The 71393-nt window shown below is 36.7% G+C and overlaps 7 protein-coding genes across 11 annotated transcripts in view; 3 read left to right on the top strand and 4 right to left on the bottom strand.

The window, feature by feature from the left end:
- Positions 1 to 2529, top strand: part of LOC132187332 (hexokinase-1-like) — a 7594-nt gene extending 5065 nt beyond the window's left edge. The window contains exons 8-9 of the mRNA XM_059601617.1: positions 1344 to 1425; positions 1710 to 2529. Of these exons, the coding sequence (XP_059457600.1) occupies positions 1344 to 1425; positions 1710 to 2048 (421 nt within the window). The 3' untranslated portion in view covers positions 2049 to 2529. The remainder of the gene's footprint in view (positions 1 to 1343; positions 1426 to 1709) is intronic.
- Positions 2530 to 7664: 5135 nt separating this feature from the next.
- LOC132187492 (putative pentatricopeptide repeat-containing protein At3g15930) lies at positions 7665 to 10167 on the bottom strand. Its single transcript, XM_059601820.1, has one exon. The coding sequence runs from the start codon at positions 10077 to 10079 to the stop codon at positions 7812 to 7814; it is 2268 nt and encodes a 755-aa protein (XP_059457803.1). The 5' UTR covers positions 10080 to 10167; the 3' UTR covers positions 7665 to 7811.
- Positions 10168 to 12077: 1910 nt separating this feature from the next.
- On the bottom strand, positions 12078 to 17547 carry LOC132188345 (zinc finger BED domain-containing protein DAYSLEEPER-like). The gene is made up of 2 exons (XM_059602769.1): positions 17222 to 17547; positions 12078 to 14411 (listed from the first exon to the last, which is right to left on the bottom strand). The coding sequence occupies exon 2, from the start codon at positions 14396 to 14398 to the stop codon at positions 12338 to 12340; it is 2061 nt and encodes a 686-aa protein (XP_059458752.1). The 5' UTR covers positions 14399 to 14411; positions 17222 to 17547; the 3' UTR covers positions 12078 to 12337.
- Positions 17548 to 29922: 12375 nt separating this feature from the next.
- On the top strand, positions 29923 to 45337 carry LOC132186333 (PX domain-containing protein EREX). 4 transcript variants are annotated; one of them, XM_059600249.1, is made up of 11 exons: positions 29923 to 30311; positions 34541 to 34651; positions 35057 to 35121; positions 35678 to 35768; positions 35971 to 36057; positions 37341 to 37449; positions 37590 to 38371; positions 39838 to 40002; positions 40090 to 40332; positions 44317 to 44535; positions 44907 to 45337. In XM_059600249.1, exons 1-11 carry the CDS (start codon positions 30054 to 30056, stop codon positions 45168 to 45170), a joined length of 2394 nt encoding a protein of 797 aa, XP_059456232.1. In that variant the 5' UTR covers positions 29923 to 30053; the 3' UTR covers positions 45171 to 45337. The 4 variants fall into 4 exon arrangements, with proteins under 4 accessions (XP_059456232.1, XP_059456233.1, XP_059456234.1 ...); XM_059600251.1 differs by having other exon boundaries at positions 30159 to 30311; positions 35098 to 35121; XM_059600250.1 differs by lacking the exon at positions 35057 to 35121 and having other exon boundaries at positions 35670 to 35768.
- Positions 45338 to 45997: 660 nt separating this feature from the next.
- On the bottom strand, positions 45998 to 54027 carry LOC132186921 (signal recognition particle subunit SRP54 2). The gene is made up of 9 exons (XM_059601040.1): positions 53618 to 54027; positions 52859 to 52958; positions 52482 to 52635; positions 51228 to 51378; positions 50992 to 51140; positions 47917 to 48017; positions 47678 to 47835; positions 46687 to 46801; positions 45998 to 46584 (listed from the first exon to the last, which is right to left on the bottom strand). Exons 1-9 carry the CDS (start codon positions 53846 to 53848, stop codon positions 46256 to 46258), a joined length of 1488 nt encoding a protein of 495 aa, XP_059457023.1. The 5' UTR covers positions 53849 to 54027; the 3' UTR covers positions 45998 to 46255.
- A 9250-nt stretch (positions 54028 to 63277) lies between these two features.
- LOC132188382 (uncharacterized) lies at positions 63278 to 64058 on the top strand. 2 transcript variants are annotated; one of them, XM_059602816.1, is made up of 2 exons: positions 63278 to 63599; positions 63725 to 64058. In XM_059602816.1, the coding sequence occupies exons 1-2, from the start codon at positions 63354 to 63356 to the stop codon at positions 63923 to 63925; spliced, it is 447 nt and encodes a 148-aa protein (XP_059458799.1). In that variant the 5' UTR covers positions 63278 to 63353; the 3' UTR covers positions 63926 to 64058. The 2 variants fall into 2 exon arrangements, with proteins under 2 accessions (XP_059458799.1, XP_059458797.1); XM_059602814.1 differs by having other exon boundaries at positions 63278 to 63617.
- A 2047-nt stretch (positions 64059 to 66105) lies between these two features.
- LOC132186071 (uncharacterized) overlaps positions 66106 to 71393 on the bottom strand; it is a 16498-nt gene continuing 11210 nt past the window's right edge. Inside the window, exons 8-11 of the mRNA XM_059599853.1 lie at positions 68438 to 68598; positions 67438 to 67529; positions 67218 to 67314; positions 66106 to 66438 (exon numbers count right to left, since the gene is read on the bottom strand). Of these exons, the coding sequence (XP_059455836.1) occupies positions 66393 to 66438; positions 67218 to 67314; positions 67438 to 67529; positions 68438 to 68598 (396 nt within the window). The 3' untranslated portion in view covers positions 66106 to 66392. The remainder of the gene's footprint in view (positions 66439 to 67217; positions 67315 to 67437; positions 67530 to 68437; positions 68599 to 71393) is intronic.

Here is a 71393-nt window from a genome sequence, read left to right as displayed (position 1 = left end):
CTTGTACCAAGTCTCAAACCTAAGCCATATATTATCAATCATCCTATTGTTTGTTTGGCTCATGCTGGGCTTGACAGGGGTTATATATATACAGGCTGTTCTAGTTGGTTTTGTATGCATGGGCAGCTATAACTCATGATGGTTTGGTAATGTACGTAGATTTTGGAGCGTTAAAACATGTTCTCGATCGTTGCTGCTTATTATGCTGATTAAAATGATAACTTCACCATTGGTACGGACTGTCTAATAATTTTATTCCCTCTATATGAATAGAGTGGTAATCCTTTTTCACTTGGTGAATTCAGTTTTAATTCTAATAATGTGTAATATGTCTGGAATTTATATTAATTGCTTTTTTGTCTTTTTTTTTCCCCATTTTTTATCTGCATGACAATGGGACTTCCTTTGCACTCAAATTTAGGAAACATTCTAGATTTATATTTTAAGAATAAATGCAAAATGAGTCCTAAGAATTGCACCGATTTGCAAATAGCTGTCTAAGGTATAAAAGTGGAATTTAAAACTTTACGTGATAAGCAAAAATAACAAATAACTCTACACTCCCAACTTATGTTTTCGGAATTTTGATATTGGAAACCATCAATTTGCCACTTTAGCATTAATAATAAAATGACCAATGTCCCCTATATATATATATAAAGAAAATTTGGCGGAGGAGGTGGGGGCAGCTTCTTTGGCCGGTCTAAGGTGGCGGAACTATCCCCAAGGTTATGGGAGTGGTTCAACCACACTATGTGGGCAGATCTGGGGGTGGTTCCTCTGGCCGGCCTATGGTGGCCAACTTACCCAACTTTTTTTTTTTTAATTTTTTTTTTTTTTTTTATATATATATATTTATAATATTATAATTTTTATATATATTTTTTTATTATGGTAGACATTTTTCATGGCAGTTTTTGGCAAAATTCCAAATGGAAGTTAGAAGTAGCTAGAGAGTTATTTGTCATTTTTGCTTGCCACAAGAAGCAATTTGCAAGTCGGTGTAACCCAAAAACTGAATTTGCATTTATCCCATAATTTTATAACCCCATCCGACTAAAAACTGTTCTTTAGTACATATTTTTTTTCAGGGTATTGGAGTCTTGGAAGGAAAATGAGGGGCAGATAGGGATAAAGTTGAATGAAACTTTCACTGCTGTATCACTTGTTTGACTCTGTCTCGTTGTTAACTTTTATGCCATGGCTGTTGACATTACATTCTAATTTATATGCATTTTTTTTGCCTCTATTAGAGAAATCATTTGCAGTAGCATTGCCTTTAAATTTTCTGATGGGCTGGATCTTAAGATCGAGTTCTTACATTGTTGATGTAAAATATGCAGCACCTCAGACATGTCTGCAATGCACCATGACACGTCTTCAGATCTAAGAGTGGTTGGGAGCAAATTGAAGGATGTCTTAGAGGTAAAGATACCTGCCCAAACTGTTGGATAAAATTGTAATTATTCAGCCTTGCTATAAACTTTTCATTTTTATCCTTTATTTTATATTTGTTGGGGGGTGGGGGGTTTAGAAAAAAAAGTAAGAAATGATACAAAGTAATTCAAACTTCTGTGTAATACTTTCTCCCGGGATTAACTTTTATGTTAAGATGTGTTTGGGAGGGCATTTTAATTAAAACAAGCAAATCTTAAGGTCACAGACATAATTTTATGGGTTTTCTTGTATGTGAATTTTTTCTTGGACAGATATCCAATACCTCCCTGAAAATGAGAAAAGTCATTGTGGAGGTCTGCGACATTGTTGCTACACGAGGAGCCCGTCTATCTGCTGCTGGGATCTTCGGCATCCTGAAGAAATTGGGAAGAGACACGATGAAGGATGGGGAGACGCAGAAGCCGGCGGTGATAGCACTGGATGGGCGGTTGTATAAGGACTACGATAAATTCAGCTGCTGTATGAAGAGAACACTCAAAGAGTTGTTGGGAAAGGAGGTTGCCGACAACATTGTCGACATCCAGCACTTTAACGATGGCTCTGGCATTGGAGCTGCCCTCCTTGCCGCCTCCCATTCTCAATCTGAGTGATGATAAACATCACACGAACACGCCCGTGTGATTTAATATTTTAAAATATTAAAATACTATATTTTAAAAAAATAAATAAACATGGGTGTGCATAACTGTTCATGTACGCCCAGTCATGCACGCCCGAAGTGATGTATATCATCACTCTTTCCAATATATACCTGGTGCGGATAAATCTTGAAAAAAGATCTAAACATTTCAATTTTTTTTTTTTTTTTCAAAAGTTGGTTTTTAAATGATGTGTCACTATTCCATGAGTTGGTAACACATTTTCAAAATAATAAATCTAATGAGATGGTGACATATCATTTGGAAATCAACTTTTATAAAAAAAAAAAAAAAAAATTGAAAAATAAGGTAATGACATATTATTATTCTTATTAAGAAAATAAGGAGACTTGCTCATAAAGTAATATCTCTAGTAGGAAATATGAGATTTGTTTCCCATTATAATTATATTTGCTATTTACGTGTATTTGTATTTCTGGCATGTAATAGTCTATATAAACCTATGAGTAATCAATAAAATATATGATAAGTTTAATATTCGACTTTAGCAGTTATTTTGAGAGGTTTAAGGTACGTTCTTTGAACTAGCATAAGATTAGGAGGTCCAAAATTCTTCAAATTGTCCTATCCCTCCCTCGTTATGGTGGCCCGGCCAGAACACAATACCTGGGCGTGGATGAATCATGGAAACAGATAAAAGCCAAGGTCGTAGACGGAAGAAGAATGATTTTTTTTTTTTTTTCTTTCTCTTTTTATTTTGGATATATTTTCCTTTCCCTTCAATCCCGGATGGTTTAGAGCTTGTCTGAGCTCTTAGTTTGAGAGACCATGCGAGCAAAGCCTTAATTTATGGTCTTGCAGAGCATATAATAGAACAGTACGTGAATCAAATATGGAGGTTCCAGTTGAGTATGTCTCAACCTTTCATGCTGCAGCCTCTAATTCTGCTGCTTCCCTAATGTTGAGACATTTTGTTTGAACCAGCATATTTTGAGAGCACTTGTCCTGAGTTAGGGAATAAAATAGGGAATGTAAACTGTTCTGTGAAGAGTCACCATGCTGGAGCATTCTCTCCTGTTACTATTGCAAATAAAAACAGGATTTTGTGTATCAGCAATGTGGAATATTTAGTTATGGGCATCCATGAAAAAAAAAAAAAAAATTGGAAAATTGTACTTAACTCCCTCAATTTGACATTTTTTTTTTTTTGGCAAAAGAGAAAGTACATCTCTGCCGGTTGGTATGTTCCATCGATCATTGGTATTTTTTGTTTTATTTAATGAAGGGTGGATGAAGTATGCCAATTAAGTGGAGATATAGGCAAGATGAATGATAGAATGCAAAGAAGTGTTTATCTTTACAAAAATACCTTCAAATTATCAATTGTGGAAAATATATATACTAACCTTTAATGAACTCAAAACATTTTTTGCGCTTATCCCTCTAAGGTTTATGGGGGTGATTTGACGACCCTCAAACCAGTTGAAGGGGTGGTCAAGCTGCCGCCTCCACCTTTTTGTTTTTTTTTTTTTTTTTCTTAATAGTAGGAAAAGGGCCAAACAAAACATGATCCTCAATCTTTGTAGGGCCGCCAAGTAATACCTAAAGCAAAATGGGCGCAAAAGGGGTACAAAGCTCGAGAGGTTCCACAATCTTTTTTGAAAATTACAACAATCACTAGAGATAACTAAAGAAAGAAAGACAGTCAAAATTTGAAAGGGGAACCGATGAAGGAAATACTATCTTCGGTAGAACACGTATGCTCAATAACATCAAACCATATCAGCATAAGGAGACTTAAACCTAAAAAATTGTAGGGGATCCTAATCCTTTCTCTCAAAGCTGGCTCTTTTACTAAGATAGTAATAAATGACAAATTTAAACATTTTATTAATATTTTAATGTGTTAAATTATCACTTAATTAATATGAAAAATAAATGACAAAAATAATGGTCAAACTAGCACCTTTAATATTGTTTAAACATTTGTAATCATTCCTGTTTCAAGCGGATTAGGACCCCGTACAATTTTTAGAAGGGAGTGAATGTTGTCTTGATAGTTGCTTATGAAAAGGGGAAACAAAACAAAAGTTAGAAGGACTACCATAAAATTGTACAATTCCTACACTCATGTATGGCTTTTAAAATTACCATTGAATTAAAATTTAATAAAAATCTATCTCAAATCTAATGGTGATTTTAAAAACCACATATGAATATAGAGAATTAGATGTAAAAAATTGAGAATATGTATAGCATTACTCATTTCTTTTTCGTGGTCGTATGCCATGAACTGCCTTTATTATGGGTGTGCTGCTTTCTAGTAAGCCGAGCACGGAAGAAATTTCCATGGAATTTGCCTTTGAAAATGAGAGATTCGAATTCAGCAAATCCTCAATTAATAATTGTTCAAGTGGTCATGACTCGAATACAACCATCTTCATCTGTAATGAATTGCTGAAAGTGAGAGACTTGTGAGCTGAGTCCATGGGAATGGTACGCCAGCCTTTGTTGAACATAACAAATTGACACAAGTAGTTGAAGAATTGGACGCACTTTAAATGGGAGATTTTTGTTTTGTTAAATATATTGGATAATATATTAGAAGCGGAAGAAAGAGAGAGAGAAGAGAGAGAGCGAAAGCACACAATGGACTACATTGTATTGACTCTGATTATAATAATGAATACAGAGGCCTCTATTTATAGAGAGGCAAGTAACCTAATAGATTAAGGAAAGGTAAACCTAGTAGAATAAGAAAATGTAAACTTAGTAGACTAATAATACCTAAAGAAGTAAATAACAAGTAATATTCTTAACATCCCCCCTCAAACTCAATGTGTACACTTGAGTTTGGATAAAAGAAAAGGGAAAGAAAAAGGAATTCGCCGAAAAAGCTGCTTGTGCCAAAACAATTGCCGAAGTAACGCCATAAAAGTTGTTAGAGACCGGTGGATTCTGTCTGAATTTGAGCAATGCATTTAAGCTGGAGCTTGGTTCACTTAGTTGTAATTTGACTTGAAAACCATATACTAGTAATGAAGTAGCACACCTGGTCGGCTGAGAAAAGTAAGTTCAGTTAAAAGAGGCTTGTTTAGCCCGTAACCTTTGGACTGTCTCACCTGATCGGCTGAGCTAAAGTCTGACCCAAAAATTCTAGCTAGTAGATCGTCTCGCCTGGTCGGCTGAGATAAGCAGGGCCAGTTGAAGAGGCTAATCATGTCTGAAACCCTTGGACCGTCTCGCCTTGTCGGCTGAACTAAAGTCTGACTAGTAGACCGTCTCGCCTGGTCGGCTGAGATAAGCAGGGCCGGTTGAAGAGGCTAATCATGCCTGAAACCCTTGGACCGTCTCGCCTTGTCGGCTGAACTAAAGTCTGGCCCATCTAACTAGTAGATCGTCTCGCCTAGCCGGCTGAGCTAAGTAGGGAGAAAAATGGCCGGTTGAAGAGGCAAATCATGCCTGAAACCCTTGGACCGTTGAAAGGTCTGACCCAAAAAATTCTCATTAATAATGGATCAATGGCCTAGGAAAGGCTGTAGTGACCAGTGATGGCGGCATTTGACAAGGCATAAGTGGGCCGGTTGAAAGGGGCTTCTTTGGCCCGAAAACCCATGGACCTGAGGAAAGATTGGTCTGACCTGAGAGTGCCTACCGCAAGAAGAATGAACCGGATTGAACTGCGCCAAAGAAAAGGCTATGGAACCGAATTGAACAATGCATGAACCAACTTGAACCGCATAAAACAAACGCCTAAATTTGGAGAATAATATTGTTTTCTGCCATATAGAGATGCCAAAAGCAAAAATAGACCACAAATTTGAAATCAGGACGAAAAATTGAGTAGAAAACACCTGATCAACTTTTTAAGTGGTCAAAGTCAACGGTCAACAATCAAAGTCAACGCTACAAAAGTCAACCATGTCAAGGTGCTGATGTGGCATAGCCGCTGACGTGGCAGATAGGGCTGACATGGCACAAGGTTGACGTGGCGCTTATGACGTGGCACTTTGGTGCGATGGCGCGTGCGGTACACGCGCGAACGAAGGCGGCGTGGTCTTGGCGCGTGGATCTAACGTGCGGAACTTCTATGGGCGCGTGGAGGCACGTGCGGCGTCGTATGGAGGATACGGGACTTGTTCTGGAATCACCGAGATGAAAGCTATCGATCGGTGGCCTTGGAGAAGTGATCGAACCACTGTGGCGGCTGGTGGTGGAAGGGCAGTGGCGGAATTGCCAAAAATTTGGGCGGCGCGTGAGGGCGCGTGGAAGCTCCTATGGGGTTGTGTGCGGCGGCTCTGGGACGGTTGTCTTCCGGGTTTTCAAGCGGTATAGTGATACACTGGAAACCTCGAGGAGAAGATAGAGAATCGTGAGGAGCAGAGAGAATGATTCGCCGGATAACACTGGCGGCGCCGGAAAACGTCAAAGACGTTTATTGGAGGCCACAGAAAGGTGGCTTTGATACCATGTTAAATATATTGGATAATACATTAGAAGCGGAAGAAAGAGAGAGAAGAGAGAGAAAGCGAAAGCACACAATGGACTACATTGTATTGACTCTTATAATAATAATGAATACAGAGGCCTCTATTTATAGATAGGCAAGTAACTTAATAGATTAAGGAAAGGTAAACCTAGTAGAATAAGAAAAGGTAAACCTAGTAGACTAATAATACCTAAAGAAGTAAATAACAAGTAATATTCTTAACATTAAGGAACCAATTTTTAGAAAAATTACAGTTTAGCCTTTAAAATTATGTGTTTTCAAAAATCACTTCCTGACTTGCGATTTGCAAACACACATTTTTTACGTTTTCAAACTGCAATTTTTCAAAAATGCAATTCCGAACAATTCATTTTCTACAATTTAGTTTAAAATAACATTTTTTATCTATAAAATTGCAATATTAAACGCTCCATAAATATTAAACTAATAACTTATGAAATTCGCTACTGCTCATCAAAACTCAAAAGAGTCAAAACCAAAATGCATGCTAGTCATGACTCTTTACGTCACTTGATCCTAATCATGTTTACACTATGCAAGTCGAAGAACTATCACGTGTGCTTCAACCATGCTTGATGCAAAATAATAATAATAATAATAATAATAATAATAATTAACTAAAAGAGCAGTCCAAGAAACAAAATATGTGCTTCAAAGGACAGTTCTCGGAAGCAGTTGAAAGCCAACGCTATTTTAGCGAAAAAAGTTCAGGTCTATTTTTAGATCAGATTATGTAGTGATTGAAATAAAAATTACTCATTGATGTGTGCGTGCCTTATTAGCTTTTTGATAAGATAATTAATAAGAGAATAGGATTTTGATATATAAGATAATTCAAGGAATCATATACTTCCTTACTTTAGGATAGTTCAAGGAACCCTAAACCTTCCTACAACAAAAGTAAGCATTTGATAACAATTAACTCATTGATTTTTTTGTTAACTTTTTGGTGTCTTTAAATAGATATTTACAATAAGATAAAATAGAAAATACCCAACTAATGATTAACCTAATTTTAAAATAAAACTAATCTTAATCCTAATAGATGACTAATAATCCTTAATAAATAAAATTCTACTTAACAAAATTTTCTCACATTCATAATTCAATTGAAGTCCCTCACGTTTAATTGTCTCTTCATGGTTAAACAATGCCATGGAAGTATCGATGCTCTAGTGCTCTTCAGAACCAGATGATGATATAGAGAGAAGAATAGATCAACAACTTATAACAGAGTCTCCTTTTCACCAAAAATCTTTACATGAACATGAACCATGCCTGAAATGATGGAATCGAGTTTTATCCCTAACAACAATCTCTCTATTGTACATCTTTGAAACCAACTTTGCCATATGATGACAGTCCACACACATTCTGAGGTTCTTCACAACTCTAATTGTAACCCCAGGTCCTGAACTAATAAGCCCAAAGGCAATAGCCAACTTTTCACTATGCCGGTATAGTGCACTCTCTTTTTCTTCTTCCCCTACATCAAGGGAAATCTCTGATGTATCAGGTGAATACCCTGCAAATTTCAACTCTGTTTTCATCTCATCTAATTTTGAATAGATTTCTTCAGATTTTGGATGTGATGGGTCCCCAGCTACAAATTCATGGACAATACCATTCATCTCTATCAAACTGCAACCTGGGGTTTTCTTGATTCCCCTATCAATCATCATTTGTCTTACTTCACGCAAATTTTCCCATCTATTGCAAGCTGCATACATATTACATAGTAGAACATAAACAGCTCCATTTTCAGGCTCTAACTCAAGAATCTGTTTAGCTGCCATTTCAGCCATTTCTGCATCTTTATGTACTCTACAAGCACCAAGAAGTGCCCCCCATACAGTTGAATTTGGTTTCATTGGCATATTCTTTATAACTTCATGAGCTTCTTTCAGATGTCCAGCTCGGCCAAGAAGATCAACCATGCACCCATAATGTGCCACATTGGGCTCAATCCCATGTTGGGTGGTCATGCTAGCAAAAAGCTTTCTTCCTACATCTACCATGCCAGTGTGAGTACAGGCACATAGAACACCAATGTATGTTATCTCATCTGGGGCTATTGAAGCTTTAAGCATTTCAGAGAACATATCAAGAGCTTCTTCACCATGTCCATTAATGCCAAGACCAACAATCATTGCCGTCCATGTAAATTTATCAATCCGAGGCATTTTCTTAAAAATTCTTTGTGCTTTTTCGACATTTCCGCATTTAGAGTACATATCAATTAAAGCATTACCCACATACACATCATTCTTGATCTTGTTTTTGTCAATATAAGTCTTTATCCATTCTCCTAATTCAAGTGCCCCTAGATGAGCACAAGCAGTTAGAATGCTGACCATGGTGAACTCATCTGGTCTTATATTTGAAGTTTGCATCTCACGGAAAAGTGCCAAAGCCTCTTTGAAGCAATTCACCCGAACATAGCCATCAATCATCGCAGTCCATGAAACATAGTCTCTTTCAGGCATCTGATCGAAATACTTCCGAGCTAAATCAACTTCTCCAGCATTGGCAAAACCTGCAACAATGGCAGTCCAAGAAATCACATCCCTGGTCTTCATGTTCTGAAAAATCCCAAGTGCAAGATCCATTCTTCCACAAGCTGCATACATATCAATCAAAGCATTTTCCAATCTCAAATCATCTTCAACTTTGCATTCTTTGACATACTCATGAACCCGCTTGCCCATATTTAAGTCCTTCAATTTGGAGCAAGCTGATAGCACCAGAACAAGGGTAACTGAAGTGGGCAACACCCCGTTTTTCTCCATCTCATCAAAAAGCTTCATTGATTCATCAAATTGCTTAATTCTGTTGTACCCAGATATCATTACATTCCAAGTGACCACATCCCTTGTCTGACTCGTATCAAAAACACAGCGAGCCATATCAATCAGGCCACACAGGGAGTACATAATTACCAAAGAATTTTGAACGAACACATTAGAATGAAACCCACATTTCACTACATGCCCATGCAACTCTTTCCCACATTCCAATGCAATATCACGCGTAAAACCCTTTAACAAGAATGGAAAGGTGTAGTGATCAGGCTCGACATTCCTTCTCAACATTTCTAAATACATAGAAACTCCATTCTCAGGCACCTTAATCCTAGAGTAGCCTTTGATCATGGTGTTCCAAACGAACATGCTTGGTTCAGGAATTGTGTCAAACACGTGACGGGCATAATTCATATCACCCGATTCATTCTTACAACAAAACGCTACGATTCTATTTTGTACGACTGGGTTTGAGGTCATACCCGTTTTGATTGTTTGGGAATGCAGTTGCTTGAGATAGTCCATGGACTTGCAATTGTCAAATAGAGAGAGTTGTGGGTTTTCTAAGGAGTGGGGCTGAGTGTGTGGAGTGAAGTGAGTCGGAGATACGGATGCCATGGTTATCATTTTCATAAGGGTCGAGGAACGTGAAGTTGATAAGGTCAAAGGAGAGTAGAGCAAGCAACTTTTGTGGAGGAGAGAAGGTGGCATACAATGAGATTTTACTCGTTGCAGAAGGTTAAGAGATTACAAAGGTAAAAGAAATGCTTCGGGAGAAATCACGCGTGTAGGATACCAAGTGTGCTTCTCGAGGCAATGTGGAAAATGGTAAATAGCTGGAGAGCATTGGAGTATTGTGTAATAACCAATCCTACCCTTGATAAAATGCGTTTAGGTGGGGATAAGGTTCACGCGGCATATGGAAAAAGCCTACTCACAATCATCTCACGATCAAAAAAAAAAAAAAATGACAGTTTGATAGATTCATTTAAAAAAAATATATTATCAATCATTTCAAAAGAAAAAAAAAATTATCTATAATATTTATTTAATTTAACTACAACTTATTGTTACAAATAATTATTTACCGAATTAAAAAATATATATTGATCATTGTTTTGTGTTATGCATGAGTTTATACGAGCGTGCTCACGAGTCTAACTGAATTGAGTCGAGTTTGCTTCGTTTAATATTTGAGCAAAAATTTGTATTCACAAAGTGCCTAATTTAATAATCGAACCGAGCTTATACAAGCTTATTCCTAGCTCGCTTGCGAACACCCCTAAATGAAAGAGACACCGGCACATAACTTGGGATCAAGCCTTGCATTGCATAGGTTTCAAACTTTCCAAGGAAAAATCAAAAACTTTAGTGTGACTTCTTTTTTTTTTCGCCTTTTATACGGCAAACTTTACTTGCTTATTATTTATAACTTTTGCAAGAGTCGTGATTCAGAGCACACGGCGTGCTTAGCACGACGTGCAAGAAAAAAAAATTTTAATATTTTAATGCAAAAAAATAATAATAATAAATAATTTTGCCGGCATGCTATTTTACTTCACCCCTTTTGCAATTATATTCTTAAATTTAAAAAAGTATCAATATTAAATCACCAACCTTTTAAAAATTACAATATCACCATTTTATTAAGATTTTTCATTTATTCCATAAGGTTACAATAATACAATCCTTATCAAATCGATCATTTTGTCAACCTTATGTTAAATTTCTAACGGTGATACCATGTCATCCCCACAACATGTATCCCTTCTGTAAAAAATATATAAAGAACAAAAAAAAGGTATAAAATAAAATAATAGTTTTTTTTTTTTTTTTTTTTCTGATGGTGGTCTAACCCCAGGCCAAAATGGGTGGCCAAATTCACCCCCTATATGGCTATATTATAGGGGAATCGGGGATACATGGCGCGATAACACCACTGAAAATTCAGTAAAAAATGGACAAAATGATTTATTTTATAATGGTTCTAAGCGGAGTAAATTGATAACTTCTAAACCTTAGTAATTTGATCAAAAGTCATACCTCATGGGCCACCAAAGCAATTTTTTTCCTAAATTTTAAGCTGAATGTCAATGATGAATAATAATAAATGCTTATGATACTAAAGAAAGCTTGTGAAAATAAGAAGAGCTCCCAATAAGAGGCAGTCCCGAAAAGAAGCGTAATAACCCAATTGAGTGTTAAGAGTACTACAACTCTACAAGATCTCTTGCTAATTATTAGATGGTGCACAGCCTGTGAAGTTCGTCCACCACCAAGCTTAGTGGATTTATTTTTCTTACAACTTTCATATATATATATATATATATATATATATATATATAATGCTAGATGCTCTTCTAATATTTTCTTATTTCTAGATGAATATTATTTTCTAAAAACCAAGTGAAAGAAATAAGAGTCACTTTCTTTTTTGCTATTTTAGAAAATGATATCCATCTAGAATCAAGAAAACACCATAAGAGCACCTAACAAAGATAAGAGTAACCGTGCATAAATCCCACCATTTCCACGGATCCATGTTCACGAAACAGTGTTTTCATACATAACCACGAGGGAAATGGGAACATAAGAGATATGCACACAACGAACAGCACATCGATCATTTCATGCATGTGACTAGTTATATAAGCATGCATGCATGCAAATTGCAAACAGCCTCTCGATCATTTCAAGATAGAAGTAAACAAAAAAAAAAAAAAAAATTAATATTTGGAAAACAAATCTAATGAAGCATGGTCAACAAGAAATGTGGTAGGCGATGAGGATACAAAAGAGAGACCTTGCAGGAAATTCACTTAACTAAAAGAACCCTACAAACAATACCTAAAGTTGCACCACCAAATCCTCAACTGTAGAAATATCATGAGAGATGAATCACTGTTGAAAACCTAAATACCATGAAAAAGCAAGGAAATCTACCTACAAGACGAGAATGTGACCTAGACCTAGAATTCCATTTTCATAATTGCATTAGAAACCTGACTAGATGATATCGATGATGATCCACATTGAAACCAATCTTTAGCACAAACAAGAGCCTCAAGTGTCACAGGATGCAACAAACTCTTGTAGCTGTCCACCTTTCTGAGTTCAGTGTCAAACACAGAGTCGGGATCAACAGTACATACCGGTATCGTCAAAACATCAGAAGCCACCTTTGATAGAGTTGGGTACTTCTGTTTATTTAGTTTCCACCAACATAAAATGTCAAACTCTTTTTCCCGAGGCAAAAGAGATTCTTCCAGATACTGATCTAGTTCTGACTTCATGTGCTGGCTACTCGTAATCTCATTGATATAGACTTCAAAATCCAAAAGCCCATCCACACTAGAAACAAGGGCTCCTTCTTGAGATCCTTCTTGTGGCGTCTCCATTTTGGTCATACCCTCATTACCTTCTTCAAGTACCGGAAGAGGATGTGCTCGTGCAATATATTCTAGAAAGAGTTCATGAACACTATCGTCAACAGCTCTAATCCATGATTCAGCATCCTCACCGTAGATCTTGGAGAAGGTGAACTCGACAAGTTTCATTTTAAACCTTGGATCCAAAACTACAGCTATTGCTAAAACCAGATAGCAATCTTTCCAATATTTATCAAACTTTTCTTGCAAAGGTTTGATCAAGTTGCTGACAAAGGGATCCTGGCTCATGGCTCCATGTGTCAGCTCTATCTGAATTTTCGACACTTCCGGAAAGAACGTGTTGGTAGATGGGTACCTTGGTTGAGTTAAAATGTTAGCCGCATCAAACAAATGCCTCAAGTGGGTGCAGAGAGTTTCTACCTGCTTCCACTCATCCATTGAGGGGGTTATCTTGTAATCAGGATCATAGGTATCCAAGCAATTAAAGACTTCCCTTAACTCACAGGCAGCTATTAGCATATGATAAGTTGTGTTCCATTTAGTTTGATCATCAACTACAAGGTCCTTAGAGCTAGGGACTTGAAGTTGTTGCTTCAGATCAACAAACTTCTCTTTGTGTGACTCTGAAGCATTCACATACTTGACACTGTCACGGATTTTTTGGATTGTCTCCTTCATTGTCCCTAGTGCATCTTGTGCAAGACGACTAAGAACACGAGCATAGCAATTCCCCATTAACAACTGACCATTGAGCATGAGTGGGTTCCTGACAGAAAGAAGGCCTCTTAGATGTCCAGTTGAAGTTTCATTTGTCAATGATCGATCGACGGTGAGGGCAAACAGCCGGCCCTCCAAATGCCAATCAGATAGGGAAGCCACAACAGCTAGATTAAAAGCATAATCTGATTCAGGTGAAGGTACCATAACCACATTAAGGATCCGACGCTGTAGATTCCAATCGCCATCAATAAAATAACCTGTTAGGACAATATAGCCTAAAGTTTGATTTGATGTCCATAAATCCAATGTGAGGCTGACATGTCCAGGAATTCCATTTATAAGATTCAGGAGGCTTTGTTTCTCCCTCAGGTACATGGCCACACAATCGTCTTGAACAGTATTGAAGCTCACAGTATTGAACTGAGGTTGAAGAGTCCGGACGAAGTCAATGAAACCAGAATGTTCCACAATGTGAAGTGGATAGTCATGCAGAATGACCATCTTAGCAATCTCTTGGCTGCAGCGGTCTTGATCAAAAGGGATGCTTGCAAGTCCATTGGTCGCTTTATGGCGTTTTTTTGGTCGATCAGTAGCAGTTCCTGAAACACCCATTTTGGAGCCTGGTGTATGTGGAGATTGCTGATTTCTCTGGCGGACTACTGGGCAGATTCCCAAGGAAATATGTCGTTTGAGGTGGCTGGTGCCTGCTAGCTTTGAACCAGTAATGTAGGCAAAAGATTTTTTGCATAGCTTACAGCATGCTTTAGTACATCCAGGTCCAACAGTTTCTATAGTGAAGTGCTCCCAGACAATAGATATCTTTCTCCTACGCTTATTAGGCTGTGCTTCTAAATCAAGTGGCTCACAATTTTCAGTAGGTGTAATAGGGATTATGGAATTAAGAGGGGAATCTATCTCCATGGAGAATGTAGACCTACAAAGGAAGAGGAATGCAGCATTAGAAAGGGCATGAATAAGCACATAATCCAATAAACAAAAACTGACCTTGTGGTGTAAAATAAGCAAAACTTCTATCATTAGAATAAAGATTACAATCTGGCATTCAATAACTAAATTTCACAAAGTGCACATGGTCACCGACAAATCACTGTTCAATGACAAGCATGTCACCAATTGTACATCTCAAAGTAAAAGGAATGCCTTGTCCCATCCGGAATAAGTGAATTAAAGTAACTATTTGTGCAACATCTAAAAGTAAAAGGACATGGTAAGTTGTAGTGAGTATTGTGTACTGCAGCTATAAATTATTCTCAGAATCGAATGATAAATCATCTGCTTTCCCATGTGAACATATCAAAATGAGTTATATACAGTGAGAAATCATATAATTGAAAGACAATATATAACTTCAAAAAAAGAGAGACAATCAAAGGATTCACACCATTATATCCAGAAAAGAAGGAATTCATCTCACCAATAATTCATTCAAAAGGAAACAACGTAGTAAGTTCATCACAAAAAATAAACTACAGGTTTTAGCCATGATCATGCAGTAGCACTACAACTAGTGAACAGGTTCAACTAAACGTAGATATGAAAGTCTAAATAGCACAGTAGACCATAAATCCAATTAAAGCTTTGAAAGAAGATGCAGCATACATCAACATGGTTCAAAATTAAAAAGATAGAAAATCCATGGTTCCTATGATCATCCTCTTAAACAACGATAACCCCAAATCAAGTTTGTCAAACTAACAATGGAGAAGTTACAACAAATTTTCTGTGTAGTTCACAGCTCCCAGTAAGGATCATCAGTGATGTAACAATTACAAGGGGATCCGAAAAAAATTACAAGTGGATCCAAGTGAATCTCAAGGATCTTTTATCAACAAGCCAGTGCAATTGCAGATGCAGAAAAAGCTTCTTCTTTTTTTTATATAGGTCAAGTGAAGGCCCAGACAGAATGTTGGCATATAGATAGATGAATTAACACTTCAATACCCAAACAAAGAAAAAAAAAATCTCTAGAGATATAAAAAAAATTATATATATACCAATGCCCCAAAAAATGGACAGTGAAATAAAATGTATTAGGACAGAGCCCAGAGAAGTGGGATACCAGATAACAGTCTGTCGCAGTTTAATGCTTATAACTTGTAGTAACACTGGGAAAAAAATATTGTATTATAAAACTTATACCCAAAAGAAGGGGGAAAAATCCACCAAAGGAACAAGCAACTCCGTATATTTGTCTGATATATCTCAATTTAAAGAAGTAATTTTTCTCGAACAATTCATCTCAATCTAAAGAAATGCAACTACGCCCAATGATGCCTGGATTGAGAGATACATAGCCATAAGAATCTATTGAAATAGATACCCAAGATGTGGGGACGTCAAACACTAGCCTTACCCTTCTAATATTATCTCAATTACTTATAAAAAATAATAATAATATGATAAATAATGACCTGAAGTTTAAGCCAACAACAAGTGTGGACAAGGTGTGAATAACATTGTTTGTATAGAAACTGCAATTACACTACTCAGGAGAAAATTTTATTGCATGCATGGACATAAAACGACATGATGACAGGCATGATCTGCACCACCATTTAAAGTTGAAGTATAGAGAAAAAAGAAAGAGAAGCTTCCGCATTTCGATTTAGAATGCATCATTGAAAATTCCAATGGATATAAGAAGGCCTTTTTTAAGAAAAACAATTAACACAGTATCAACCAAGCCCAAAACCATACAGCACTGCAGTCAGGTTTTTAACAAAACTAACAACCTATTCGAGGGGATCATAACTCCCAATCACAGTGCCAATCCCCAATTTTTTTTTTTTTTTTTTTTTATTTGGCACCGGGTATCCGGAACTTCGCTCTGACTAATCCTAAGGGTGCACAGGCCCTCAGCAAGGAGTTTTCTGCAAGTGCACTTCAGTTAATTCAAGGGGCGAACTCCCAGTCCATGCCCCAATAAGCATTCTACACTAAGTGGGTTTCGAACCTAGGACCTTGAGGCCAATCCCCAAATCACCTCACTTCATGTAAAAGTAGTTTGAGCGCATTCCAACACCATCCCATCCCTTTACCACCTGAGCTAGGTGGCAGGGGCAGATCGGTCCATTAAATGCATTCCCCTTTTTCATTGGCTTACAATTGTTTTTTTGTAAGTCAGTGAAAACATTGATACTTAACAAAATATGCACTACAACCGCGTTTTAGTCTTAACTGTCATTTTGGGCCATCAGAAAAAGCCCACTGGACAAAAACTTTACTGAACAGCGTTACATAAGACTCCAAACAACTAAACAAAGAGAGAAACACACACACACACAAGTAATATCGAGGACGCCTTCAAACATCTTCCAAAAGAAGCGCCTATTCTCAGAATTCAGATCGGCCCTCGAGCTTCGACCAAAAATTTAAATCTCAAAACCCTAAAAAGACATAATCACCCACTCCGCAGTAGTTTAACATATACATAGTGCACACATAGACATACATACATAAAATCATACACAGATTACATACATGGATTTATCGACCTGAAATTGAACTAAAAGCCCAAAAAGGATATCAAAAACAGATTAAAAACCAGAATTAGGACAAAAACCAGAAAACCTAATAATCAAAACCGCCAAACAGGCCAGGAAACAATAACAATCAGATCGAAGAACTAAAAACGCCGCACAAATCACAAATAACACAGAGAGAACAACAAATTCAATATCTTGAAACAATAATCAAAGAGAAGAGAAAGTAAAGAATTCTTACAGCGAATCGCGGGCCTGCAAATCGAAAAGTTTCCTCAATGCAACTCCCCCAATCTAGGGTTTTGATTTTTTCCAAATTTCTGTATTGTTTTTGCTTTATTTTTTTCTTAATTGTCTAATAATTTTCAGAAAAAAAAAAAAAAATTTTGAAATTTTGGGTAGAGGGAGGTTGAAGACGAAGTTGATGGGCTTGAGCTTTGAATGGAGGGTTCTGAGCTTTAGAATGGAAAACCCTAATGGACCCTAAAGGGGCTAGGGCTAAGGAGCCGCCTCAGGCCTTTTTTTCTTTTTTTTCGGAGGCGTTGGATGAGACTTGAGAGGGACAAAAGAAACGTGCTGAACAAGAATTTGTGGACTTGGGGTCCATTTATACGATTTATATAGTATTTTTTTGATGGACCATGAGACCCAACTGTGTGGTTGTGATCAGAGCCCACCCACCTTCGAAGCGGGGAATCTTGACCGTTCGATTTCTCTGATGGATCCCACTTGATTTCATTGAACGGTGGTGGGGGGATTTGGGGAATTAAGCGACGTTTGAGTGGGGGCGGGTCTTTGGGTGACGACAGTGGAGGCCGAATCCCATGAGGAAACGTAATATAGAAAGATTAGTGGACCGCGGAAAAAGCAATTAGTAGTTTTACTATAATTTAAATATTTGATGACAGTTAGCATTGGACACGGACTCAGCATTGGACACGGATTAAAAAAATTTTAATTCAGTTTTAAAGGAAAATTTTAAATTTAATTTTTTTTTTTAAAAAAAAAAAAAAAAAAAAAAAAAAAAAGTTAATGCTTTTCATAAATACTTTTGAGGAAGTGTCACCAAAATATTAGTAAGACTTTAAACAAATTATGTATGATGACAATTATTCAAAATAACTATGCCAATAGGAAAACAATATATTTAAAAGATAATTAAGGCATATTTCGAAGAAACATTCTGCAGTTTTAAGACAGAAAATCATGTTAATGTGTACAATATGATAGCAATAATTATTTCATAGTCCATAATCATCCTCTACATGGCCCATCCATACCCATAATCCTTTCACAGTAATAATGAGACCATGACAGGAGAGGATAATCTCAACTATTCCACAATACATAGGCATGATAGGATCATCTTAAGTAAAAAGTTGTAGCCTATTTCTCACGACTGCTAAAAGACCATGAAAAGAACTATCCCACCCACAATTTGGAGTTTGTTGTGGTAGCACGTGCATTGAAGGCATGGAGGCATTATCTATATGGTGAAAAGTACGAAATATTTACTGACCATTAGAGTTTGAAGTGTTTTTTTCACACGGAAAGAGATGAACATTATGCAATGAAGATGGATAAAGCTGATAAGAGACTATGACTGCAATATCCAATACCATCATATTAAGGCCAATGTAGTTGCACATGTGTTGAGTAGAAAGTCGCAAGTCAAGGCGATGACATCCATGCCTACTTAGAATTAACTCATCCAAGAGTTTAAGAAACTCAATATTGAAGTGGTGCTAAGGCTTCATTTGTTAAACGGTTTTGGCAAAGGCAAAGGCAACCTACTTTTTTCATTTTCCAACATTCTCATACTTTTTACATCACATTAATCACTTTTTATTACTATTTAAATAAAAAAATCACTACAAAAAACAAAATTTTTTCATTTTTCCATACCAAATATTCTTACTTTTTTACTTGTTAAAAAAAAAAACATTCTTACTTTTTCCACATCAATCAATTTTTGCTACAGTTTAGAACCGAAACCGAAACAAAATCATTTACCAAAGTGAGGATCCAACATTTGTCATGACTTTAGTAATCCAGCCTCTAACTGGTGATAGAGTCGGGGAGGCACAAGAGAAGGACCCAATGTTAACAGAGCTTAGGGAGAAAGCTAGGTATGAAGAAGCTCCTAACTTCTATTTCACAATGAATGATTGTTTAAGAACCAGCGACAACATGACATTTGTCCCTAATGATGACGAGTTAAAAAGAGATATCCTAGAAGAGGCGCACCAAGCATTGTTACATTGCATATGGTATTCTTAATAGCACCAAGACGTACCAAGACTTGAAAAAGAAGTATTGGTGAAACAACATGAAGTAGGACATTGCTAAGTATATAGCATAATGTTCCACATGTCATGTGAGTGAAAGTTGAACATTAGTGGCCGATAGGGCCACTTCAACCACTTCACGTCCCATAGTAAAAATGGGATGAGGTCACAAAGGATTTCATTGTCAGTTTGCCTAAAGCACCAAGCGGGCAAGACACCATCTAGATGGGTGATTGATGGATCATAAAGAGTGCGCATTTTGTTCCCTTCAAAATCACTTATTTGACGTAGAAATTGGCAGAGCTATACATCAAAGAGATAGTCAGATTGCGTGGTATACCATAGTTTATGATCGAGATCCTTGGTTTATATTGAAATTTTGGACAAGTATACAGAAGGCAATGGGGACAAACTAGAATTTTAGTAGGGTACCTGTCACGAAATGGTTAGAGTTTTCCCAATTGATCCTCAATGGATCTCCGATCGATCGAGATTAGTCTGAACGAGATGTTTAGGATTTATTTTAAGAATTTTGAGACATTCGAGGACCATATGTATTGACAAAAATATTAGGGATTAAAAGTACGGGTTAGACCTAACCGTTAGACATGGTATTAATGTAGAGGAAGTACAGAGAATATAAGTACATTTTAGGAATCTAAGCCTAAGTTGTAAATATAAACTTACAAACCATGCACTATTTTATAAAAGTATGATGTATATATAATTCAGTTGAGCCATGTTATTTTGCATATGAGTATGATTACAGTTTCAAATGATTTTCATGCGTATTAAATGAAAATGTGCTTTTAAAGGAAAATATTTTATGGAAAAGTGCTTCGGAGGGGAAAACAAAATTTTTGTAAAAATGTAACACTATGATAATGAAAGTGAAAAGTTGTAATGAAAGTTATGTGAAAGTATGTGAAAATGAATGCATGTGAGAACCTGGCTGATAAATGGGATCATAAGCTAAGCACCCCAATATTAGGAAAGAGAAATAAAGTTGCCTTACAATCTGGTGGTTAAGTGTGGTTATTAACTTAGTACATTGATCCCTTTTTTAAAAAAAAAAAAAAAAAAAAAAAAAAAAAAAAAAAGAACTTAGCACATTGACACTATAAGAAGGATAAATTTGTCAACAATTCAGCAGTTAAGTGAGGGTATTTACTTAGCAAACTCCAACGGTCAAGTGGGAGTATGGATTCACTTGTTTATGATAAAAATAAAAATAAAAGTATGTGAAACGTATGTGAATGACGATGCATGTTAATCTTATATAAAGCATAAGATATGAAATGTTTTAATTGTTGTTTCAATTATCATGTTATGGAAACAAAAACCCTAACCGCACTCCCCCCTCCCCCTCTCCTCCCTTTTTCTTTTTGCTTATTTTTCTTTTGTTGCAGGCTCAAGCCCCACTGTGCTAGGTGTGCCATCCACCATTTATGTCGTGCCTTTTTCTAGGGTTGATGGGGTTATTGGATCGGACTATTTAAAGCTCGATCTACGTCCCTCCGTCAAACCTATCTTGACACGTGTCACTCCACCACGCGCACCGGCCCTGCCCACTTCCAACGGCACCTGTCGCTTCTGATTCCGACAACCCCGTGACAGATCGTGACTTGCACGCGCTTGCACGTGATTTTTTCACTTTCTGGCTACAATCATCCGACAGCCTTTCTCCAGTGGTATTTTGTGGGCTTTTGTGCTCTTTTTTTTTTTTTTTTTATCTTTCCTTGTTTTTTCGTTTTCCCTATATTTTGTGGTCCTAGCCTATTGAGTTGAGGATGTGAATAATTTTCTGACTTGCGAGTTGAGGATGATGAGTTTCGGTATGAGAATGTTGCTACCTATGTATCGGATTGAGTCTGTCTAGAGCAAACATAATGTTACAACTAAAGATTAGTCATACGTTAGCAGATTTTTATGTCATAGATGAGTCTTGAATGTTAGATTGTTATGTATATATTTATGACTTGTAACCTAGTAGCTTCGGCTATGATTTTCTCAGAGCTTTTGCTCTGTGATGTAAGAACTTTATGTTCGTGATCATATGTCATCATTTAATGAGACTTGAATGATTTCCCATATATATATATATATATATATATATATATATATATGAAGTTATACATTTTATGAGATGTGAAGTTATACATTTTTTATAAAGAAAATGCGAAGGAAAATAAGAGAATTTTTGGTCTCTATGTGAGCGGTTATTCTATCAAATATGACTTTTTGGTGGTAAACTTTGTTTTAGAAAACTGTAGTTGTTATTATAAACATTAGCTGGAGGGATTTTCAAAATGAGGCTCATATTATAAATAATCAATTTGCTTAGACTTAATGAGCTATGGACTCACACATTCACCTGTAAAATTGTCATAATTTTACAAATGCTGCTCGAGAAAACAAAGAGGAAGACTCATACACGTGTCTTCAATTTTATGCTTGAGGCTAACTAGAAGCCTCGTACTTTTGAAAAATGCTGACTTTCAATAGTTAGTTTGTAGTACCTTTTGATGTGTCTTCTGTAGCATCAATCTTTTAATAAATAGTGTTTAGTTTTTTATATTAAGTTTGTAATATTAGTATTAATGTTTATTTAAGTTGAGGGTTTACTTAAAAGCATCAGTATTTTCACTTCAGATGAGTTTGTCATGTCATAAAAAAGAAAATAAAAATGTATTCATGATTATTTTATGCTACGATATTTCTAATGTTATATCATGTAGTAGTATCACGTGAAATACCAATCTATTTTTCACTTACGACTTATCAATAAGTTCGAGCATTACAATTCCTATGCACTCAATTCTTACATAAAATATGAACCACAAAACCTCCCACATTGTAAACGAACTTGACAATTTCATTAAATTCTATCAAAGTATGCAAAAATGCAAGCAAATGATCTCATAATTTAAAATGAAATATAGCTTACAATTAAGAAGAAATAGACAATTAATGGATGTCAATTATATATTACAAATGAAAGTTCCACAAGAAAGGAAGAAGAAAAAATGCAAGCTATAATGATATATAGTTCCATAGAAAACATGAATACAAACTTAAAAATGCTTTGCAGGTAAATATCACAATATGCGGAATTAACAGATATTTAACAATAAGCATACAATCACCAAAATATGTAAAATCAAACACAAGGATTTTGGTGACGAAGAGAAAACCTTTTAGAAAAGGTTTTAAAAGTAAAATTTCTCTGGAGCAGCCAAATCCAAGAAATCACTATCAAAAATATATTTAGAAATTACAGACACTAAGAACACTTACAACCCGATGCAAGTCATTGACTCTATAAGATCGACAAGCCTCCAACTCATCTCCTCGCTCATAATCTCCTTCAATGTGATTCTCCTTTACCGAACCCTTCCGATAGACTTCTCACTGACGCTCACAATGAAACTTAAAAAATCCTCTAAGAGTAACGATTAGGCTCACCACAGATGTTTTCTCTAAGCACAGCCTCTCACGAAACCTAGGATAGAATTTCTTACCTCTCTCTCTTAATATATATATATATATATATAACCAAACCCACATGAAAACAGGTTTTGAGCATAAAACCTACGGGCCATTTGGACGGGGTAAGTGCCCATCCGAACTGGGTATTGCGATGGGGTTACAATGTATCTTGCTGAAATTCACGTCCAGACAGGCTAGCTTCCCGTCCAAATGGAGCCTTGCGATGGAGCAAAACGAGTTTGTTGGAATTCATGTTTGGACATGCTATCTTCCTGTCCTAACATGGCCTTGCATTAAGGGTGAATCTTGGTGCTTTGGAACTTCTGTTTTGATCACCGAATTAGCCAACGCAAGAACTAACACAAACCATTGTCCAACCAAGAATTTCACATAGTTATCAGTACATGAAATTCATTCCTCATGGAAAGTGACAAAAAATAATAAAAAATAAACTAAAAATGTATTGTATATTTTACTGACTTTGACTACTAGATTGAATTTACATTAACATTACACCAAAATGAACACTAATCAAAAGAAAGATGACCATTTACATTACATGGGAGCAAATCACATATCAATTACCAAGCTGGTGATAGGTGTTGCCGCCTGCAGTGAAAACTAGAAAATGGAACAAAAGATTCTATCACATCATGACGGTGATAGGCTGCTGATTTGCTAAAGATAGGCTTCAAACTAGGGCATGATGCACATAAAGAGAGAAAGAGAGGTTGCTCTCACCTTTGGACAAAACAATCTTCAGCTAGCATGCTACATTTTGATATGACAGCTTCAATCGGCGTTACTTCATCAATGTTGCAAGACTAACAAAACCCCAATTGCAAAAGAAATTCAGGAAAAAAGCATGAAATAGAAGCAATTTAACTGTAAAAGAATGAACTTTTTCCATATAGGAAAATGAGGAAATTAAAGAACATGAGCCTACATTGTGATTGACTCTCTACAATGAAAAATATACCGAATATATCATTGTTATGTTTGGTGCACTGAATTCTTTTTCTTTTGGTTTTGTTTTTTATATGAATAAGATTTCAAATAACAACAAACACAAGATACTACACAAACCAGTAGTATCAACTAAAACAAAAGCCACTATACCCAACAACTAAACAACAACTATAAACAATCTACAGAAACTAAAAACATTCTTAATTTAACAAGACATTACATATTAGGTAAACAGCATATGCAAAGCAAAGTCCTTACTCACCATGTTCTCCCACAACTTTCTTAAACTTATGTGCCACATGCAGAGGGAAGGAGTCAAGGAGACAAAGTTCATGAAAGGAAAGGAGTCAATGAGACAAAGTTCAAAAAAGCCGTGAAAAAGTATGACATCACACACACACACACACACACAGCTTCATAGAGGAAGGGTGGAAGGGTGGGATGAATGATTTATTATTGTGACTTGTGAGTGCCCACTGTGCAGTAGAGTGAATGTACATGTGAGAACACATACACACACATAGCTTCATAGAGGAGGGGTGGAATGGTGGGATGCATGATTTATTATTGTGACTTGTGAGTGCCCACTGCACAGTAGGGTGCATGTACATGTGAGATGGATTAAGGGGAAAAACAAAGAAGAAGATAGCATTCATTTTATGTATAAACCAAAAAAAAAAACAAAGGTATCAACTTTAGATAACTATAAAAACAACCCATCCCATCACATGCCAACACGTGCTCCTAATCCCATCTTTTTGGTTTTGAGGTTGGAGGATAAATCAGGAATTAACTATGATAGGATGGCATTTTATGAAGATTGATAGAGACTCACCCAAATATGAGAAAATAATCAAATGAAAACTATATTTTGGAATGAATCTTGCTTTTCGATCGACACAAAAATGTAGTATTGTTCACCATATAAATGTTAGTACATATCATATGACATTTTGTTTCAAACTTTCAGTGCTACTTAAAGGGTAATTTAGAATCTATTAACTTTTATGGTTCATTTATATATGTGTGTGTCTATCTCTCTCTCTCTCTCTCTCTCTCTCTCTCTCTATATATATATATATATATATATATATATATATTGTAGGTTATGGTTCATAGATTTATTCGAATAATTTGGATTTATAAAGATTTTATCATTGCATGTAAAATGAGTAATGCTAGAAGTTTATTGCTTGTCATCATCATTTTTTTTTTATTCAATTGTTATCCTTATATTTCTTGGCTGTCTTATTTCCTTTTCTTTTCTTTTTTGGCATATATTGCTTGTCATCTTTATCTATCCACATAATAGTGGGAGAAAAAAAAGGAGTAATGCTAGATTTTTTTTTTTTTTTTTTTTTGTTTTTTTTTTTTTTTGTATTTCTTAAAAATTGATGTGGCTTTTAAAATCAACATTAGGTGATTGATCATTATTAAATTTTGATCAAATAATTTTTTAAAAGCCATCTTATTTTTTGAGGGACACGAGAAATTTATAGAATTATTAAAATAAAATAAAATAAGAGAAGGTGCTTAGTTTTTAACTAAATTAAACCATAAATCAAATAAGCAAGATGCACAAGTGATCTCGCCAAGAACGCCTCTAGGGTTTTAATGAGGATCAACATTGTAATAACAAAGACGCCGGGATGAGTTGTTGCGGATTTGCAAACAACGATATTTTAGAAGTCCTCGTGTTAGGACATCTTGCTAATGACATATTCTGTACGTCACTTGAATCATCTCGTCATGACGGCTACCTGACGCCTTTGCTGATGAGGCTCTCTAGAATCCTTAAGTTCTTCACTTAACCAATTCCAATTTAAAACCACCAAAACACCTAAGTGTAAAATGACTTACAAACATTGTTTTGGTTATCGTTCCTACATACCCTCACATTTACATAACAAAATTTAAATTTAGGGAGTCTCCCTTTGAGCATTCTCAATAGTTTCCTTTTGATTTTTCCTAAATTTAGATAATGAAACTATTTTTTGCTTCCTTATCCAAATGCAATCCACAATAGCTTCCTTTATATTTGTCCTACACTATTAAAATATTATTTATTTACAAAATGTAAGTTCCTACATACTCTCACATTTTTTTTTTTATAAAATTCCATAAAATAATAGATAAGGAAGTTAAAGAGCTATACCCAACACACTGAGTAATGGGTAACATTGTAGCTTTTTTAATGTTTAGGAGAAGGTATAGTGTATATGCTACATGTGGCTTTTTGAAAAAAAAATTGGGAATTTTCCTAAAATAAGGATAATGCAAGCTAAAGTGGCCCTTGGCTTTCCCTTAGTTTGGAGAACACCAATAGAGTCTGCTATAAGTGGGTTTTAGGAATTTTTCCTACATTTAGGCAAGGAAATGGAATTTAGGGAGTTTGATATCGCTTCCCTTAAATTTCCTTTAATTTTAGGAAACCAAACTATTTTTTGCTTTTATATTCAAATAAACTCTACAATATCTTCCCTTATTATTTCCTTATACCAAAAGAGCTTGTCGGGATGTGGTAGCCGGGGGTAGTTCCAATGTCTAAATTAGTAACTTGTTTTCTATGAATCCTCCTCCGATGCTTAAGCTAGTTCATTTGATTTGATTCAATTGTATGCCTAATGCCAATTATTTAGTTTAGGGTTTGTACATGATGTAAGGGCCTATTTATAGGCTAGATTGTTTAGCCAAACATGGCATCTTGGCCGAGAATTAGGGATTTGATATGGAGAGTGATTTTCACATGGTTGGAGTCTTTAATATAGTCTTATCCTTATTTGTAAAAGATATCTACATCTCCGCCTATTATGGTATTCTCCGCAAATTGGAGGATTCATATTCATCGTATATCTCCGCGAATATCTTCCTTGGAGAGGATGCATGTGCCCTTCCGAGGACATTGTTGTCCCGAGTGTTTTGACACTCGAAGTTGTTTCTAGGTCCCAGGTGGCCTTTGTTATCGGGATGCTTCCTACCTGCGGACTGCTATCTTCTTCTGAACCCAAACATCGAGCTTCTTTGAGCGAACCCATCTATTCTTGGTACCAGAATTCCCAAGGGCCTTTATCTCTCTGAGTTAATGTTGACAAACACCCATGGCCCGATAGTTGTGGGCCTAAAGACCTGCGTTGGGTGAAATATCCCTAACATACCTATCACAAGCTACTCGAACAATGGACTTAGTTTTGGACTTAGTTAATTCCTGTGATGTCACCTCATCTGATATCAACATAATGGTTTCTGATTGGCCCAATACCCAACACCATTTTAAATATTCTTTTAAATTAATAAGGCTAAATGTATAATAAATCTCTAAGTCAACGCGTGAAAACAAAAAACTCCCTCAACTTTTGTATTTTTAATTTTTACTCCTTGAGTCAATTGCAAAGAATGTCATAAGTCCTTCCGTTACATTTTCTTCAAAATGTCTAACGTCCGTTATTAAATCTCAAAACTCACCGTTTTGCCATGTTGACTTTTTTTCACCTCACTTTAAAATATTAATTTTTATTAATTTAATTTAAAAATTAAATCTAAAAAAAAAAAAATTGAAGGGGTGGCTAGCGGTGGGCTGCCACCCCCACCCCCCAACCAACCTTGAGGTGGCTACAAGCCACCCCCAGGGGCTTTGGGGTGGCCGCAAAGCCACCCCTAACCCCCTGGGGGTGGCTTGCAGCTACCACATGATTGGTTGGGGGATGGCAGCCCCATCGCTGGCCACCCCTTCAATTTTGTTATTTTAAGATTTAATTTTTAAATTAAATTAATAAAAAATTAATATTTTAAAGTGAGGTGAAAAAAAGCTAACGTGGAAAACTGTGAGTTTTGAGATTTAATAACGGACGTTAGATATTTTGAGGAAAATATAACGAAAGGACTTATGACATTTTTTCGAATGACAAATTCAAAAAACGAGGTTAAGGGAGTTTTTTGTTTTCACGCGTTGACTCAAGAATTTATTATATGTTTACCGAATTAATTATAGGAAAAATGTTAGGTTTTAGGTTGGTTGTATTCAATGATATTTCTTATATGTTTATGTGTTTAAAACTTTGTTGAACTTTGGGAGTTGATTTTAAGGTTTTTTGGGCTTCCGAGTGTTCTCTGTTTTCCCGTCAGAAGTACCGTTAGAATGGGACATGTAACGAGAGTAAAAGTGGTCTCCTTGGTTTCTCGTCAGGTACGACGTCATGACAAAGATGTGACGAGAGCAGAAGTTGGACTCATTGGTTTGTCGTCAGGAACCGCATCAAGCGAGGATGTGACGGGAGCAAAAGTTGGACTTCTTGGTTCTTCGTCAGGAATCCCGTCAAAATGGGACAAGTAACGGGAGCAAAGTTGAACTCCCTGATTTCTTGTCAGAATGGGACAAGTGACGAGAGCAAAATTAAAGCCTTTGTTTTATCGTCAATAATCCCATCAGGACGGGACATGTAACGAGACCAAAGTTGGACTCTCTGGTTTCCCATCGGCTGGTATGTTAAGATAGGACATGTGACGAAGATGAGACCTTTGGTCTTCCCATTATAACGGAATGTTCCCTCGTTAAGACGTGAAATTCTCAAATCTACGAATCTATTCTTTCCGTCATAACCGGAAAATGTCCCGTTAGGATGTGACGAAGAAAATGGGTCTCCTATAAATAGTTTTCCTATCACTATTAATTCTTTAGACTTTTGAAAATTATTTTGTTGAGCTCTCTCTTCACTAAAGTCTATTTTTCTCCACTAGCACTAGATCTTGGTGGTATTAATATTCAAGAGGGGACGTATTATGGCTTGAAGCTGTCATTTCTCTTGTTTGGCGTCTTATCCTTTGGCGTGTTGGTTGCTGCCTTGCTTGCTTGATGATGATAAAACTAGTATCTTTGGTTGGTGTTTGGTGAAGAAGTATACCGAATGGTCAGTAAAAAGATGCATTGCTTGAAGATCGTCACAATAGAGACAAGCTGGGAAGCTTATTGTTCTTACAAAATTTAGAGGTCCTCAAGGTTGTGAGTATTGTCTATTCTGTAACTGTGAATCTTCATTTAGTGATTTCTTGAGTTTGACTGCTTCGAAGTTGTTTTTACCTTGAGGTGCACAAGGGTTTTCCACTTTGTGAACAAAATCTATGTTGTGGTTGTGTTTGTTTATTTTTCTGCTGTGCATATTTTGTGTTTGTTAATATGACTTAGTTATTCATTGTTGAATATTTTGGTTGTTAGAGACAAAACACGATCCTTATAAACTTTCAGAAAAGATAGAGGAAATAAAATGTCTTTTTTTATTTTTTATTTTTTATTTTTTTATTTTTTTATTTTATTTTATATATATATATATATATATATATATATATATAAAATAAGAAGAAGGAAAACTAAAAATTAACATTTTAGCTTCTCTTTAAGTCTTGACTTTCTCTAGGTTTAAAGAATAAGTTTGTAGGAATTTGGGTAAAATATAAAAAAGCTCTCCAAACTACTAATCATTTTCAATATAGTCCTTTAATGTCCAAAAAGTAATAAAGTAGCCCCAAAACTACTAAAATGTATAAAAAAATGTCACTTATTTTTTTATATTCCTATAATACTCCTATTCTTTTAACAAATAAAATAATAAAATAATTGTAAAAATAACAGAACAATTTTTTTAAAATATAAAAAAAAATTGAAATAAATAAATAATTAGTCACTGTAGTTGATCTAAATTACAAATTGCTTTATGTCATATTAAAGTAAATCAATGGGCGAATAAAAATAATTTTTTAACAGAATTTGACTCCAAGGACTAAATTTACTTTAATAGGACATGAAGCAATTTGTAATTTTTTTTTTTTTTTTTTACAATTATTTTATTATTTTATTTGTTAAAAGAATAGGGGTATTATAGGAATATAAAAAAAAGAATGGGAGTATAATATAAAAAAATAAGTGACATTTTTAATACATTTTGATAGTTTAGAGGACTACTTTAATAACTTTTAAACATTAAAAAATTATATTACAAACTACCAGTAGTTTGTAGGGCTTTTTCATATATATTTTTTCCTAAAAATTTTCTCTAGGGAGGTAAATGAAATTTAGGAATGCAAGTAGCATCGGACGTTACGTCGTCAACATCCAAAGTATCAACAGGTTACAGGTGTCAACAGGTATCAAACTCCACGGAAACTTTCCCCTTTTCCCTTGCCCCCGTGCCCGGTATTGAATAGAGAGACAAAAAAAAAAAAAAACTCCACGGAAACTTGAAAGAACTAGATTGCTTTGAATCTCTCCGTTCGTTTGAAGTTTTACAAGTCGGTCACAGGAGAGCAGAGACAATCACGAAGGCTTAGAGATAAAAAATGAATCTCTACGCGCACGACCTCTCTCTCTTGGACTTCAACCTCAACTTATCCGATCCAATCCTCCAACCCTTCTCTCATCGCCGGACTTCTTCCTCTTCCAATTCCACAACTGCCCCTTGCGACGACGATGATTTTGTTGATAACAACGGTGGTGACAGGCGTGTGATGGCCAATCGCAGCCCTCCAAAGCACCGCCATGACGGCAAGTCGCCGCTCCCTTTGGGCATGGACTGGAGCCCCCCTCCTCGCAAATGGGTACTCTTTTCTTTTTGTGTTTGATCCACCTTTTTTTTTTTTTAAAAAAAAAAAAAATTGTTTTCTTGTGGGGTTGAATTTTTAATTTGTGGGTTTGGTTAATTTGGTAAATGCTTTGTGTTCGTTAGAGCTGACTGTTTGACTTGATGGGGCCTCTGGGAATGGTTGGCATAATTTCCCATTTGTTGTTTTTATTTTGGTGGCTTTGAATTTAGTTAGTGGGTTTTGGTAATTAATTTTTGAGTTTGTTTTAGCTGACTGTTTGAATTGATCAAGCTGTTCAATTCTGAAGAAGTAATTTAATTTGATTTATGTGTCTGAAAAGTTGCCATGGTTGCTTCTGGGAATAATCCCCTTTTTTTAATAAGCGTAGTGAAATTGAATATCTTTTTTGTTTTTGTTATTGTGGTTGGGTCAAATCTAATTGAATTTCTGGGTGTGTTTCTTATACTTTTACACCATTCTATAACTTTCAATTAGAATAGTATTTTGCCAAGTACACCATTTTGGATTACATGTCTTCTATACACATATCATGCATGCTAAATTTCACATCAATTTGTTATTTACTATCTAATCCAAAACTTATTTGTTTACTGCATTGTAAAGTATATATATATAAAAAAAAAAAATTGAACATTTTTTAGACAAGGTAGTTCTTAATCTCCGATAATCTTTATATATGGCAAGTATTATGGGCATGTGTTGGTCATATAATCTCATAGTAGGTTCGGTAAGGATTGATCTTACGAGAAGTTATTAAGTGGTGTAATATTGTAAAATACGATTCACTTTTCAAAACACAAAACACTTTATAGTTTTCAAAAAACAGAATACAAAATATTTAAAGAGAAAACTCAACAGACCTTTTAAAAAACTTCCTTTTTTTTTTTCTTGATTAATAAGTGATTCATTGAAAAGCGCAGAGAGGCACAATCCTAGTACACAGGGAGTATACAAAGAAAGGCCCCACTAAAGGCAAAAAAAGGAACATAAAGATAAAAATTGAGGCATAGTAGAAAATTGAGGTACACTAAAAGCGTTTGCCCAATGGAACAGAGTTTGAATAAGCAACTTTTTAAGCTCTTCCATTGACCTTTCTTGATCTTCAAAACATCTTCCATTCCACTCTCGCCAAATAATCCACATTACACACAGTGATGCGATTCACCATACCTCCTTAGCTAAAATATTACCTCGCTGACCGCGCCAACAGCCTAACAAATCTTCCATTCTTCTAGGCATGACCCATATAACAGCAAAAAGAGAGAGAACCATACTCCATAAAGCTCGGGCCACTTCACAGTGAAGGAGAAGATGGTTTACAAACTCGCCACTGTGCTTGCACATACAACACCATCCCACCACAATGATACCTCTTTTATGCAAATTATCCAAGATCAAAATCTTTCCAAGAGTCACCGTCCACACAAAGAAACTAACTCTCAATGGAACTTTTACTTTCCATATATTCTTCCACGGGAAAGAGGAAGCCACATCTATCTTCGAAGAAGAAAGCTTACGAAAAAAAAGACTTGACCTCAAAGATATGTCGTTTAGAAGGAGTCCACCGCATGCAATTCGACACCCCCATGTGATTACGCAAAGCATATAACTTCCCAAAAAAGGCCATTACCACCTCTACCTCCCAATCTTGGACCGCCCGTGAAAAAGGAACATTCCACTATATAACATCATTGACCAGCCAGCTGCATATGATCCCTAACCCATGCCTCCTTATTGCTCGCAATTCGAAATAGCGCAGGAAATGCTTCCTTTAAGTACTGATCCCCGCACCAAATATCATGCCAAAATCTAATGTGGGAGCCATCTCCTACTCCTAAGCTAATAAATTTCGAGAAAACTTCTCACCCTATCCGAATATGTTTCCACACCCCAACTCCATTAGGGTCCTCTACCACCTTGGTACACCATCCACCGTTCATACACCCATACTTCTACAACCAACCTCCAATACGCTTCCCTTTCCGTTGCATATCGCCATAACCATTTACCTAATAAAGCGAGAATGAAAGTGCGCAAAGTTTCGAATTCCTAAACCCCACCATCTTGCATGGGAGAATAAATTTGAGCCCATTTCACTAGATGGAACTTAGGCTCCTCATTTAGACCCCCCCACAGGAAATCTCTTTGTAGCTTCTCCAATCTATTCGCCACACTCACCGGAATAGAAAATAGAGACAAGAAATACGTAGGGAGGTTGGACAAGGTACTTTTGATTAGTGTGAGCCTCCCACCCTTTGATAGATACATTTTCTTCCAACCTGCCAATTTCCTTCCCATCTTCTCAATAATATCATTCCAAATGGTGGTAGACTTATAAGGCGCCCCCAAAGGAAGACCCAAATATATCATAGGTAATCCTGCCACCCTACACCCAAAAATGTTTGCCAGCCTATCAACATCCTCTACCTCACCAATTGGAACAATCTCAGACTTTAACAAGTTAATTTTTAGCCCTGAGACTGCTTTAAAACATAGAAAAAGATACCGTAGATTTCTAAGATGTTCCTCGTCGGCCCCACAAAGAATCTATGTGTTATCAACAAACAGCAAATGTAAGACACTAAGACCAGGATTGTTCCTTGTTCCCACTGAAAAACCAGCCACAAGACCACTAGTTTCAGTAGCCTCCATCATTCTACTTAGAGCCTCCATCACAATAACAAACAGAAAAGGAGATAGTGGATCCCCTTGTCTTATACCCCGGGAGCTATTAAAAAAACCTGAGGGTTCTCCATTAATCAAAACTGAATATCGGACTGTAGAAATACAGAACGCTATCCAATTCCTCCATTTCTCCCCAAACCCACTTCGTTGCAATATGAATAGCAAAAACTCCTAACTCACGTGTTCATACGCCTTCTCTAAGTCCAATTTACATAACAAACCGAGTTCTCCAGATCTAAGATGGCTGTCAATACATTCATTAGCTATCAGAACCGAATCTAGAATCTGTCTCCCCTTGATATATGCATTTTGAGACTTCGATATTATCTTCTCTAACACATTTTTCAATCAATTCGCTAGCACTTTGGAAATCAATTTATACACAATGCCCACCAAACTAATAGGTCAAAAGTCCTTTAACTCCTCTGCCCCCGCTTTTTTTGGAATGAGTGCTATAAATGTTGCATTAAGGCTTTTTTGAAACCTCCCCTTGCTGTAGAAATCTCTGAAAACAGCCATTATATCTTCTTTAATTACCTCCCAACAGGTTTGCACAAAACCCAAAGAGAAACCATCGGGGCCTGAAACGATGGACCTCACTTTACCACCTCTAGCACCTCACTTTCTTCAAAATCACTTTCTAACCACAAACCTTCCTCACTTCCAATAGACTAAAACGATAAGCCATCCGGTATGGGCCTTCGACTACAGCTTTCGGTGAACAATTGTGTATAAAACTGAACAATGTGCGCCTTTTAAAAAACTTCCTACACCTTATTATTGTTGTGGAGCTTGATTTATTACTTAAAAAAAAAAAAACGATATATAAAAACAGAGAGAGCGGTGGTCGCACAGACACCCCCAACAGAGGAGAGGGGTGGCTGCGCAGCCACCCTTCTCCTCTGCCAAGCCACTCTTTTTTTTATTTTTTTTTTAATTATCTAAAAGAAAGTCAGCCCCACACCTGAAAAATAAATTAGTGTTTGCATGTTTAGTGTTTGTTTCTTTAAAAACACAAAACACTTTTCAAAAGGTTTACCTACAGCACTTTTCAAATGTGGGCCCCACCAAAAACGCTTCTCAACTTTTTGTCGCATCAAAAACTTCTTCAAATCAAAAAACAAAAAGCAGTTTTCAAAATGTTTAACAAACATAGCTTAGTTTTCACCCATGGTATATTGTTATGCTTAAAAAAGTATTTATTATCAAAATATATGATGGATTATATGGTCAAATACATTGAATATTAAAGAATCGATTCCATGATTGGGACAGCCAAACAGGCTCCGGCTATGTATAATTGATACCTGGCTAAGACATCACCGATTTTGTGTTTTTGACTATCAAATGAACTTGTCTAAAATTTTTCTTCTATATATATTTGGTGGGTGAGCCTGGATCAGCAGGTTTAGAGATTTTTTTCCCTCTCTGTTTTACTGGTATGATCTCTACAGGCACTGGCACATATCACAGAGCTTGGCATTGAGGTTTTGTAAATCTTTCCATTTATGACAATGTTTCCTACTCTTGGAATGTAGGATGGACGTGACACTGTTTGGCCACATGATTTTCATTCTGGTTGGAGTTACTGCGTCACAATTCCTTCCTGGCTTTTCCTTCCCAAATCAAGAGGTTCAGATCTTGTGGCGGTATGTATATATATAATTTTAATTTATAATGTTTTATTTTCAACTATTTTAGATCAAAACCACTTTGCTGTTTATAGGTTTGATAAATGTTAGCTGTTTCTTTTATACGTGCGTCTTATAAGTGTTTGTTATGGCAGTTAATTTTTCTTTTCTTTTTTATTTATTTATTATTTTGATAAGTAATGTCGATATGATTAATTAAGCGCAAAGGGGCGCAACCCTAGTGCACATGGAGAATGCAAGGGAACCCCTAAACTGAAGAAAAAAGAAGAACAAAAAGTCAAAAAACAACTGACAGTTATGTCATTCTTACACAGTATTAAACAACTGACAACTCAAGTGGCATTAAACTTGTTGTGTCTTCTTGAGTGTGTTTCTGACCTCTTTTTCCTTTACTGTTTCAAGTTGGAATTCTCAGAAGATCTTCATTCTTGTTTGTTTTGTAGAAGTATCTTCAATCATAATTTAAGGTTAGTTGCTATTGTTAATGCGGCTTCAATGCAACTTCAATGTCAAGAAACTTTTATGGTCTTTACTTGTCTGTTTTCATCATCTTTATTCTTGACACGTTTTGTTAAAGCAAGTGAAAATTTGTTTCATAAGATAAGAGATTTCATTTATTTTCTTCTTTAGTAAATAATAGAGATGTTGGGTTCGAAGCTGTCTAGTTTTACCCATTTCTTTAATTGGGCTTCATAGGGTAACAATGCTGTAATATGTATCACACATTCTTTTTCCACTTCTCTGTCTTCTTTATTACAAACAGGTTCATGAGGTACGATTTTTTATAAATGATTGTGGAGAATGGTTTGTTTCTCTAGTTACTGGTAGCTAAGTTATCTAATTTGTTGAAGCAATGAGATTTTCAAATGGTAAAATCTGAATAGTATGAGTTATATTATCAGCAAAGTTTCTGACACTGGGAGTTGCTTAGTAGTGTTTTGAGCTGGTTCTGTGTAATTTTAGGTTTAACTGTACACCACTTTAGTTATTCTGTTTTAACATTCATAGAGAACAGTTTTACAGGGTTCAAGTTGGTATACAATCTCCAGAAGGGATTACTACTACTCGAGTGATATTACGAAGATTTAATGATTTTTTGAAGCTTTTTTCTGAAGTAAGTGGCATTTCCTGTGTATCACCCTAAATAAAGCATTTTCTGTTTTTCTCATAATTGCAGGCATTTTGCGTTGTTTTCCAAAATTAAAATATCCGTAAATGTGTTTTTGACTTTTGTCATTCTCTGCATTGGTGAATACATCATATCATTTTTCATATTCTGATTGGAATATGTATTCATTTTTTTACTGGCTTTGTAGGTCCGAAAGGCATTTCCTATGAAAAATCTGCCTCCAGCTCCTCCAAAGAGGATTTTGAAAATGAACAGCCGGAAACTTTTGGAAGAGGTGGGTTACATGATTTTCTTGTTTGTCTATCATACTCTTTTGTGGCAATTATCTAATTTTCTTTAACCATTTCATGACATTCAGAATTGATATCTAGATTAGATATACTCTTCCGGACACATTGCATGAGCATTGAATTGTGTAGATTGTGCAACTGATTCTCACCACTGCTTTATGAATAAAATGCTTAATGGACTGAAGGGGAAGTTTTGAGTTCTGCTATAGTGGTCCCCTTTCTTGTTTTAACCCTTCTAACAGGAGTTAATTGTTTCTTGGAGTTGAGTTTTTCTGCTGAATGGATGTGTATGGAAGTATCTATACAATATAGAACTGAACTATATGGAAGGATCTGAGCATCAAGATTGGTTTAAGCCCTGCAAAAGCAGAACCACTACTGGTAATTTCATTGAAGGCTGCAGATGAATCTAGGATAATGTCATGATGACAGTCTTTCTTGGTCTGCATTCTATTTACACTTGAGGTTTGCTTGGGAAGGTGTGAGTTTATCTCACTATATTGCCTTTCTATGAAATTTGAGGTTTATTTCCTTTCCATTATTAGAAGGTTGGTCGTGCCTTATCAAGGCGTATGTGAGGACGTTCAGAGATTACTTTTCACAGTATATTGCCTGTTGGTTGGATGGACGTGGTCATTACTCTTGGTGTTATTGTATGAAAATTCCTACTCATTACTGTGTAGGCGTTGATGAGCCTGATGATCTTGAACTTCACTTATTATGGGTAAATTTTGTTTTGTTTGGCATGTTTGGTTAGGCTGTTAATATGTTATTGCATGAAGCTTTTGAAGGATTGTTTTAAGTTTCATAGCATGTGCCTTAAGCTTCCTGTCTACAGGGATAATAATAAGGGTAAAACTCTTGCTTCAGTTTCTTAGGCACATGAAATGATAGCGTAGCTTGTTTGACCCTTAATTTTGGCTTCTAATAGAACCTGGAAATTGTAGAAAATGTATGAAGTGAAAGTATACAGTAGTTCATGGCATGGATAATAAATGGTCCATTTTAATTTGGCTTTGCAAATTCTAGGTTTCTCCTTTTTCCAATTCTCTGTCTAAATATTTGGTTCATGTGTTCAATAATTAGTGTGCAATTTTTGGGCAGTGGCCCACTTTTATAATATTTGGCTGCATTGATTATCTGCTGCCAGTATTACACTATCAAGCATTTTAATTTTTGTTGGTTAGTACTGAAGAGTTTAAAAATCAAGTATATATCTCCTCAAAATAACAGTAATAATATTCTCAAATTGGTTAGTTTGTTGCAGCGAAAGTGTTCCTTGGAGGATTGGCTGGAAAAACTATTGTCGGACATTGATTTATCAAGAAGTGCTCCAATGGCAACCTTTCTTGAGCTAGAAGCTGCTGCGAGGTCTTGTAGGTGTTTCCTTGTTGCATCTTGGAATCAGAATTATATTAGTTTTCTGAATTATGAACCACACTTAGTGGTGATATTAAGAAGTAGAATATAAGTCCCTACCACCAAATTAATGCAATCCTGTGTTTTTAATCTTCAGCATTCAATGATGAGAATCAGAAAATTCCAGATGCATATTCTTCAACTCAGATGTTTCCATCATCTCTGTTCCATGCCAACTCAGATGTTTCTGTGCTTGCTGCGAGTTCATCAATTGCATCAGATCATGGTAATGATACTCCTTATGAGATATCTGAGGTCGGAACACCAAGACACTGGGATGATGGTTCCGCTGATCTTGGCATGGAGAATTCAATATCTGAACAAGATCTATTTGATCCAATTGGAACAACTGACAAGTATGGCATGTTTAACAGAAAGTTTATTCGGGAGAGCCTACAAAGATTTTCCAGGCGTAGAATGCATACAGGAAGTGAGGGCTACAGTACAGGCAGGGATGAAATAGTCGAGAATACTTCCGATGCTAAACTTCTCCGCATGGATGGAACAGAGTTTTTTCCTGAACTAGGGGACTGCAAGCCGGCTGGCCACGTTCATAGACTCTCAACTGAGAGTGTTGGAAGTGACTTGAGCTCTGTAAAAGCCAGTGAAATATCGAATATAGGGGCAGCCAATTTACGTGGTGATTACCCTGACCATTCTGAAGGTCCTGAAGCTCCAAGAAACATGGATTCTTTTGGCAACCCAGATTTACAGCTTCCAAGGGATTTACTGGTTGCTCTTCCCTCTGATGAACGACATAAATTGAATAGGGTACTTGTTACCATGCAGCGGAGACTAGCCACAGCAAAAACAGACTTGGAGGATCTTATAGCAAGATTGAATCAAGAAGTTGCTGTGAGACAATTCCTCACGACAAAGGTATATTTTATAACATTAATAAGTTTGTTTTTGGTAATTCTGATTCTTTAGGGCACGTTTGGTATGTGGAATGACAATTCCATTGGGAAAATGAATAACTATTACCAGAAATGAATGAAGATGGAATGAAATAGTTATTACTATTCATTAGCTTGGTTGTAATAACTTTACATCAGTCATTTGCTCTTTTACAAATAGGGATAGATACCATATATTGGTGTCCATTGATCTGATAGTTGGGCCTTATATTTTATGGCAAACCAGTTGATTTTGTAGATGACAGTTATTCCCATCCAATTCTGAATATCAGTACTCTCTGTCTCTATATCCCTCTCTCTTTGTGCGCATATTTATATTTTGACATTTTTATGTTGGCTACAAATAAAACAATTTTATGGAGAAAGCTGCTAGGAGTTCTTGTCATGATATCCTGCGAGTTCTCTTCCATTTTAAATTAGTTTTGCATGCAGAACGGTGCATGCTAAAAGATGCATCTTACATTTTATTTATTTATTTCTGGTCACACCTTACAGTTTATTTGTTAATCAATTCTGAATGGATTTTGAGTTGGAACTTTTTCTGTAGAATTATTTGTTAATTGGTGCTCTGTGGAGACGTGGTGTCTGCATAAATTTAGGTGCCTGCAGTTCTCTACTAAAGGGAGACTTCCTTGCAAGGGTTGTTTTCATGGTGACCTTTCTCACCTCTCTACTTGATACAGTGATCGGGAGGGGTTAGTTGTTTCGGACTGTATAACACTACAGGTCACAATTTCGTTGAAGGCTTGGTAATGCCAGTAGCTTGTGGGTCAATTGCAACTGTTGCACTTGCAGGGGTGGCTCTTATGGGTTTGTGCCATCCTCTCCTCACCAGCACTACATGTGGAAGTGCAACAACAGGATCTAATAGTAGATTGCCATGTAAATAGTAGACTACAGTTCCCCACACTTATTTGGAAACCATAAAACTGGGTTATTTTATTGGTTTTAGTTTGTTTATTTTCATATTCAAAATTGGCATATACTTAGGCAGAAATTTGGAAGTGCATGTAGGTTCGCCCCTCCTCTTCGCCAAAATTACATTAGGAATTTCTTGTTTGGTGATCCACAAAAGAGTGAAACAGAAGTTTGATGCAAGGGGCAAGACACAAATTTTACTATAATCTAGTTTTATTTAGGTCTAATAACTGGGTTATTAGTATTTAGTTTTATGTTTTATTTAATTTTCAAGAGGCAAGGGTGTTTTTGGTAATTCAATAAATGGGTGTTGCCCTACACTAGGGTTTAGTCGTTTGTCTATTTAAGTGTGTTTTGTACTCCAATGGAGGCAAACTTAATAGAATCTTTTGCCTACTTTCACTTTGTGATTGTTGTGATTATTGTTGGTTATTTACTTTAATATTTTCAGGATCAATTTAAGTACCATACCATACATGTAATTCATAAATGGGGGATATTCTTTTTTAGGTCAAAGATTTGGAAGTGGAGCTTGAAACTACCAGACAGAATTGTAAAGATAACATGGAACAGGCTGTTTTAACTGAAAGGGAAAGATTTACTCAAATGCAGTGGGATATGGAGGAGCTTCGCAGTAAGTGCTTGGAGTTGGAACTAAACTTGAAGTCTGAACAGGTAAGACATTTCCCACTGCTATCACTTTCTGTATCTCCTTATTCTGTTTTTGGGGGGCTTCAGTTATGATTTGCAAGAATGTTCCAGGATGAAAAGGTGCGTGCAGAGTCAACAAAAATAGCAATCATTCAAGAGAAAAAAACGTTGCTGCAGGAGTTGGATTTTGCTAGAGAACAGCTTGAGAACTTGCAGAGATGTCATGAAGAGTTTGAGGTGAAATCAAAGGCAGATGTAAAGCTGCTGGTTAAAGAGGTCAAATCTCTTCGAAGTTCTCAGTTAGACTTGAAGCAGGAGCTCAGCCAATTAATGAAAGAAAAACTAGAAGTAGAGGTAACATCCTTTTTTTTTTTTTATTATTTAAATTTTTATTTATTTATTTTGTATGTACTTGGGTATATAATATGGTTTCTGGTTCTTCCATGTGTCTTGAACTAACATTATCCTTTTAATATTTCCTGATTTTTCCTTATGGATAATTAGTTTTTTAGTACAGTTTTGATGGGTTTATTACTTGTTGTATGTATAACTAGCTAAAGGAAAAATTGTTTGTTAACATATTTTTAGTACAGTTTTGATGGGTTTAAGAAAAAATGCAAGGCTGGAGTTATGATCTCAAATTTATGGCCATATTAACATAGTGCATCAAGGGGATTTCAATGTCACGCGCTTTCCTAGTGAGAGATTAGGTGTGGCCTGTTACTACTGTCCAGCTATGTTGGAGTTTTCTGATTTCATTTCGAAGCAGGAGCTCATGGATATTCCTCTAGTGGGTGGTTCTTTTACGGTCTAGCAACTGGGACCTCCCATCATGGTCTCGGATTGATAGATTTCTTGTTTCCCAAGATTGGGAAGCCTAGTTCCCTGATTTGATTCAAAAGAGGTTACCCAGACTATGCTTGGGTCACTTACCTATTCTTCTTGACTGTGAAGATCTTCTTGGAGCTATAATATATTTCAAGTTTGAAACTTGTGGCTAAAATCAGAAGGATTTGTTGATATGGTAGTCCTCTTACCACTTTCAGGGTTGTCCAAGTTATATTCTGGCTCACAAACACAAGGCTCTAAAGCTAATTTAAGAGCTTGGTAACATAGGGAGAAAGAAACAGGAGGTGTTGGAAGAATTCTCTTAGAACAAGGGCACCCAATGAGCAAGAAAGAAGAGCTCATGCTTTAGCTAGCGCGACAAGTAACCCTACTGATTGCGGGTTCTAGAGGGTTTGGAGGAAGAGAGAGGTTTATATGAGGAGATAACAAGGAAGGCTACAGTGGTTAATTATTTGGAGAGGTCAATTCTTTTGGAGGAGATGAGTTTGAGGCAAAAATCGAGGGTATTTTGGTTAAAAGAGGGTGGCAAGTGCACAAAGTTCCTTCAGTGAGTGGCCAATTCGAATAGAAGGAATAAAACCATACAGCAATTGGTGGTTAATGACATAGTTTGTTCAGATCAGACTGACTAGAGAACATATTGTGCAGTTCTATGATAACTTGTTCACCGAGCGTTATAGTTGATGACCTAGGTTGGATGGCCAAAGTTTCAAGTCTATTGAGGGGGAGGAGGCCATTTGGTTGGAGAGACCTTTCGAGGAGATTGATGTTTTTGAGGTGATGAAAGCCCTTAACTATGACAAGGCTCCTGGTCCTGATGGCCTGATGGTTTTTCTTCCAAACTTGTTAGGAGGTGCTCAAAGCAAACATTATGAATGTCTTGCATGATTTTCATGCTAGAGGTATGAGAGGTATGTTTGGAAAAAGCCTCAATGCCACCTTCATCTCTCTTATACCAAAGAAACTAGGGGCAATAGATATAACACCCTGGCTTAAACATATTAAGTTGAGACGTGGAATACTTGCATTATCCACATGGCACTACTACAATAGCCTTTGATTCACGAAACGGAAATGCGTGCATCTTCTTTTTGTTTCCCCTCTTTTTGAACCCACAAGCTTCAAAATGTGCTTGTGTTCAATTGAGCTCTTTTAGAGAAGTGGCTTTGGCACTATGCTCATGAGAGAGATGCCTTTTGGAGGTTCGTTGTGGACCATAAATATGGCATTGCTTGGGGAAGGTGGTGTTCCAATGAGGTCCATGGGTCGTATAGGGTGGGGCTTTGGAAAAATATCATAAGGGACTTGGGGGATTTTTCTAGCCTTACTGAACTTGTGGTCGGTGATGACTCTAAATTTCATATTTGGCATGATGTATGGTACAGGGACCAAGCCCTCAAAATAGCTTTTCTGAACTTGTATAAAATAGCCCATTCTAAGGAAGCTGCAGTGGCAGACCATTTGGAGCTCTTTAGTACCTCTAATCAGTAGAATATTAACTTTCTCAAAGCTACTCACGATTGGGAGTGGATCTCTTTACCTCGTTTTTCACCTTGTTATGTTCCTTTAGAGTGAGAGGGGGGAAGACAAGCTTTATTGGGTATCTTCTAAGAGAAGGTTGTTTGATGTCGGATCATACTATAGATAACTTTTATAAGGACCTGGCATACACCATGTCTTTGGTGACCAAATAACATATAGACGAAAACATAAGATCAAAACCCTCTTTTTCCATTCAATCGACAACCCCCTTTCCCCATTCAACAGGCAACAAGAACCCCACCAAGCCACTACATCGTTGGGAACCCAACAAGTCTCTCTTCATACTTCACACTTATTTTGAATACCTGCGTCTACTTCTTTCATCATCTGTTCCCTCTCAATATCTTTCTTCCCTAACCACTTCCACCTCAACTAAGAACAAGAAAAAAGAAAAATCTTAGGGTAAACAACTTACATCCTCCCTTCCCTCTTTCGTCTCCCTTCCCTCACCATGTTTTTGAGTTTTTAAAAGATTTAAGGGAGGGAGATAAGCATATATGGCCAATTTTGTTGTTAATTTCCTCGTAGAGCACTTGTCCTAGCTATTGGCAGAATAAGCAAATTCCTTTGGTGGAGTGCAGGATCATGGGGAGCTTAGACTGATAAATATATTCCTCAAGAACTCTGGGGGGAAACGGAGTAGCCATGAAATGGTGGCGCATAAATCCAAGGGGAAATGCAACAAGATCTTGCAGTGGCGGGGAATGGCTCGTGGGATTCTTGTTTGCCAATTGAATGGGGAAAGGGGGTTTTGATCTTGTGTTTTGGTTTTTATGTTATTTTGTCTGAGATGCTGATGTGTCTCTTGTATTGGAGGGCACAAAGAACCTAATTCATGCCAGGTCCGTATAGAAGTTATTCTCCATACTATAATGTTCTTATTTCCCATGATAGTACTCATTTCTCATGGAGGGGTATTTGGTGGAATAAGGTTCCCTTGAGAGTGGCGTTCTTTACTTGGACAACAACATTAAGGGAGATCCTCACCATGGGCAATCTAAGAAAACAACATATTGTGGTTGAGTGGTGTTATGTGTGCAAGAAGAATGGAGAGTAAGTAGATCATCTTCTACGCTACTGTGAGATTGCCAGTGCTCTTTGTAATATTATCTTCAGCAGTGTAGGGTTGGCCTGGTTTATGCCTAGTCAGGTGATACATCTCATTGCTTGCTGGAAAGCGATTGTTGGTAGGTTTAAGTTGATGCAGTTTGGAAGATGATTTTATCTTGCCTTATGTGGTGTCTTTAGAGGAAAAGAAACAATTAGAGCTTCGAAGACCGTGAGAGGACTTTGGTGGAATTGAGCGCTTTATCCTCTTACTCTTTTTTATTGGGCTGGAGCGCTTGTCTCTAATATATATATATATATTTTATCTTTTTTCTACTACTAGCTAGGTGTCTCTCTTGTATACTTATTGTGTACTTGGGTTCAGCCCTTGTGCTTTTCAATAAAATTACGATTACTTACAAAAAAAAAAAAGTACATGTCAATGGTCTTAGTGACTGTTGGTTGTACCTAAGGTGGCTTTTAAAGGCATGCGAACTAAGAATCATTTGACGGGTTATATTATCCATCTGGACCATATGGACAAAGCAATTGTTTTGGTTTTAGAAACTTTGTATGTATCAAACAACTAATGGGGAGAAATTCTACTTTTCTGAGAGTAGGAGAACCAATTGGTTATCCATATGCGGGCATGCACTCCCACACCCACACAGGCTACCCCAAAAGCACGACATAGAGATGAAACAACCAAGTCTTTTGGATATTCTGAATCTGGGCTCTCATTAGTGGCTATTATTTCGAAATCATTCCCAATCAGAATGCACTATTTTTTTTCTAACATTTTTTGCTGATTGGTTTGTATTTAGACGTTTGATTGTTACTATTTTAGATCATTTGCAAAACTCGTCTATTTCATGCTGTTGTTCCTTGTGTCTCATTCAGAGGCTTCTTCAAAAGGAAAAGCAAAAAATGGAGCAAGCAAATACTGCTAATTCCAAGTTACTGCATGAATGTGGAATTCTTCGTGATAGGCTTCAAGAATGTAGTGTTAATTTTCTCGTTGAAGAGGAAGATAAATTAACTATGGACACTTCATCACCATCTGATGCAATAGATTTGTTGACAACATCTGACAATAGAATTGGTCTCCTGCTTGCAGAGGTATCTTTTACACCTTGATTCAATTCTCTCTGTTTTGCTTGCTGTAATATGTCCTTGCCAATCTCAATTTTGAAGACTGATGCAAGAGTAATTCATTTGGGGTATAAAACTTTTTCTTTCACTGTTTCTTATATGAAATATAAGTGTTTTATTTTTAAAATATTTTGGATCCATTTCAACTAGTGGGGTGCATTTCAGGCTGATATGAAATGAGAAAGTTATTCATGCACAAAAGCATGTTCTTTTCCTCTCCTTTCAGATCTGACAAGGGCAGACAAAAATAGTATATTTGGAAATAGACTTAAATTTTTTATTTTTATGTTGCATCTTATTTTTCCTATTATTACATATTGTTCATAAAATTGGAACAGGCACAGCTCCTTGCACAAGATGTAGAAAATGCTGTTATGCCAGCGGACGAAACCCGCAGTATAAACGGCAGTTATAAAAGGACAACTGATGATGAGTTGAGGAAGATAGTGACAGATATATTCGTTGACAATGCTACATTGAGGATGCAGGTGAACTCAGTTATACGTTGTGCTCTGAACACAAGTGTTAAGTCCGAGAAAGATGATGAGGACGAGGAGGTTCCTTTGAGAAAAACTGTTCTAAGCAAGTTCTTAGAAAGATGACGTGGTTGATCTTGTAGATTAATATTTTGTATGAAAAATTCTACTACATTCTCCAAGTAAATGCAATAGTAACCCACCCGTTGAGTTTTGTAACATATGAGGTATGTGCCTGAATAACATTGTTGTATCATATTGTTTTCTGAAATAAATTGATTTATTGAAGTTTACGTGAGCCTATTACAATAAAATCTGTCCAAATTTCATCCATTTGCATAAGTTGCAAGTGTAGCTTCCTTGACAATAAACAAAAACTAAGGATTGAAGGCTAATTCAGAATGAGAGAAAATCATTGATTAGGGAAGAGAAAGGTCAGTCACCCCAAAGAGGAAAAATAATTAAGAAAGACTGAAATTTGATTATTAATACTTAAAAAATTAATTGAAAAATAACGTAGTCCATATGCCTTTTATATAGGCCAGGTTTTTAGTACTTTTCGAACAAAATACTTGGAAGAAGATAAAAATACAGAAATAAACCTAAGACTTGAGACAGCAAAATAGTTGTAAACAAAGCAAAAGGTTAGTATTCAAAAATAATAATCCTCAAATCTTATGCCCATTCTTGCCATTATTGTGCTAATCTATCTCTCTCAATATATTCCAAAGCTTTTAATTCGGTATGAAACTCAAGGCTGATTCTCCAGCATCATTCCTCCACCCTCCTGTACACCAGACAATCAGCAGCTTGTTTATCGAATGATAGGTCCGGTCCACCACCATTCCAGGTGGGCGGCAACGAGTGAAGAGCACTATGACCATGAGCCAAACGTGGGTGTGGGATGGGGCTGCGGATTTCTTTATTCTTTTTGGGTCTCCAACTAGGGAAAATGATATTAAAAAGTGCAATAATATCATTTTTCTTTTGTTTAATCACTAAGAAATAATAGATAAAAGATCCAGTCTGATGGCCTTAAAAATAATTTCCAATTTCTAACCTTTTTAAGTAAATACATACAAAATGCCACCATGCTTGAGAATATTGATTAAACCTAATAAGGCCCGCTACAAACAAGAAAATATCCGGCAGTAGCATCAACTTGGTTGGAGCTGAGGTGGAAACTCTTATATGATTATAGTGGGCAAAATCTACTTGTCTCCACCTCCGAACATCCCCATCATATCTTTTGTAGATCCCATTTGCTTCATCAAGTTTTGTAAGCCACCCATGCCACCAATCTGCTTCAGCATCTGTGGGGGTAGGACTTTGCTCATGTGCTGTGCATTCATATTGCGTGATAGGGCACTCATTTCACCCTTCTTCGGAATCTTAAGCCCTTTCATTTTGCTCCATACTTTAGCAAGCCGCTTGTACTCTTCCAACATCTCCATTACTTCTCTAACATGACGACCAGAACCTCGTGCTATCCGCATTATACGAGACTCGTTCATCAGCTTTGGATTCATACTATCCAACTCTGCAATTAGGATCAGAAAAATGAATTCGATAAGCATAAAATCAATAACATAACCATGTTGCCAGATACATAGCAAAACCACATTAAATGCCCTTGATTTACCTTCATTTGTCATGGAGTCCATCATGGTCATGTAACGCTTGATCTTTGTCGAACTTTCCTTTTCGCGACCTTTTGGCATCAACTCGGCACTAAATCCTGGAAGCATTGAGAAAACCTACACAAACCAAGTCTGTCAGGCATGAAGAAGCATAAAAATAACAGCTTCAGTCAAACTTCAAAATGCCACAGCTCAAGGATAGTAGCATCACTTGTTGCCTTTCAGATAGATTTATAAAGCTAATGACCACACAGTGGTAGTCAATAATGGTCTGTCCTGTTGGATATACTTCTCAAGGAAATAGACGACTTCTGAATTATTAATAACCAAAATTTCATATGGTGGATAAGATTCTAACTTGCTCAATATAAGTTCTAGTCACAAGCCTCCATCTTCCTCCACATCTTATCCTATCATTAATTATGAAAAATAATGAAACAGTAAATAAGCTACAGATTGAAATTATTAGGAAAGATTTCAAGGCTGGAAAAAAAGGGGAAATTTTACCAAAGAGGATGTAATACTGGAAAATTTGTTATGGCAATACCGATCTCCCTGATTGGCTTGATTATTTTTATATTGCATTAATTTTTTTTTTTTCTATAAGAGGAAAATTCGGAATTTATATCTACTAGTGTATCAAGCAACGAAGTTTACACTGCCAAATGTTCTGTTTTCCTGAAGCCCACTGACAATAAAGCACAATACACAACATAATACCATAAAAAACATGTCGGCAGCATTTGCAAGAGCAAGTAAAACAATGTCTCATACCAAATACAACAGAAGAAAAAATCTCATGAAAAGCTATATGCAAAGGTCCAAGACACTTTTTCCTCATGTTAATCAATAATTAATATTGCTCCACTAGTTGCCTTAACACAGCAACTACGTGGTCACCCATTATTTCTCACACATGCTACAACAACTGAGGATGCACAATAAAGTGAAAGGCATAAGGCTTCATTAAAATAGAATAAGTCAAGTAATAACCTGGCTAATTGGACCCATTTTAAGTATGTTCTGAAATTGCTCATACATAATCCTTAACGTAAAGTTTCCTTCTGAAAGCTTTTGAAGAAGTTCAGGCTGCTGATCCATAGGAACAACTTCATGAATTTTGTCCATAAATCCAGACCAGTCGCCCATGCCTAATTGGAAAGATAATCAACATGTAAGTACTTAAAACATTCAGAAGAAATCTAAGTAAAGCCACAGAAATCAAGGCACACCTAAGAGACGGCTGACAAATGGCTTAACATCAAAAACTTCAAACTCGTCCATATGCTCTCCAGTCCCAATAAATATGACAGGACTCTTCGTTGCTGCAACACTACACAAACAAAGTGGCACAGAATTTAATTGTCAAAGTAAACAAAGGAGACATGCTTTAAACTTTAAATTGCACCTATCAGAATGAGGAAGAAGTTCCCAATTTCCTAGAAAATTGAATGAAATTGGTAGGTAGCTTAAACTTCATAAGTTATGGAAACTGCTTTTAGCAAAAATGTTTACGGATCACACACCATAGGATGGACCCAAGCCTTGTTTGTGTAGAGGGGATGGAACAACATATTTTTCAGCTTTAACATCGAAGTCTCTCGATTTTCAAAGCTTCTTGCATTCCGCTCTCTCCAAATACATCAAAATAACACAAAGGAGCCAACCTCCAAACTCCCAGAGAATTACAATTTCCCATTTGTCCTCTCCAACTCACCAATATCTTTCTCACCCTTCCAGGCATAACCCAAACAACACCAAATGAATGGAAAAGTGAACTCCATAATTCTCTTGCAATTACACAATGAAGGAGGTGATCAATAGATTCTTCACTTTTCTTGCACATACAAAACCAATCCACCACAATGATGTTCTTCTTCCTCAAGTTATCCAAAGTCAAGATTTCCTTCAAGGCTGCCGTCCACACAAAGAACGTCATTCTCAAAGGAGCCTTAACTTTTCAAATACTCTTCTAAGAAAAAAGGGAACTTGAGTAACACATGATAATAAGACTTCACTACAAACTTTATCCTTTGGGAGGGGATCCAACAAATTATATCCTCACCTCCTTGCCTTACTTTGTGGGAATACAATAGCTCAAAGAAAGAAGAAACCACTTCCACCTCGCATCACAAGGAATAAACCACACCTAAGAAATAGAGGAGGTGCACTTCACATACATAACTCCTTTGCTTACAAAATAAACAATGCCAAAACTGTTCTAGGCATCACCAACGAAATTCCAAACATTAAACAAGCAATCATAGCCCTCTATCAACATCACAGTGAACAAATGGCCATCTTCTGTCTCACCACCCTTCATACATATGCAGAAGAAACAAATTATGATCAAATTTCACTTGCGTAATTTATCCATAAGAATCTCTCCCCGAGATACATTATGAACAACAAAAAGCCCTTTGAAGGCACCATAGCTCACCAAGCACTTTCAAGGAAAAGCATCTAGGAGCATCTCTAGTGCACGATAAGAAGATGAAGCATAAAGAAAAACTCTTTGATAATCCCCACCCATTCCACACATTTTCACATGATATAGCAAATAGAAAAGCGAAATCACCAACTCCTAAACTGTACTGCATGCACAAACCTCCGACAACAAGAAGATTTTCACACGCCGAACCCAAGAAACTGCAACTGAAATCTCTTCATGCTACATATCATGCCAAAGTCAGACAGAAAACCATGATCACTATCAAACATGGCTTGAAATCCTAGGAGCATGTTAACAATTTCCTACATAACAAGTACAATTTGATATTTAATTATTATTGCAGTGGATACCTAGTAGAACCCTAGGTTGATATAATTTCTGGAATAGCATTAAAATTCAGAGAAAAGTAGAGAAGGGAAGAGATACCAAGGAATTAGTTTAAGTAATGAAATTATGGGCAAGGATGATGGAAAAATTACCAAAAACTTAGATCCTAATGCTCTGAGTACTGGCAAAAGTTCTCTATTGCAAACCTCTACCAAAAGGTGGTATCTTTTAAAGGAAAAACTGTTAATTATGTACACGGTAAGAAGTACTAAACTAAACAATCAGAATGAGCACTTTTACAACACGTTTGTGACACCGAGTCCCAGATGATTATCCTTCCAAGCAACAAACATATTGCAAACTCCTGCAATCATGCATGTGTGCATTTACACATGCAAATATACAATACAATATCATGTAATAAATGTGTTACTTGTGGCCTAGGCAAGTACATACTGCTCAGTGGTGTTATTTACTAAATTTAACTAAAATGATACTCCTCCCTCTGATAATGAATGTCTCACTTTCCTTTTCTCTGTCACAAAATCAGCACTCGCCATCAAAAATTCAAAACATCAACTTTTCTACTTCCACAAAACCCCTTTCTGTTTTTTTTTTTTGATAAATAATCGAGATATCATAAAAAGCATAAGACGCCCCCATGTACACATGCAGTATAGAAGAGAAGCCACCTAGATAGAAGGGCAAAAAGAACAATAAATCATGATAACTAATCACTGAAGGAGAAACATAAACAGCTGTCCAAAGATATAGTGTGTTGAAGACTAAGGATTTCAACTTCTCCAAAGACCTCTTGTGGTCCTCAAAATACCTATCATTCATTTTCCTCCAAAGACACCACAAGAAGCACAAAGGCACCATCTTCCAAACAGTTGCACTTCAAGTGTTTTCAGCAGTACACCAACAAGCAAACAAATCAACTACTTATCTAGGCATAATCCAAGACAACCATAATCGTTTGAAGAAGACATTCCAAATGGCACAAGCAACCTCACAATGAAGGAGAAGGTGATCCACATACTCTCCATTCATTTTGCACATAACACACCAATCCACCACGATGACATACCGCTTCCGAAAATTGTCTATGGTAAGGATCTTTCCTAGGGTAATCAACCACACAAAAAAGGCCACCCTCAACGGAACCTTAGTCCTCCAAAAACTAAGCTTCCAAGGGAAACAAAAACCATCCTGACAACCTGAGACACTATAGAAGGATTTAACACCAAACATCCCTCTTTTGGAAGGGACCCACTCAAAGTCAGTTCTTTCATTTAGTACTTTTAAACACCAAGCCAAGGGGTAATTTTGGGAAAACTGTGTTATAATAATAGTTTTCTTCATTTAAGACACCCATTATGGGATGGAGGGAACATATGATCTAGTAATTAAATTCTAAACCCAAAAAGTATGAGAGGCAACTGCACAGCTTCAGAAAACACATTCATGGAAGCTTTAAAATTACATTTTGATCCAACTAAAAACATGAAATTGCAATAAAACTTACGCGCTAAGAGAACCACCTCCCTTTGCATGCCCATCCATTTTGGTAACAATTACAGCTCCAACTGAAACACTTTGCTTGAAAGCTTTTGCTTGATCAAATGCAGCCTGACCAATACTGCTATCCATAACAAATATAACAAGATCTGGTTTCTGGAAATGCACAGAAATTTTTTTAGCATTTTTTTTTTTTTTAATAAAACACAAACTGAGAGGAACAAAGCAATGCCAGAAAAGTACCGTTGCTTCAGAAACTTGACGCATTTCTTCAAAAAGAGCAGCTTCTTGTTTGTGACGCCCACTGGTGTCAACAATTATTAGATCACAATTTTCTTTCTTGAACCTTTCCACACCTTCTACTGCAATTTTCACAGGATCTGACTCTGTATAGCTGTAGGGTTTAAAATCCCAAACATTACTTAAATACTGAAGAATACATTATCTGATGAAAGCATCAATTAGAGTATAATGATAACAGGACTTTTTTGATAACCTAGAATATAATGAAGAAGCGTTTACTGAAAAACGTTTTATGTAGAAACAAATAGAGCCAAAATTAAATGAAGCTGGCTTATTTCTTGCCTGCATTACATATATTATGTTCAATCTAACCAAACAAAAAATTAGTGAGAGAGAAACTAGTTGCAATTCTTTGTGCCATCATCTTTTAATTTTTTTTTCCTCTTTTATTTTGGTTTTCTTTTCCTTATCTTTTAGTCAAGAGAAGGGGGAAGGAGGGAAGGAAGAAACAAGCGAAAAGATAAAAACAAAATAAACAAACAACACAAGAAGAGAAAAGTCAGGATAAAGGAAAAATAGAAATAAGAGTACAATTAATTTAGGAACAGGAGGGTGGCATGAGATCATCAAATGTCCAAAGGATCAAATAACCACAATTATGAAGCCCAAGTTTGACAATCATTTTATTCTGGTCTATGAGGCCCAGAGAGAGAGAGCTACTTTCTCAAAGGGACAGAGCCAACACTATGTTCTGAGACAGCTAATGAATATTGTTATATCCTTTATAACTGCAAATCAAGCCTCTTAAACAAATCCATATTGTTTCAGCCAAAGCAAATCTTTCGAGTAACATCTTCCAAATAACGATTATTAATATCTTTATCTCTAGGATCAAAATATATTTCAAAGCTCATTCAATTTGTGTGGAGGGGGCGCTTTACATGGATCTGAGGTTTATCCGACAAGGGTGGATACACAAAGTGGCCCTACCTTGAAGGAGTTCCTCGTCATCAAAATATATATATATCAAAGCTCATTATTCTTATCTACGCATACCCATTTTAACAGTTTACAGGACTCTTGTAGAGCATTATTATTGTTTTGTTACGCCCTCCATTATTGTTGTCTCCACAATTTTTGTTTAAGATAATTGTGTCGCCATGGTCCAACATTTCCCTTCATTTGCTTCTCTTTTTCCTTTCATACACTTATCTCTACACTTCAATGACAACCAGTAGAATGTGAAAGAACTACCTTCCATAAAACGGAATCTTAGCCTTAGTTGCATTCTGCTTCAGCTGATCAAAAGCACCAGCTCTGAACGTATCTGCACACACGAGGGCGGGCCTCCAGCCCTTTTTCTGATGATAGTATGCATATTTTGTACATGTCGTGGTTTTCCCCGACCCTGAATTTGTTTTACAAACAAATAGAGGTGCAAATAAGAAAAAGATACTGCAAAGTTCTAAATAAAACAAAAAAGTACAAAATACTTTTGGTCCTGTGAATCAACTAACATACATAACACCCCACTTCCCAAAGAACAATCTCATTGATTATATGTATGAGATTGTATAGGACAATTGCTGGATGATCCAATAAGCATGAAAGCAATCTGATAAATAACGTACCTTGTAAACCTACAAACATAACAACACTCGCCTTCCCTTTCTTTGGGGTGAAAGAAGGCTTCCCAGGATCCAGCATTTTGCAGAGCTCGTTAAATATAGCCTACAGTAAAAGTAACCTTCTCATAAGAGCACCAGCAGATACCAAGTGATAATATACAATGAACACTGGTCTTGTATAGCCCCCGACACAAAGAACTAGCTTCGTCGCAGAATTTAGTTTCTAAAAATAAATTTAACTAGTCATCTGAAGATAGAATTATTTAATGTAAAGAGACATACATAATCTTTTTTTAGCAGTCAGAGCACGATGATGATAGAGGCCTTGACAGATACATTAACTACCATTAACACCTTCCACTATCATCAATCTCTTAACGCGATGCAAACCTTGTCAAAATTGATCCAGAATTCTGTAAACTAAATCTGAATAACCCGATTCTAGGGCCTATAGGCCTTGGTATTATTATTTGTCTCCATATCGGGTACTCTCTAAATCTTCCCTAGAAAAAGGTTTTATATATCAACCACATAGGAAAAAATTCAATGGAAATCACGGACAACTACCCTCAATCCAATTAAAGCGCAGGAATTCACAAGCTTAGCTAGCTTTCCGAAGCAAATTCTAACCCCCAAACTTATGGCAGACATTCCATTCCATCACAATAATCATAAACCCCAAAATGACTTGCAAAGTGCAATCTGGCAATAATAGAATTAAACAAAAAATATAAACAAATAAATAAAATTGGGAATACGTACTTGCTGGATGATCTTGCGTTTGTTGTGGCCGGCGGCGAGGTCGTCGAGGTTGACGATCTTCTTAATGTTGGTCTGCATGTCGCGGACGAGATTGAATTGCACATCTGCCTGAAGAAGAGCCCGCGTGATCTCGTTTAGGCACTCGTTGAGGACCTTCTCGTCGATTATGGTCGCATTGCTCATCTGCTGGAGAGCACGCGATATGCTCCCCCCTAATTGCGCTAACACCATCTTCGCTGCCTGAAAAGCGACAAAGAACTGAGAAATTCGGGTGCAATTGGAAAGAAGAACAGGAAAACTAGGGTTGGAGTTAGGGCTGTGGCCTTCTGGGAATCAAAATGTTGATAAAATGTTAAGAGAAGGAATTTCAGGTGGTGGTGGTGGTGCTTGTCGTTGCGGTGAAACTGAAAAACGTTTGCTAGAATGAATGGGCTTGGATGGGCCAGAGACTGCACTTAAAAGCCCGGACATTAAGCACAGCATTCATTTTTAAAAAAAACAAAGGGCTAAATACTAAATACCCCTATGGGTTTCATAACTTTATTTTTTTTCTCCTAGAGTTTGATTTTTATCATAAGAGGTTCCTATGGTTTTGATAATAGACCAAATTAGTCCTTCTGTCAGTTGATCGTTAGTTGACTTTACGGAATTCCACGTAGACCAATCAGATGTTGACACGTGACACCTACTTAATTTTTTTTTTTTTAATAAATTAAAAAAAAAAAACAAAACAAAAAGAAAAGGAAAAAAATTTGGGGGTCCTTGGCCATTTGGGGGTGGCTCAGCCAGCCCCTTTGGTCGTGGGGTGGCCTGGCCACCCCTATCTGGCCGGATGGAGCCACCCCCAATTTTTTTTCCTTTTTTTTAAAAATACATTTTTTTAATTTTAAAAAAAAAAATTAAGTAGGTGCCACGTGTCAACATCTGATTCGTCTACGTGAAATTCCGTTAAGTTAACTAACAGTCAACTAAAAGAATGACTAATTTGGTTTATTATTAAAATCACAAGGACCTCCTATAATAAAAATCAAACACTAGGGAAAAAAAAATAAAGTTATGAAAACCAAGAGGGATATTTAGTATTTAACCTAAAAACAAATTAGAAACATAAGAAAGTGCCCCATTGACATATTAAATTAAATTATAAAAAAGACTTTGTTATTTGGTTTCAAATGAATGATTTTTAAATAAATATTATTTAATTAATATTAAATATAAGAAAATGGCATCACTTAAACGTATGGTCTTAGCCTCAAAATATATTAAGCCAGCCTCCACCTATATTGGGTCTAAAATAGACTGTTCCACAAGTACAATATCTTCCAAAAAGGAAGGCAAATTCGTAAATCAAAGCTGAGCTTCGTGAAGTTGCAGACCCATCTTTGCAAGGTGGTGTGCCACCCCATTGGATGATCTTCGTGTATGACTCACCTTTCAATGACCTCCGTGATTGAGTAGGAGCTTAATATCATTGATTATCTGACCGTACGTTCCCCTGCATGGACCTTCTTGGTTTAGTGCATTTACCACGACTAAAGCATCACCCTCCAAGATAAAGTTTTGCAACTCAAGGGAGATGCTTAGTTCCACTGCTTCATGAGCTGCCAAGGCCTCTGCCAAGGAGGGATCATTGACGTGCACCTTTCGCCCACTTGCCATTGCAAGAACCCTACCTGTATGATCCCTTGCAATAGCTCCCATTCCTATCTTACCCTTCTGATGGTCCACAGCACCGTCCCAGTTAATCTTCACACTTTCGTGTGGTGGTTTCTCCCATGCCTCAACGTCTTGAGCCCTAGTACTAGATCTTGGCTCTGTTATTCTTTGGTTGGCGGTGTCAAACGCTTCCATCTGGTCCCTTGCAGCCAGCTCCAGTGAAGCTGGGTCTTGAAAAACCCCTTCGAATACCGGCTTATCCCGCCTCAACCATAGGATCCTTGCAACCGAGGCCATGAGGTGCCTCTCTTCCTCTTCTAAGCCTTTCCTAATTTTGGTCAAAATTTCCAAAACATCCCCCCCCCCCCCCCCAAACACTTTTTTGGAGTCTACCGTTGCATTCGACCCAAACATCCTAGGCTGTAGGACAAGTCTAAATAATGTGGCCAGACGTTTCCGGTTCACTCTTACAAATGGGACACAATGGATTTTGAATAATTTTTCGTTTGAACAACTTTTCTTTAGTCGGCAAGATATCATTACAGGCTTTCCGAAGAAAAAATTTGAAGACTCGTGAGCCCTTATATTCCCATATTTTCTTTCATAGGTCTCAAGAGTTGATCATTGGAACAACTACCTTCTCCTTCCTCCATTTATGCCATAGCCAAATGATAGGCACTCCTAACAGTGAATGATCTATTCTTTATGCCTGCCCATGCTACGATGTCCATACCTCTTCGGGGGCAAACTCCCAAGCTATAGATCATTTTGGCCTCCGCTTCATTGAAAATCTCTTATACCAGAGCCGTACTCCACCAATTAGTGTTCTCATCCATCAGCTCACAGACTTTTGCTTGGTTATCCAAAATATTCACCTGTGACCTTGCTAGATGGGCTTTTGGTGATAGTAGCCACAGATCCTCCCAAATTCTAATCAAATTTCCATCCCCCACCCTCCAGATGAGCCATTCTTGGAGAAGTTTTCTTGCATTCCAAATATTGCGCCAAACATAGGAGGGTTTCCTTCCAATGTCCTCCTTAAGGAACGTGTCGTTTGGGAAATATTTCGCCCTCATAACCCTAGCCACCAAAGATTCTGGATTTTGAATCAATCTCCACCCTTGCTTTGCTAATAGAGCCATATTGAAAAGCTCCAAATCCCAGAAACCCAACCCTCCTTTATCTTTTGCTTTCCCCATTTTTTTCCAACTCATCCATGCCATGCCATACAACCCTGCTTTTCTTTATCGCCCCACCAAAACCTAGACATCATTAAAGTGATATCCTGACATAGTTTCTTTGGAAGCTGGATGACACTTATTGTGTAAGTGGGGATTGCTTGTATGACCGCCTTCAACAAGTCCTCTTTAACAGCTTAAGATAAAAATATTTATGTTAATCTATTAAAACGCTCTCATATCCTCCCTTGGATGCCCGTAAAGGTGCTCACTCTAGATCTGCCAACTAAAGGAGGAAGTCCTAGGTATTTCTCATAGCTGGTATTGGAACAGACACCAGCAATGGAGGTGAGAAAATCCCTGGTCTCTTGCTTTGTATTGCGGCTGAAAAAAAATAGACGTTTTCTCCCGATTCAATTTTTGCCCCGATCCCTGCTCATATAGCACTAGAATCTCCTGTATTCTGGCCCATTCAACCCTATTCGCCTTGCAGAAAAGCAAGCTATCATCAGTGAAAAAAAGATGGTTGATTCTCATGCCTCCTCGAGCAATTGGCAGGCCTGTGATCTTTTGCTCTCGCTCAGCCTTAAATAGTAAATGACTCAACCCATCTGCACACAAGATGAATAAATATGGAGACAAAGGGTCGCCCTGCCTTAATCCCTGTAAGGGTAAGATACTCTCATGGGGTTGCCCATTGATCAATATTTCATAAGAGACCATTCTAACACACTTCATCAGCAGATTAACCCACCCATTTGCAAAGCCTATCTTCAGCAACACCGTTTCCAAGAAAGCCCACTCTACTCTATCATAAGCCTTGCTCATGTCCAGTTTCAATGCCATATACCCTTGATGTCACGCCCCCGTAAGGTGAATAGGGGAAACACAAACTTAAAAGGACTAGCAACAATTAAGGAAATATAATTATTATTATCATTACAATATTAATATTAAACCAAGAAAAGATAGGAAGGCAATAAGTTATAAAATAAGTGTTTAATATAAACATTCATAACATCTTGTATACAATAGGCTGGGAATCCAAAAATAAACATTACAAGCCCTGATAGGAGGCATAACCAAAAGTGACTATTATAGGGAGGTTATAACCTTCTCATGCATCAAATGTCCTCATATATACAAAAATATCAAAAAATTGTGCAGTCTACAAAAAAAACAAAAGTCTGCACAATACTGGCTTGATCCATGCAGCCTATTGGAATCCCAGGCTCTACAACTCCTACCGCTCCGTGAAACAGTAAGTCCACGTGCCCCAGTCATAGGGCCATATGACCGGGTCCTCAAGTATAAGGACACCCACTAGAAGCCCCATTCTTAAAACTATTATGTATAGCGGCATCTGAAAAATTTAAAGGAAAAATGGGTGAGTTCGACAACTCAATAAGTAGCCACAACACCAAGGTGCTATAAAACATGCCATACAGATTTTATGCCATAATCTCAGTTACAATTAATGCAAGAATAACAAATAAGTTATGAGATGTGCAAACACTTCCTTTTACTTTTCTTTCAAAACTACCGTTTTATCCTTTGACCCGACACCGCAATTTTATTATGAGCGGCGCATGTTAGCTTGTCCCGAAAGACCTATATGCTCATCCTGTAGTTAGAGGAGAGAGCTACCAGGTTAGGAACTTCCCTAGGTGAAGGCCACCTGGCCGATAGCACACATCCGTCCTTTGGTGTGCTTGCCATGCTACCCTATGCGGTACTAATCGCCACTATAATTGTGTCTTGGGTTAAACATTTATAAACATAAATGCACATATAACATTTTATATGATCTGTAAGCTCATTTGTAACTGTATATTATGCCATGAACTTTGAGAGCTATTTTCATTCATAATTGCAGTTATGCATAAATTATGAAATATGGTAACTGTAATACGTAAAATTCTTAAACAATGACATATGATTGAATAAAACTTGGAATTAAAATATGAAAGGAAGTGTGATTGGAAATCATGTAAGTGAATTCTTTAAAAAATCCCCAACATTTTTTTTCCAAAGATTTATAATAAAATTTATTGGGGTTTTTGGTGTTGTGTCCCCTTATCTGTTTTCGATGATGAGTTGAGGCGTCCTTCTACCTATGTAAAATGCAAAGGTAAACTTAGAGGAATATTCTGAAATTTTAGTCTAAAATAGGTACCCTTAAGGTTTAATCTTATAAGGTATAAATCTTGATAAATTAAAATTAAAATTATATTGATCCTATGATAAGTTATTATGTGGTGTAACATTGTAAAAGACTACGTGTCTATTAAAGGTGTTATAGTCTTCATCATTTTTTTTTTTTTTTCAATATATAATGACTCATGGGCTTGTGATAATAATACAAAGCTTTTAGATTTGCATGTGATAAAACAGTTGTTAAAATAATAGAAAAGAATGTAGATGACAAATTCATAAGCCTCCACCACGTACGGCACCATCATGATTTTTTTTTTTTTTTTTTTAACTGAACATTGACTTGGTTTGGATCCTTCTATTTGCAAAATATTCCCAAAGTAATTTGATCTGACGGTGTAGACAAATAAGATTTAAAAGAGCACAAAACCGAATCACCTAACTAACAAAACACCACCACAACTGAAACTTTTATTCAATCACTCAAGTGAACAATTATAAATTAAATAATAATCCCCCAAAACTAAAGCGTTGTCTCCCAACAGAAACCCAGCAAATACAACCCCAACAACATAGAGAATGATAACAAAACATTAAACACATTTCCAATTAAACAAGAATCTGAGATAACCCACTAAGGAAACAACCAACAGAAACACGAACTCACATCAAACAGAAAAACTTAAAAATTACCAAAGATTCAATTAATCCAATTAATTCCAGAACCCCAAAAACACAATTCCAGCCCATAGAGACTCAACCAAGAAAATAAATAAGCAAAATATCTAATGGGTATAAGAGACGATTTCTACCTTGAAAAGCTAATTAGATATTATGGTTTTAATGCTGTCATGGAAGAAGAAGAAGAAGAAGAAAAAAAAAAAAAAAAAAAAAGACAGAGAATGACGGTGAGAATTTCGACAGAGAGAAAAGCGTGTAGAAGAAAAGGAAAAGAAAAGAAAGAGAAGAAAAACAGTATTGATATATTGAAGAGAAAAGAAGAACATTACCAAACTAGAAAGATACTTGAAAGAATTATTTTCTGTGTTATGTTTCAAAGCGTAAGGAGAAGGAAGAAGTTCTAGGTTTTTTATAGGTAACTAAGAAGAGAAAAGATAGCATACTGGTGAAAGGAAAAGTGGCTGCTTAGGTGTCAACTGCTAAAACAACTGATTGTGCATAGAACACAATTGTCCAAGAGAGAAAGGAGAGAACACATTGATTTGCCCCTTTTCTAGGGGCTACGCTGGTTTTAGAAGAAAAAAATAAAAAAAATAAAAAAGAAATTAAGTCCTTATTGGAAGAATACCCAAGTTGAGTTGGGGAAAGAAAAGAAAAAAAAAAATCTCCTTCTATATTCTAGTAGATTTACCAGATATCTAATTTGAATAAAAATCTCACCTAAAATCCTAGTGGATATTTTTATAAATATATATATAAATATGCACTCAAATAATTAATCTCGTGGATTAAAACCAACAACCACATAAATATTTTGAATAGATATAACCATGTATTTACATATAATTTATTTAATAGATAAATAATATTAATATCACTTATAAAAGCACTAATATATACAAAGATGCATTATAACTCTAGTCTAAATCTATAAAATCTACAGGATGTCACACCTGACACCCTTTCATTCTCGCATCCTTCTTCCACTCCCTTCCCTCCTCAAAATGGGGTATTATGATCCCCATTTTTATACCAATTCTGCTTTCTCCGTTGTTTCCATTTTATATCCTCCTGTTCCAAAATATACTCTATCTCCATTTGAAGATTTTTGATGGCTTCAAAATTATCAAGTCCTTTAGTCAACTGAAGCAGTTCGAGTTCTTTTGTTTTTTCCTTCAACAACTTTTCTGTTTGCCTGAATTTTCTTCTACTCCATCTTTTCAACTTCGTTTGGCAATGCGCTAATTTTTGCTGGGCTGTTTCCATTACTGTGAGACCCCCTTCATCTTCATCCCATGCCTCCTAAACGACATTAGAATATTCTTCATCCAATAGCCAACTTGCTTCAAATTTAAAACCCTTCGAGTAGGAAACTCTCCCCTTTTTTTCCTTGAAGAATCTATTTAGGAGAGGCTTGTGATCAGATGCTCTTGCCGCCATCACTTGGACCGACATGCCATGTACAACCCGAGCCACTCGTTGTTGGCCACCACCCTGTCCAACCGTTCTTTGATAAAACAACCATTACTTTGACAGTTAGTCCATGTGAACTTCGCTTCTTTGTAGCCCATATCACTGAGATTGCAAGTTTCCAATGCTTCCTGAAAATCGGCCATCTGCTTCTTATGATTAGCACCACCCGATTTCTCATGTTGGGCCACTATTTCATTGAAGTCACCACAACAAAGCCAAGGGTTAGGCTGGAAGTTCTTCAGATGACAAAAAAGTGCCCATGATTCCTTCCTCCTATTCCACTTCGGTTATCCATAAAATCCAATGAACCTCCATGGAATCGAAGCTTCTGTCTTCTGCATCATGGCATTAATATGCCACTTTAAGTAATTTTGTATTTCCAGCATGTGATTATCCTTCCACAATAGAGCTAGGCCACCACTCCTACCAATAGGTTCTACTACAAACAGTCCTTCGAAACCAACTTTTACTCTAATATTCTCCAGCTGTGCATTCTTGCATTTAGTTTCCATGAGGAATACAACATCGGGTTTCTTCTCCTTCACCATTTGGCAAAGGTCCCGAGCTGTCCAAGGTTTGGCGGAGCTGTATGACAGCCTCTGCCAATATGATTTCTTTAATGCCTTGTTCACCCTCATTCATTTTGAATTTATTTCCCTCCTTGTTTTCTTCTCCCATCGGGTCATATGGGATGTTCTTTCTCTTCGGATCAGTTCTTTTTCCCTTGCTCACCTCCTGAGGTCCTTCTGAATCAGCTCTAGCCATCCTCTTCCACATTCGTAGATTTGCTCCTTTTTTCCCCCGGGTCTTAGTCGTCACTGAGCAAACCAGTTTGACAGAGACTTGCACTACCTCTACAGTGGCTCCATTCAATTGGCTTTCTATCGGTTGGGTAGCCCATAAAGGGTTAAGAGTGAGTTCCATGGGGGTGGTCTCCCCGTTTATATCCTTTTGGCCCAGTTCCTCTACTACCTTCTTCAGGCTCACCTAATTCCTTTATGGATTTGAATTAGGCCCAAAGAATTTTGGCCCACTGCTAATTCCACCTTCCTGGCCTACCTCCATTGACTTTTCAGACGATGCTACTTTTCTTTTCTCGCTATTTATTACAAACGTGGCCGGATCCCCATCAAATTCCATGTGAGATTCTGTTCCCGTACCTGCATTTAGTTTCGCACCCCTCACTAGGTGAATCCCCCTCTGACTCCACATGGGCCTCTTTTTCCTTTCCTGCAATAGATTTGACACCCCACATTTGGAAAGAATATGTCCCTTTCGAGATACTCGCACATCTATGCTTGTTATTGGAATTAGGGTTTCCGGTGTTTACATTACTTTTCTTCTAGTGGGAATAGCCTTCCTGTGCCCCGCCACTACCATGGTCGTAACCATCGTCCCTACTTTGCCAGTCATCAGCCCCTATCCATCGTTGTCGTCCTCCTGCTTGCCTTCTTTTCGAGTCCTTTGCCCGGAGCCAAGTGCCCCATTCTTTGATACCTTCTCTGGCGCTCAGCCTTGTTGGTTTTGATACTAGACAACCTTTGACTCCACGCACAAGACACCCACAACTGAAACAGCACTGGGGCAGTTTTTCATAACGAAAACTCACCCACGATGTTTTCCCGTCCACTTCCAAAGCTCTCCCTCTTTCTAATGACTTTGTTACATCAAGAGTTACCCTGATATGCAGACATCGGCCACAACCCATCCCATCTCCTGTGATATCGACATCCTCCAGAACACCTAGCGACTTGCCAATCCTTTCTCCGACCCCTTTTGTCATACATAACAGGGGCATGTCATGCACTTATATCCAAAATAGTGATCTCATGAAATCCATCTTGGATGGGGGATACTCCCATCAAAGTCATTCAGCACCAATATTTGTCTATCGAAAGAGAACCTTAGAGAGAGAATCATCTTTTAAAGTCATCTATTTTAGATGAAATTCGTATATTGATTTTACATTCTAACTTAAAAATAAAGGTATTTTTAAGATAAATCTTTGAGTCAACGTGCGAAACAAATTATACCTCAAATATTTATTTTTTCAGTCCGAAATTGTGTCGTCCGTTAGTATTATATCAGCATTTTTGCCATATTACATTAAAATAATAATCTAATTAATATATATATATATATATATTGAAAGGGTGGCCCCAACCCCTATGCGGGTGGTTTGTGGCTTATCTTTAGAGTTTAACCTTTTTTTTTTTTTTTTTTTTTTTTTTTTAAGAGTAGAAGGGTTAAAAGAAAATAAAAATAAAAATAGTTTTTTTTTTCTTTGAAAATTCTAATTTTTTTTAGAGGAATAAATGAACCTCTTTGTGAGAAACTAGTTCTTAAGAATAGGTTCCTATCAAATAAAAAAAGTCATTCAATTTCAAAGTCTATTATGTAAACCAAACAATACCTTAGTTCAATAGTTCCACAAAAAAATATCTTATGCACGGTTTAATTATTAAAAATGGTACAAAAAAAAAAAAGGAAACGTGGATTATCTTGGTTGGGCTCCACCCAAATTTGGGTGGGTAGCGTGTCAAAAATTGAGCAGTGTACACGGCCACCACACACCTACACGCCAGCAGGTGGATATGGCAGCCTCTGCCACAGCAACCGGAGCTGCCAACCTCTGCTACTCAGCGTCCCAACACCGCCATTCAAAGCCTGCTTCAAAGAAACCAATGGGTACCCTAAAGTTCGTCATCCAGAACCCAGTCCACCTTTCAAGGACAAGGGCCGAAACGTCTTTCCCCATCCGAGCTCTCGATCCCCAAACCGAAGAGCAAGAGGAAAAAGAGAATGACAGTAACAGAACCGGCGCTTTCACCTCCTCGCAGGTCACCTTTTTTCATTGGGTAAATTTACCTTTTTTTTACCCATAATTTCACTAATTAGTGTGGATTTAACAAATTTGAAATGGTCTTTCTTTATTATATTTGCTGCATTTCTTTGGTGTAAGCAGGAAGATTTGGATTATTTGTGGAAATTGATAGCTGGTTCAGTTGTGGGTGGAGGTGTAATTAAGTATGGAAGCATAGTTTTTCCAGAAATAACCAGACCCAACCTCGTACAGGCTCTGATTATGATATCAACTCCTGTTGTTGTAGCTGTTTTTCTTTTGGTCAAGAGAAGTCGGGCAGAGACACGAAGCGAGGAACCTTAGTCTTCTCTTCTGGGTTTGCTTAGAGCATTTTCAGCATATGTTCTAAAACATTCTTATTCTGTATATTTATTTATTTAATATGAGACAAAAATTACATCCAATAAATAAAATTTGACTGGGTTTTTATCGTGAAGGTGTAGAGGAATTGTCTTATATAGCAGAATCATTAGGGACTGTTTGCCTAGTATTATGACAAGTGACATTTTAGGAGTGTTAAAATTGTGACAAGTGAAACTGTTATTTTGTAAGATGTTTTAGCAAAAATATTTTTGAAATTAAATTATAATATAGTCATTGAAAGAAGGAGACAAACGGAAAACGAACAATTAAGATGGAAATGAACATTCTTAAATCAATAATAAGCGTCAACACTAAAGAAAAATTGTTAAGTTGCTAAGGTTGGCAAGTAACATCATTGAACCCCTGAACCATTTGAAATACATGGCTCGAATCCTATGGAATGCCACGCCAAGAAAAGATGGACTTTTTTCTTCAAAATAAGAGAGTACTTAGGGGTTGTAATATTTTATGTGACTCGCAAACGTGATACGAAGTTACAATATCCAGAGTACTACGGCTTTTAATCAATGAAAATTGTGTAAATCAATGAGTCACTTGAATACGGTCCAATCCATGTTCAAGAGGTTACTCACTTTCAAGTTTCATGAACAGGGAAGAAAAAAATTAACAAATATCACGTCTGCAATTTGACATAGACATCAATTTAATTCCTGCATCTTCAATTTCAATTTGAAAAATAACAGGAAAAAAAAAATGAAAAAGAAAAGGAAGCCTGTTGTCCTAGATAAATTTTTTATTTTTCTGTTAGAATAAAGCGTATTTGGAAATTGTGATTGCTTAGGAAGTTGGTATGAACACTACAGTGATGCCATATTTACACTATAAATATTGTGATTTGTCAATGCTTTTATTGAATGCCAATGATGTTACATCATTTTTCCTTCAAACGGGTCATGTTGGGTAGTGTCAACTCGACACGACTCTTAACCCGAAATGATATGTAAGTTAAACGGGTCGTATCCGGTCATGTCAACCCGACAAGACCCATTATTTTAAACGGGTTAAGCAAGTCGTGTCAAATTATCCAGTAATTTACCGTTCCGTGTCCGGGTTTTACTATTCAATCTGTTTATCTAAACGGGTTGTATTCGAGTAAGGGCGGAATTAGACAATTAAGATTGAAGGGACAAAATGTAAAAATTTAGTTTTTGGGAGACATTTCATAAAAATCCATAAATTTTAGGAGTCAAATTTTAAATTTTAAGGGTAATTTTAAAATTTTGGGGGGACAAATGGACCTGTGTAGGTCCACCCCTGATTCAGGTTGATGCTAAATGGATGGCGGGTCAACTCGAACCCGACACACCAACCCATTTTGCTAGGCTTAACTGAGCACCCTCATTAAAAACATTTACCTGAGATTTCCCTTCAAAGAGAACACACGCACACACACTAAAAAAGACAAAGGGTTCAAATAGCTTAACCAAAAAGACCCAAAACAATAATACCCAAAGGATTGCCATACCAAAAGGGGGGAGATAGTCACTAGCTACTGTACCAAAGAATTAGTTGTTCTTATTCTGCAACCACTGAATCACATCTTATTCCCTTAATCACTCTTTTTCCTTGTTTATTGAATAATTAATGTGTATTATTCTTGAGGATATCGATTAAAATGCAGGAGTGTTTCTTTTCTTATGAATGATATACTACTGCACCACTCACACATCGTGCATAATTGATAATTATCCCGCTAAACACCTTACCACACATTAATTTGAAAACTTCATATTTACTCGTCACCCGTGTGGATTCCCTTGTGCCTAACCACAAGAGCCCCATAAGAACCTAAACCTAGAATTGATCTAGTTGTAAGCCTTGTTGCCTTGGTAGTCGTTTGATCTATAAGGTTAACGTGAATGTTGGGCTTGATTCCCTGACCCATCAAACAACTCGCACCCAAACTCAAAAAGGCCCCTAACATAATCTCTCGCAACTTTGTAAGGTTCCGATGAACATTGCAAATTGCTTGGTAATTCAAGGAAAAGCGGAGTTTTAAGTATAGTTTCCCCTTAGTAACTGATTTGAAATAACACATCTGGGGTGCAATTTATTCTGCAGATCTACATTTCCAACAAGTAATAGAAATACATTTAACAAAAGAAACACCAAGCCTTAACTGGCGCAGAAGTCTTGCTTAGAGTGACCATGACCTCCAAAAGAATTTGAATATATATTTGAAAATCTTAACTACATTTCCTAGTTTTGCTACCTAACCTACTCATAGGGTACAAATCAAAATAAGTGCAGAGGTAGTTCTTATTATTTGGCAAAAAAATGACGAGTAAAACAAATAAAAGAATTTCCACTAGAGTGCAATTCAATCTGTGTAGTACACAAAGCAAGTGATAGTGAGTTTGGACCACACCTAATAAATCTATCAAGACTAGATATTGTCTTTCAGCCATCTTAGAGCTCCATTTGCAACAGACCTGCATGTTCCACCACTTTTTAGCCAATGCCATGCAACTAGAATGATGGAGATAATATTGATGAATCATATATATTCATCAGAACAGAAACTAATTGAGAAAACACAGAGGCATGAGAGAGATGCAAAAATGCATTGCAAGTGCAAATAGATAACATGGCACCCACTTGCACGAATCAGGTCTTGGTCCTTGGTAGCACAAAGCACCAATCAGGTCTTGGTGAGTAAAGGAAAAAAAAACCCGTGAATTAAAGGATGTGATCTAAGATACCTAGAAGTTAAAAATTCAGATGATAACACGAGACCAACCACCTGAATGTACATAATTTACATGGTAAAAAATATTTGGAAAGATGCCAAGATTTGCAGGTTAGAGGGGTTTACAATCATTTGATTCTGTTAACCCTTAGAAGATCTTCCAAACCAAACATGTTGTGTTTGATGGATCTCGAATCACTAATGTACCCATCACAAATTTAGAGCTTGAAAACCCGTGCTTGCAGGTGGCTTATAATCAATGCAAACTTCTTTCATAGTGAAAAAACACTTCATATTACTTGCAATAAAATAAATAAATAAAAAATACATTTTTACATCATTCAGTGTAAACCTAAATATCCTTGCAAGACTTCATGGAAATATCATGGGCGACATAGTCTCAAATAGTAAAACAGAATTGCACACAGAAATTTGTAGTAACAGATGAAGAAATTTCAAATAAATCATAGCAAGAAATACTCAATTAAGTAAATAAAGAGAGAGAGAGAGAAGAACCATTACCCGGCAACCTCTTTTAACTTCTTCCATATGTCATTTTGGTCTGCTGATTCTTCGGTTTTCTCTGCAACATTTCCCTCCTGGTTTTCTGTGCTTTTAGCTGCAGAAGTAAAATGTGAATTGAAGTTAAACGCAGATACCGAGTATTTAAAAGCGTATTACAAGAAACAGAAGGAAATGAAGAAAAAAAATTCACTCACAAAACACAAATGGAATTACTTACAAGCTGGCCGAGTTTTAGGACGAGTACGTGAACGGCTGCTAGTAGTGCTATTCAGCAAAGCAAGTTCTTCAAGCAATTCACGCTCCTTGGTACTGTAAATATAGGCAGAGAAGTGGAATAAAAATTCGATTAAAAACAGACTATTATTACTTATAGATTTAGAAATTGATCGCAGATGTGAGTCAAAACTGACAAGGAGAAACTGGAATTCTGTTACTCTCGGCATTAGGAACCATGTTTATGAGAAGCTAAACATGAATCTTAATCTGCATGGATTACTCTGGAGGAAATCTAACATAACCACGAGGGGTTCCAAAAACTACATATTGGAGGACCCGGAAGATACTGGATCAAAGTTTAATATGACATTCTAAATTTCTAGTAAGGTTGGCTTGAATTCCACAAGCTATGGGGCTCATGTTGAAGCCTAAACAATAAATAGAAAGAAAACAGAACAACGTATCAAATCTGAAATTTTATTCTCCATGGGCAGCCTTAAAGTCCTTGTTATAGCACATTCATATACACTTTTTGAAGCACTTTGTTTCCAAGTTAATTGGTATTTAACTGAAAATAAAAAAAAATAAAAAAAATGAGAAGCTTTATCCTTGGACATGGACCGACATTAAACCAATATAAAATTTTAGCACAGTCAAAACCAAAAGTCCATAAGAGCAAGGGCCAAGAGAAAAACCTTAAACAACAATGATAGAGATTGCACCTTGAAAGTTAAAAACAACATACCAATCCACTAGTTTATTAAAACTTCAAATAAATAACAATCAATTGAAAAAGGGCTCACAGAGCCAATGTATCTTTGTTTGGATAAAGGATGAGTTAACTTGAGTCAGTCTAGAATGATGCATAAGAGATAGGAACTAAGAGCAAACCATTGGATGGATGCACAAACAATAGAAAGGGTGACAGTATCAGCTATATAGTTTTTGTCTTTTTGAGTAATAGTAGACGACTAGAACAAATAAACAAAATAACTCTGTACCTGATACGTTTGGGTATAGTAACTTTAACTGTGAATAAGTGGTCACCACGTATTGATGGTTTGTTCAGTTTTGGTGAACCTTTCTTTGCCAGGACAAGCACATCGCCAGGTTGGGTACCTGGTGGAATTTGTAGTTCAGTTATTCCTTCAACTGTCTGTACCTGCTTAGATGTTAAAAATTCAATTATTTCTGTTGGGATACAGACCAACAAGAAATTGAGAGGAAAAAAGAAAAGACCCCAGCAGGAAATAAATCGCAGAAGGCAATGACAAAAGATCATTACAAATGTGGAATTGCAGTGGGCTCAGAGGTATGGATGCATGAAGCTGCATTCTAAATATCCGCCATAAGGTATATGAGTAGTAGTTCAGATTATGTTACATCTCATTAGACAAACTCAGGAGGCCCTACAGATACTAAAACAGTTTGTGCATTCTGCAATTATTTTATGTTAATGCAACCAACATGAAATTTTCAGATTGGAAACACATCATAAATCAATGTCCTGTCCAGGCTACATATATAAAGGACGAATCATGTTCCAGATTCATCAGTCTTATCGGCTCTACCCATATTTGAGTCTCAGTTGAACTAAACTCATGGACAGAAATCGAAGCTGGAGGATTCCTTTTATTATTATTATTATTATTATTATTATTATTATTATAAGTAAAAAATGCTAAAGCTGGAGGATTCCTACAAGGTTGGTTGGAAAATAGTAAGTTACATCAGATTAAAGAGTATCATTAATGCCCAATACTGCTCTTGGCCAGTCCGCTGTGGAAATCTGGTTTCACAACAAATTTCATTGCCTACCACCTTACACCACTAGAGAGGTTCAGCAGCTACATTCACAAGGCATTTTTATGTCATAAAACATTGTTCAACAATAGAAAATGGTAATATAAGATCATGAGGTTTTTTATGAGAAAGTTCAATACATCCAACAACCATCAAGGGAGTTACAAAAAACTTTCTTAGGTTGACCAAGGTTCAGCTATATCATTGGATGAAGAAAGCAGGAAAAAACATTAAATATTTGAAATGACAGAGTTTTTTTCCAAACTGGGTTGGAGGAACTTCCTTCAACTCAGACTATAAAAATGACGTGTCATTTAAACATGTGAGATACACATGTTTTTTTAATAGTATGGACAAAGTTGGAATAAATAATATTAAAAACTCATGTGCATCTCCCATGTTATTAAAAAAAATGGCACATGTCATTTTTATAGATTGGGTTGAAAAAAATTCCTCCAACCCTGTTTGGAGGAAAACTCTATCCTATTTGAAATACTTATTTGAAAAAGAAAGTGACTTAATCATTGAGGAGAAAATGAAGAAGGCAGAAATTGTTAGCGAGTTAGAAAGATCAACTCTTATGGAGTAGGTGAGTTGAAGGCAGAAATCTAGGGTGTTGTACTAAGGGAGGGTGAAAAGTGTACAAGTTTTTTCACACTGGCTAATTCCAATGGGAGGAAGAATTCCCTTGACTCCTTGTTGATTGATGGTACTATTTCTACCAATCGGGCGAAAATTAGCGAGCACTTTGTCCAATTTTACCAAAAGTTGCACACCAAACAATTTAGTAGGAGGTCATTGATGGATGACCTTTCCTTTGCTTCTATTGAGTAGGTCGAGGCTAATTGGTTGGAGAGATATTTTGAGGAAGAGGAGGTGAGGGGGGTCATGAAAGCTATGAATAGTGACAAGGCACCGGGCCTTGATGGTTTCTCTATGGTGTTCGAGGTTGTTTAAAAGAGGATATCATGAAGGTTTTTCATGACTTCCATGCTAGAGGCAAGTTTAAGAGGAGCCTTAATGCTACATTTATCGCCTTCATTTCGAAGACTCTAAGGGTTGATGACCTCAAGGATTTCGCCCAACTAGTCTTATGAGGGGGCATTATTGCTAAGATGCTAGCAAACAAGCTTAAATGATGTTGGAGAAGATCATCTCTAATTTGCAGCATGCTTTCATAAGAGGTAGGCAAATCCTTGATCTCGTTCTTATCGTCAATGAATGTTTTGATAGTAGATTAAGGTTTGGTGAGCCAGGTCTTAAGCAAAATAGATCTAGAAAAAACTTATAATCATGTTAATTGAGACTTTCTGTAGTATATGTTGAGGAGGTGTGGCTTTGGGGGGAAATGGTGCTCCTAGATAGCTCACTGCATTTCTTCAATGTGTTTCTCGGTTTTGGTGAACAGTTTTTTTAATAGTTCCCAAGGCTTGAGACAAGGGGACCCTATGCCCCCTTTGTTGTTTGTCCTTGTGATGGACGCGTAGGGTAGAATGATTTTTGCTGCTATGAGTGGGGGGTTATGTGGTTTCTCTATGGGTAATGCTAGTGGGTTTGTTTGCTCTCACCTTCTTTTTTCTAATGATACTTTGATCTTTTATAGTGCTAATCCAAATCATCCTCGTCATCTGCGTTGCTTATTTCTTTGCTTTGAAGCTGGTTCAGGCTTGAAGGTTAACTTGACCAAGTCAAAATTGGTTCCTGTGAGAGATGTTGATCAAGGAAGGGTTGGATGATATTCTAGGTTGTGGGGTTTCCTCTTTCCTAGTGAAGTATCTCGGCCTACCTTTGGGGATCTCCAACAAGGCTAAACATATTTGAGACAGTGTTATTGAAAAGATAGAGCGACAGTTGGCTAGTTGGAAAATGATGTACTTGTCCAAGGGTGATATGGTTACCCTTATTAAGAGCACACTTTCCAGCTTGCCTACATATTTCATGTCCCTCTTTCCTCTCCCTGCGAATGTTGCAAACCGAATTGAGAAGCTCCACCATGATTTCTTATAAGGTAGGCTAGGCGAAGAGTTCAAATATCACTTGATTAGCTAGTCCAAGGTTTGTTCACCACTCTAGGAGGAAGGTTTGGGAATTTAGAACTTGTGGTTGTTCAGTCATGCTCTCTTACATAAATGGCTTTGGCGCTGCGTGCATGAG

The sequence above is a fragment of the Corylus avellana genome, chromosome ca7, assembly GCF_901000735.1.
Source record: "Corylus avellana chromosome ca7, CavTom2PMs-1.0".
NCBI classification, from domain to species: Eukaryota; Viridiplantae; Streptophyta; class Magnoliopsida; order Fagales; family Betulaceae; genus Corylus; species Corylus avellana.
The sequence above is the reverse complement of the archived record's forward strand: the minus strand, read 5'-3'. Positions and strand labels throughout refer to the sequence as shown.

Bases quoted from the DNA above. Each gene is read 5' to 3' on its own strand.
- LOC132187492 (XM_059601820.1), bottom strand. From the start codon at position 10,079: ATGCCACCTTCTCTCCTCCACAAAAGTTGCTTGCTCTACTCTCCTTTG.
- LOC132188345 (XM_059602769.1), bottom strand. From the start codon at position 14,398: ATGGAGATAGATTCCCCTCTTAATTCCATAATCCCTATTACACCTACT.
- LOC132186333 (XM_059600249.1), top strand. From the start codon at position 30,054: ATGAATCTCTACGCGCACGACCTCTCTCTCTTGGACTTCAACCTCAAC. The intron at 34,652-35,056 runs GTATGTATATAT...TACTGTTTCAAG, and splicing joins GAGGTTCAGATCTTGTGGCG to TTGGAATTCTCAGAAGATCT. The intron at 35,122-35,677 runs GTTAGTTGCTAT...ACAGTTTTACAG, and splicing joins ATCTTCAATCATAATTTAAG to GGTTCAAGTTGGTATACAAT.
- LOC132186921 (XM_059601040.1), bottom strand. From the start codon at position 53,848: ATGGTGTTAGCGCAATTAGGGGGGAGCATATCGCGTGCTCTCCAGCAG. The intron at 51,379-52,481 runs GTAGTTCTTTCA...TAAACCCTACAG, and splicing joins AAGATTCCGTTTTATGGAAG to CTATACAGAGTCAGATCCTG. The intron at 46,585-46,686 runs GTAAATCAAGGG...TCCTAATTGCAG, and splicing joins GGACTCCATGACAAATGAAG to AGTTGGATAGTATGAATCCA.
- LOC132188382 (XM_059602814.1), top strand. From the start codon at position 63,354: ATGGCAGCCTCTGCCACAGCAACCGGAGCTGCCAACCTCTGCTACTCA. The intron at 63,618-63,724 runs GTAAATTTACCT...TGGTGTAAGCAG, and splicing joins AGGTCACCTTTTTTCATTGG to GAAGATTTGGATTATTTGTG.